The sequence below is a fragment of the Antechinus flavipes genome, chromosome 2, assembly GCF_016432865.1.
Source record: "Antechinus flavipes isolate AdamAnt ecotype Samford, QLD, Australia chromosome 2, AdamAnt_v2, whole genome shotgun sequence".
Classification (NCBI taxonomy): Eukaryota; Metazoa; Chordata; class Mammalia; order Dasyuromorphia; family Dasyuridae; genus Antechinus; species Antechinus flavipes.
In genome coordinates, this window is record NC_067399.1 from 535168993 (window position 1) to 535240874 (window position 71882).

The following is a 71882-nucleotide window of genomic DNA, read 5'->3' on the forward strand; positions in this document are numbered from 1 at the left end:
GGGCGCAGGGTGGGTGGTGGGGGCAGAGAGAACCCTCTCCTACTATCCATAGACGCCACTGTAAGCACTACTTTGTAGTGAGAATCCCAGCATATTCAAATGACGTTTGGTGAGTGTGTAACTTTAATGATAGTTACCCAAGTACTTCACCAGGACTGCTCAGACTGGAAAGGAGACCAGAGTTCAGGGATATGTGAGTGAAACAGGTAGTCCGGGTGGAACCGGGTTGTTTCCATTTTTTGTTAGCAGCCAACCTAAAGTTTTCAGACCTTCTCACTACCCACCTCACATCAAAGAGGTTGTTTATTTTGCTTTGCGAAAGGACTGGAGCATGAAAGAGAAAAGGGGGCGGGGGTGGGGGTAGAAATGGGGAAGGGGGTGAGGGGTGGTAGTTTGAGGAAAAGAAAAGACCGCCTGGCCATTCTGAACACATCTTTAAATGGGGGTGGGGGCAGAAGCAACTTTGGGAACAAACATTTTATCCTCACTAAATCTTGTGAACTGAAAACATAAAAGTGACAAAGCGATTCTGTTTGTTTTATAGTATCTAATTGGACTGCTTTGCAGACCTAATGAGATTAGAGGGAGGAATCGTTCGCCGCCGCTGCAGAATAAACTGATACATTATTACAAGCCACAGGTTTTTTTAGAATTGTAGAGAGGATGTCTTTTTTTTTTTTTCTTTTGTTATTTCTCTTCCTTCTCCCTCCCGCCAAATAATTATTTGCTAGTGGATCGTGGGAAAAAAATAGGAAGGAAAAAAAGCACCCTAGCAGCCCAGGACTATAATATATATCTATTTATTATATGTCTTTCGGTTAATTCTTGATCTGAGGAGCGCTGTTTTTCACTCCCATGCGAAAGTCACCAGCGGGTAGGGGCTGATTGCTACTTTTCATGCATAGTTTTAGACACAAGAGGGCATTGTGACGTCGCCCCTGCAAGCGCCCATTCGCAGGCCGAGTTCGGCCACCCCACGTGGGGGTTCCGCGCTCCCATTGGCCAAGGGCGGGCAAAGCTGCCACATTATTTTGTTACTTTTCAGTCCCTATTTGGAACTGCTCTCGCGGCAGTTCAGACCTCGTGCTTGTCCCCCTAGCCTCTGTCTGTGTGTGGTATCCGCAAGGTCCGGGGCACTTTTTTTTTTTTTTTTTTTGGTGTGAGTGTATGTACGTGTGTGTGAGTGTGTGTTTTGGGGGTTAGAGGAAAGAGGAAAGGAGAGGGGCCGAGTGAAAAGCCACAGCGCTCTCTTGTCTTGCTGGGTCTTTCCTCTTGAGCGTCTCCCCTTTGCCTGTCCTCCGAGGCAGCAGCGAGAGGGCTTCGGGAAAGGAATAGGGCTCCGGGATTTGCCATTTTCTGGCTTTGAGGAGAGCGAATTTCTCCCCGGAGTGGATCCTGGCTAGTTCCTTCCTGCGCCTGGTGGAGTTAGGATGCCAAGCAGTTGAATCGAATCTACTTAGAAGCGGCTTTTCTCCAGCTCCGGGAAGGGAATTGAAGCCACAGCCACCGCGGAGGAGCAGCTGGGTTCTCCGAGGGGGGTGGGGGGGTGGTCAAACGGCCTGAGCTGAGCTCCTGTCCTCACTCTTCAGCATTCTCATCGTCTCAACGCTCCACCTTGATCCTTCCTAATTCATCCTTTCTCCTCCGGGAGGGCTTTCTTCGGAGCCAGCCCGGAGCCCGGCTACGTTGAGGATCTTGTAAAGCGCTCGGGTTGGTGGAGCTGTCTGGTTGTGGCCCCCTCCCAGCCCGGCGGCGGTGATTCGGAGGAGGGAGTAGAGAAGGTCTGTAGTAGCAGCATCCACGGGTCTTGGGACTCCAACACCGGACACCGCACCCTCCCCCGGTGAATCCGCGGGGAGGACAAGGATGTCTACGAACCCCCCGAGTCTGACTCCCTCTTCGCACTCGAGGGAAACCGGCCGGCTGCTGGCGGCGGAGCCCTAGCCAGACAAAGACAAGGAGACCCCCCCCCCCCAATTCCCCACCCCCAGCAAGCTCGGCTCCGGCCTCCCCATTCGCTTTCTGGAAGGACTTTTTTTTTCTTAATTTTTCCTTGGCTCTTTGTTTCTACTTGTGTTTGGTTCCGAGCCTGAGATATTGTTCCGAGAGTGGAGTGGGGGGGCGCGGGGGAAACCACTCAATTTCCCTGCCGCCCCCTGGTCCGGCTCTCCCTGCCCCCCTTCTCCCTCACCTCCCCGGGTTCAGGTCTCTCTGCTTCAACCTACTCTCGCAGAATCACGACCCCTCCCTGCGATGTATCCGCAAGGCAGACATCCGGTGAGTAATTGTAACTCGATTTATTTAATCATCTATCATTGGAGGGTAAATGAAGCTGTTTATCTTGCACCTCCATTTTGCTTGTTACCTTTATGGTTTGTGTGCGTGCGTGCCCGTGTGTGTGTCTGTATGTGTGTATGTGTGTGTGCGCGCTCTAACACAAAGAGGGAGGAAGGGGGGGAAGGGGGGAGGACTGGCGGACTGGCGGACAGAGATGGTTAAAGCCTTCTGGTGCGCTTTGGAGCGGCTGGTGTAGAAGGATGAAGTGCTTTCACACATACACGCCTTCTGCCCCCCACTCACCCCCACCTCTGTGTCTAAACAAACAGTGCCTTCCGTTTTCCATTCCCTCTTTGGGATGTTGCCGGGATGGAAGCCCTCTAATGGAGGGTAGTGCTTGGGGTGCCTCTTCTCACGGTAGCTAAGAAACTTGGAGCTGAGGGGAGGGTCAGGTTTGGAGGGCTGTGTAGACCGGAGCCGCCAGGCGGAATGGGGGGAGCTCCAAGGCTAAGTGATCGAAGGAGGCAGGAGTAGGGAGCAGATGGTGACTGCTTTGCCTGTGTGGATCCCTTCGCTGATCTCTTTACTCCCCTCTCCCTACGTCTGTCTCCCCCATGACTCCAGGCTCCCCATCAGCCTGGGCAGCCGGGATTCAAATTTACTGTGGCCGAGTCCTGTGATCGAATCAAAGATGAATTCCAGTTCTTACAAGCCCAGTATCACAGGTAAGGTCCGAGGTGGAGGCTTGGAGCTACGCAGATCCCCTGGGTCCCTCAGCATATTCTTTTCCTAGGGGTTCAGAAATACTCGAGGAGATTTGGGGTGCAATCCTTTATTTCCCCTTTCTGAGAGGCCCAAGTTTACTGTTCGTCACCGTGTCACCCGGAGGTCCCACTCTCCACCATCTATACCAGCCCCTAGTTCCCAGAGGCTTTGGGCTAATTGTTAAAGGGGATTTAAGGGTGGAGATTGGTCCAGTGCCAGATGTTGATTTTAGGATCCTTAAGCAGGACTCTTTACTGACTTCTCTTACCCAAGTCTCCGAGAAAGTTGACCCTTCTGGGAATGTTCCAGTTTCTTTAGTAGGATAGAATGGAAGGGCAGGTTTCTCTGTCTTCCACCTTGCTCTTGGGGGTGGAGGTGGGAGGCCACATGTCGATTAGTTGCACCTCTAATGCCAACTGGAAATTGGACAGAAGGGTAGAAAAGTGACTTTAAAAGTCCTTTTTCTCGCCTTGCAAATTTATCAGGACCCTTTCTACTCCCCAATCCCAAGCCACTTAACAAATCTGGTTGTGGATAGGTTCTGAAAACTATATGTTTTTGGCTTTTATAGTCTCAAAGTGGAGTACGACAAGCTGGCCAACGAGAAGACAGAAATGCAGCGCCATTATGTTATGGTAAGAGCTGCTCTGCACAATGGCCTAGGATTTGGGAATTAGGGCTTTGGGGAGAAGGGTGGAGGGTGAAAAACAAGAGGGGAAGTCAGATTAGAGTTCCAGTGACCAAAAGGGAGTCCAAAAAATAGGGACAATGCAAAGGAAAACTTGGTGGGGAAGAACAAGGTGGGCATTTGGTAAAGAATTGAGAACAACCTGTTTCTGCCCCTTTGCCCCTCTTATCTTTTTCACCTCAGGATTCCTGGGTTCTGTCTAGGATGCCCAGCGGCAAAATTCCTCTGGCTACATTAAAGGGGAATGCAACTTTTAATAAAGGAAAAACTTTACCTCTCAATAGTTAGGGCTGGAATCAAAGGGAGAACTGGTCCTATACACTGACCTCTCTCCAGTGTCTTTTACTTGTTTTTGTTTTTTTTTACTTTGACAATTCTCAAATGTTCTCAAATCGTTGGTTGACCCAATCCTGTATTATATCCAGGGTCAGTCTGCCTTTGTGTTGGGTAAGCTCCTAACTTTGGAATCTGTTTGGTAACTTCTGCTTTCTTAGCCTTTTAGTAAAACCTGTGGGTCTGACCTTCAGGGTCCGCTTTGCCTTAAAAATTGTTATAAACTATTTGGCTCTTAGACTTCTCTCAGCCTCCTTTTAAAGAGAAAAGAGAAGGATTGTAGAGAGAGAGAAGCTTTTGTAGATAGGCATGGTATTATATTCCTTCACTGTCAGCCTTTCTTCCCGCATATTCTCTTTCCCCAAGCCAAAACATAACTTGAGATAATTTTTTTCCACCAAATCTTCATTGGGGGCAGTAGATGAAATGCCCTTTTCTTTTTGTATCCCTGAGATTATCACAGCAAGTCTAGTATTCAGTTTGTAAGTGAGCATAGAATGTACTTAAAACTCTTCTCCCCCACATGCCTTTCCACAGTAGAGGCCTTTGACACTGTGCTAAATAAATAATTCTTAGAGGAAAAGAGGTAGCAGTATCCCAGTGTACATAATATTCTCTGTTGAACTCGAACCTTGTATCAACAGGATATGTGGCACATGTACTGCTAGAAGGGAGAGTGATCACTATTCTCACTATATATATATATATATTCCATTTGGTGGTAGGAGAAACACTTGTTCATTGTTGGCTTCTGGGGCCTCTGTAGGCTGGGCTATTAGTTTTGATTTAAAACTTCCTTGGCAAACCTATCATAAGTACAGTTTGGCCAGAAACCTTCCTCATCATAAGCAGCATTTGAAGAATGAATAGATTTCTGTGTGGTTTGTTCATCATTAATGGGAACACTTTTCACTTTTTTTTTAAACAGTACTATGAAATGTCCTATGGTCTGAACATTGAAATGCACAAACAGGTAAGTAATTGTTCCCAATCTGTGAAAAGAATACATTAAAAGAGAGATACTTGGTTGAATTGCAGTGTCTGTGGAATTTCCTGAGTTAATCTCCAGTTTGGGAAGTGAGGTTAGCTTACCTCCCCTTCGACTTCCCTCCACCGCTTCCCTCCCTCCCCTTGTTGGCTAGGAGGACATGAAACTCAAACTACTGCTTGAAGTGGTAACTGTAGGGCACCTGGTTTTCTTAAGCTGCTGAGTTGGGTTTCTTTAATTCATTACCAAAAATGCTACCTAATTGTCAGAGGCATCTGATTTAAAGTGTAGGCCATAGCTAGTTGAGAAGTTCTACACAAGATGGAGGCACTCCATAGATCTATCTGCTTTACATCTCAAAAGTGAAGGGGGTGGCTTGCAACTTTTTAATCTGCTTTTATGTAAAATTCTCTAAAGGAAGTGCTGGAGGGTTTGCTGGGGGGGAAAAAAATGATGTTCTACCTTGATAAGATAACTAGAAGGGGCCTAAAGCCCTAGGCACAGGAGTGTAAAATTTACGGGAATGAAGCAACTGTGATTAAGCCTGGTTATTTACTCTTAACTACTTACTACTTCTAAAAGCACTCCTCATTAAGAATTAAAGGAGAGAGCAGATTGGTGTATGAGCTCCTCTTTGGAATTCTGAAGTTAAACCAGTTTCCCTAGTAGGGGCGGAGTTTAATGGATATGTAAACTATCTTATTGTCCATGTTCTAACTACAATGGGCCTCAAACTGAACAAATACTAATATCCTTTATCTCAATGCATATCTGTAATCTGGCACTATCCCTGGGAGGGGTAAAGGGTGAGGCCCTTGGTATATTTATATTTGTAGGAGAGAGGCTGACTGTAATTTGGCCTCTGGAATGATTTGCATTGACTGAGCTCCTACTGATAATGAAGGCTGGCTGGTCTCTTTCACAATTGGTGTTTCAAAGTTGTTGGCTAATACTGACTTTTGGTAACTCGGCCCAAGTGGACTTTCTACTAGAAATTTAACTTGGCTATGAGGTTTAAATTCTGTTCTAGTTATGCAAAGTGTCACAGGGAGGAGGATCACAGAGAGTCTTAGAACTTCCCAGTTGGAGCTGGGAAGGACCTTGGAGCTCAGATGGTCTAACCCCTTGTATTTGGGGAGACATTGGGATTCCTGCAATGTTAAGGGTTTCATTGTTCTTTTCTACCATATTTGGATAACTCTTTAATAATCTCCAAGTGGATGGCCTGGTATTTTGTTGTTAAGCCATTTCAGTCCTGCCCAACTCTTCGTGACCCCATTTGTTATTTTCTTGGCAAAGATAGTGGATCAGTTTGCCGTTCCCTTCTCTAACTCATTTTATAGGTGAGGAAACCGAGGCAAACAGGGTGAAGTGACTTGCCCAGGGTCACACAGCTAGAGCTGAACTCCCAGAAAGAGTCAGTCTTCCTGACTCCAGGCATAGAGTCTTATCTTCTTTACCAGACTGCCCCTATTCGGTGGCATATAAAATCTTAAAAGGTTCCTCACTTGAGCAGTTTGTTAGAGATTCCTTTGGAGACTGGAGCAGTGAAGTTAAGACTATAGTGTGATGTTGGTAATGAACCCTTTTAGCATGCTTCCTCTAGATGGGAAGGTTCAAACCAACCATACATCGTTGTAATAAGATTATTTGAAAAAGTTTAACATTTGTGGGAATGATGTGGGAAACATTTGTGGGAGTGTGGTATAAAGAGGAGGGCCGGACTTGATTCAGTTCCAGCTCTGCTACTTATGTGCCTGGACAAATTCACCTCATCTGCAAAATGGCAAGGTTGGCCTAGATGCTGGTACAATAAAAATGCCTGAGTGTGTTGTGGGGGGTGGTGGGGGTGGGGGTAGTGAGGGCCCAGGCCTAAGGAAACTGAAGTTCTGTCGTCCTGACTCCTTGTCTCCCTTCACACCCTTTTCCCCAAGAGCTGAGTTTCTTGGGTGTGTTTAAAGAGGGTAATTGCACTCAAGTTTAAAATTTATAGCAGCAGTTATCCTAAGAGCCTTATAATTAAGGCATTATATGTTGTTGCATGTTGAGTTCTGTTTTGTGTTGTGCTCCCATGGCCCCTGTAAGAGTGGATAAGATAGCCCTTTGACCTAAGGAATCCTGCTTTGCTTGATGCAATGTATACATAGCGATGACTTTTATCAATCCCAGTTTTTTAAGTCTGGAGCTTTGGCATTCTGAGTGTCCAGAAAAAAATGCTAGTTCTAAATCTTAACTTGTTTGGCATGTGATAGTTTGAGAAATGAGGTTCTCGGTTAAAAGAGCCGTCTCTAAATTCTTCTGGTTGATTTGGGAATTAATCTATTGTACGAATGAGTCATTGGCCCCGGGAAGTTCTCTCCCCTCCCCCACTGGAATCTGACTCCTGAGCTTGCCGATTTGGGGATGAGTGTTTTCTTTTTCTTAGACTTCTTGTAGCTTTAACTTGCAAATCTCTAAGTTGGGTGAAATAGCCCTGTGGCAATGCAGGAACAAAGGCATAAGGAGGTGAGGAAACACTGATGATAAATGCAACCATAAGCTAATAGGGCTTGTCACTCCCCTGGCTTGAGAGAGCTCTGCAAAATAAATCCTGCCACTAATTGTAGTGTGGGTACTGGGTGCATTCAGTGGATGGTGGTTAGGCCTGAGCAAACAAGTTTATCAGCTGACCTGTTTAGCGGTTGACTGGTGTTTTATCTGCACACACAATCAAGTGACTGGAGTGCTTGAATTATTCATGCAGTGTCCTGCCCTCTAGACTTGACTGTTCGTGTGATTACATCTGCCTGGAACAAACTGGATGGGTACTTCTTTAAGTAGAGGGGTAGGAGGGGGATTGTCTTGTACATTTATATAATACATTATCTACCTAGCACCTTCTGGAAGTGTTGAGGCCTTCAATCCACACAGTAGATGCCCACTCTCCTCCCTGCTACCACAACTACATTTTCTTTCAAATTCGACATAAAAATGGATGCTCATTCATGTTTCAATGAGAAGTGCCAATTAGGTAGGAACCACAGGTTTGGCTGGATAGACCCTACAGTATTGACAGAGGGCAGCCAGTGATGGGAGCTTAGTCCAGTTTAGTTTTATAAAGGAGCTTAAATGTGGATTTTGTTGTCTCTTCAGTGTCTTTCTATCTCTGACTCCTTCTTTCATAGCCTTCAGATCACTGAGAGGTTAATAAGTGGTTTTTCCTTCCTACTCTTCTGCCTCCCTCCCTAATTATGTCAAAGTGTAAATTACAAAATCTCTTGGGCTGGCCTGGCTCTGCTGTCCTTGCAAGGATTTCAAGAGGTCAGCTGGTCCAACCCCCAGCCTTCAGGCAGAATGTCAGGGATGATTCAGGAGAGCTAGAAGCTTACCTGTTTCCTCCCATCTTTCTTGTTCTGTGTTGTTTTCTAGTGGCATCAGAAATAACAAAGTTAATTGAGGGACAAATCTCAGAAAGCTGATGTCCTTTTTTTTTTTTTCTTTAAATGAAGTATGCTGCTGATAACGATAATATTTTGGGTCCCTGATACTTCAGAATATTGAATTTGATCAGTTGTGTAATTCATCTTTTATTTACTTAGGGATTTTGAAGGGTAGAGGTGGGGGAAGTTTTCTGTGGAACAGCTCAGGGATTACTGTTTTAATCTATTAGTATCCTCAAATCAGGAAAATTGGAGAAAAGTTTTAAGCAGTTCCAATGGACACTGTTCTGCCCCCATCCCCCTGGGCAAAACTTCTTGTAAGGTATTGATAAGAGTATTAGAGGATGGATAGGCTTGGGAAAAACTCTGATCTCCTTTTGTTGGAGTGCATGCTGTCATTGAAGACATCAAACTCCACTTCATTATTAGAGTCAGTTTTAAAGAGTGAGATTTAAAGCATTTTGGTTTCAAAGCAACATTATGTGCTAAGAGGAAAATGTGCTTGTTCCATAAACCACCAGACTTCAGTAAAGGGGCTTTTTAGTGAGACAGAAGAAAAAGATCGAAGACTCACTTCTTGGCTGTTAGGAAGCCAATGGGTATTTAGATTGCCATAGGCTTTTAAATTAATATCTAAAGTAGCTGAGGCTATAAACTTCGTATACAGAAGTGCTGAGTACCTAATTTAAAGTTTTATAACTGTGTTAGCTTGCCCTCTTTGCACTTATCATGTTTTGAATTGCTAGTTAGATTCAAATATTTGTACAACTAATGATTAAAAGTGCATAGTAATCCCCATGTGTCTAACTAGTTATTCTAGGTAGGAGATTTCTTACAGAGTGAAGACAGCCTGTAAACGCCCCCTGGGATGGGGATGAATGAAAGTTGGCACATCATATTGTGTGGGGCCTGGGAGTCAGGAGACCTGGGTTCTAGAGCTGCACTTTGCCATCGGCTAGCTATGTAACAAGTCACTTACCTGGATCTCGGTCTCATTTGTTTATTCTTTCAAATGGAGTATACTATAGATTGAGGCCTTTTCTACCTCAAATTCTGTGGTTGCCATTTAGGTGCTAGAAGAGGGGCCATAGGGATTCACTGGTAGATATTTGACAAGATCTCCATGACCTGAATATAGGGCATATATGTTGGGAAGCAACTAGGCAGTGTAGTGGATAGAGTGCTGGGCCTGCAATCAGAAAAACTCATCTTTCTCAGTTCAAATCTGGCCTCAAACACTTCCTGGGCAAGTTATTCAACCCTATTTGTCTTGTTTCCCCATGAAGGAAATGACTGGGAGAAGGGAATGGCAAAACCACTCTTTATATTTTTGCCAAGAAAATCTTCAGATGAGCTCAGGACAGTACAGGTCTGAACCACGAAAAACAGCATTGTATTCTTTGGATGCCTGTGAGAGTCCAATGGAGTGCTTTGCACATAATGGGTGATCTATAAATACTTGTTATGTACCCAGTGAATTACTTCCAGTTTTCAAATTCTGAGAATACTTTGTTGACTGATTTATTTCTTTTTTGGGGGGATGAGGAGATTTGAATCCATGATGGTTTGAAACTTAAGATTGTTTGCAAAGAATTTGTACAGGTATTTGAGGCCAAACTCTGAACTCTTGCCTTCCTTAGTAACAGGGTTTGGTTTTGTTTGTTTGGTCTCATTTTGTTTTTTAATACACAGTTGGAGTTCAAGTATATTCTTTCATAATCCTTCTGATTTATTTTAGTCTTGTCTTCCCAACTTGATTATGAGCTTTAGGACCATGACAGTTTTCTTTTTGGATCCATCATAATTGAGGGCTAGGTGTATAGTAGGTATTTTGATAATTATCTAATGTATTGTCCAGTGACATTGCTAAAGAGAGGGCTGATTCTAACTCTGATCTGAGCCAATTCTGCAAATGAGCCATTGGGCCTAGGTGATTTTCAGGTACTTTTCAGCCCCAAGATTCTGTGACTTTCTTCACTTTAGGGCCATCTAGGTCTCACCTTACTCCCACTTACTGAAGGGTTTTTGGAGTTGAAGCTCTTTTCTTTTCCTGAGTTGGCAGCAGATGAAAGTCCCAGTTATCCTGGACTTAATATTCTAGTTTGGACTTTATTCCCCAAAGTGGTATTGTGTCTCCTTTCTGATATTGGTAATTCTGTAATGACTGGTTGTGACCCACCCCCCTCCCTCATATTTAATTCTCATCAGTATAGCTCTCCACTTTGCTATTAATGATAGCAGCCAGCAGAATAGCTTTCAACATGCCATTGACAGTCTGGTTTAAGAGAGCACTTGAAAGAGTGCTAGACAGCTGAAAGTACCCATAATTGTGTACCGCAGTGAGAACTGCCAGCTCAAGGACCTTGTTTTCATATGCTTAAAGGGACAATATCTTGTTTTCAACAAATGCTTCCAGTGACTTACATCCAAGATTCTTTTCTGTGTCCTCCCCTTTCCTTTTCCTCTTCTATTTTCATTTTTGGTCTTTTTTGATGGGATATATTCAGCCCGCTTAGGTTTTTTCAGAGTAGGTATCTCTCTCTCTCTCTCTCTCTCTCTCTCTATATATATATATATGTATGCATGTATGTTATATATACATGTATAACACACATTATATATATATAATATATTACATGCTTAGGGTACATGCACTTGCTATGAACAACTTCTAAGGGTAAACTGTGTCATTTATATGGAAATTTAGACGAAGTGCCTGAAGAAATTAAACTGGGTGCAAATTCAAACTAGGCTGCACCATCCATGCTTGGGTAGGAGTATGTCCTGAAAGGCTCTATAATATAATATCTGTAATACTAATGCTTGGGAATCTCGACTGAATTTTCAGAATTTGCTGCTTTATCATTGCTGACTATACCAACTTTAGATTTGAACAGCAGATATCCCCAAGTCATTGAGCATGTGTCTGCAAAATTGCTTGATGAAGATGTAGTAAGTGCTTTTTGAAGAGTCCTAATGATTTAGACCTGTTGATCTCTCCAGGTCCTTCCAGCTCAGAAATCCTATAATTCTAGAACTTCTCTATTCTGGCAGTATTGGCATTCAGAAGTGTCAGGGTTAAGACTAGAGCAAAGTTTCTGAGATTGTTTCCTGGTCTATAAAATGGGGATAAATGATGCTTGCAACTTGAAGGATTGTGGGGGGGGGAAATCTGCCATACCTTAAAGCATCATATAATTATGAGCTCTTGTTGTTATTCCTAATTTAATTTCATCCATTTTCCTAAATAATTGCCTTTGGAAGACCTTTCCATATGGTTCTCACTCTGCATTTCAATTCATATTTAATAAATGTGATGCAATTCTGTCTTAGAGATCCTAAATTTTTTAGAACAAGAAGGAAGCTTAGTGAACTAATTCAGTGCCATCCTCCTTCTTTTTTCCTTCTTTTACAGATGAAATTCAGAGATGTAACATGACTTATACATAGCAGTCACTAACACAGCCAGGACCTCTACTCAAGTTTTTCTTACTTGATTCTTCATCCAGTATTCATTCTTCTAACTAAAGCATAACTAGAACCCAATTTCTAGATTTTAAATCTTAATCCTTGTGAGGTAACCTTGATCCTAAGAATTTTTAACTAGATTGGTTATTCTCTCATGTGAGTAAGAGTTCATGAAGGAGGGGTTCATTGTACATTCAGTAGAAGTCCATTGAAAGTTGGATTCTTGATCTTTTTTTTTTTCTTAATATCTTTTATGTACCTAGTCATGTGCAGTACCGAGTGGGATCCAAGGGAAATCAGTGGTCCCCTTGATCTCGTTCTTACAGTGGAAACAAGACTTAACTATATCAAATAATCAAGACTATAGGATCACACATAATAAACTACATGACAAGTGATGTGGTATAGACTAGAACTTCAAGTCACTGAATAGGGCAGTCATTTGTGAAGGGATCTCCCTCTTAAGGGGGTGGACTTTGGTCACACCTTGAAAGACAGTTTGAATCCAGTATTTGATAAATTCTTAACTGCCTTCTTTCTGATAGTGGAAAGTGTGATTTTTTTTGGGGGGGTGGGGTGGGAGTGGGTGGAATTCTCCAGAGCTTGGGAAATGAAATGATGTGTTCTGGTTCAATTAAATAAACATTAATTCCATATTATGTGCTAGAACTGGGATACAAAGAGAAAAATGCAAACAATTCCTGTACTCAAGATTCTGAATTTTACTGGGGGAAATCTAGGACCAAGTCATGTGATTGTCTTCCTGCCTTTTACCAAAAAACCCACTAGAGCACATCTCTTCTCCCCCTTCTCCTCCCCCAAAAGTAACTGTTAGAGTACTAAGTATGTTCCCTTGGAGTCTATATATGTACTGTTGTTGTTTTTTTACCCCATCCAAGAATTTTTTTTTCTTAAGTCATTAGAAAAAACTGAGCCCTTCCTTTCAAAGAGTAAAATAGAGATAGTTTGGAGGGTATGAGGGAAAGATCTGACTTTTGCTTTGGTTTGAAAGAGAAGACTTGCATTTAAGACTCTTAAAAGCAGCTTTGCTGCTGTGCTGTTCTTTCTACAACTCTTGGCTTTGAACTCCGTCAGCTCTTAGTGATACCTGGTACTTGTGTATAGTGCTTTATAGCATGTGTATTTTCTTTGGGAGCTGTGATCCAGCAAGGAATCTATCCAGATAATCCTACTCAATGATTTATAAACTTTTGCAGGTTTGGAGCTCTTCAGGGAGACCTGCTTCTTAAGCCCAAGCCTTAGGAGGACCCTGTGTGCTCTCCCTCCTCTCTAGTTAATTCCCTGAGAAAATAAAGGTCTCTCCCAAGTAGATCTTAAGACAGATGGGAGGAAAACAGTTTTGCTACCAGTAAAATCACATCAGGAAAAATGGTATCTCTTCCAAGAGTCATTGTTTTCAAAACATGCCTGGATATTGAGAGCAATCCACTGGATGGACAGCCTCTTTCCCTATGGGAAAACTTAGTTACAAAGACTGGTTAAGGGAGTTCCCCTGGACTCAGCACCAATAATAAAATGAATTGGTACTAAAAGTCCAGAATTCTAGGACTCAACTATAAAGTAACAATAATAATAATAATTTAGATAGTACTTTATGTAATTCTATAGTGGCTTACAAAGTAATTTATATACATTGTTTCAATTGTTTTTCAGAATGATTCTGTGAAAGTAGGTGCTATTCATAATCACTCTTACAGGCTGAGACAGAAGTTCACCCAGCAAGGAAATGTCTAGACAGGATTCAAACTCTGGTCTTTCTGATACCAAATCCAGTATTCCCTAGTTTAATAGAAGTAAAAAAGTGTCTATGGAATATGGAAGAAACCTGGGCACTGTCTCCTTTGTAACTTTGCAAGAGGTAGACTAGGTGACTTGTGCAGCTGTTTCAGACAGGTCCAGCACTTCTGAACCCCATTTGGGATTTTCCTGGTGAAGATACTGAAGTTGTTTGCCATTACCTTCGCCAGCTCATTTTACAGATGAGGCAAATGAGACAAACTCAGTGAAGTGACTTGCTCAACGTCATACAGCTAGTGTCTGAGGCTGGATTTGAACTTTTGAAGAGGGGACTAGTGCTCCCTAGCTTCTCAGATGACTTCTAAAGAGCCTTGTTATTTAGCTCTGTGATATTAGGGCTTCTTATTCAGATAGATGTCCAATCATTGAGAATGGGCATGGGACAAGCATTTGAGAAGAAAAGAGGCATATTTTTATAAGTGAATACAAAAGCTAAACTGAAGCACATGATGAGGGAGAGTTGGGGGAGTCTTTTGCCCTTTTCATTTCACGATGATAATAGTTAATAATAGCTCACACTTATATAGCACTTGACAGGTTCCAAAGCCCTTTCCTCATAATAGCCCTTTGAGGTAGGTTGTAATTTAAAAAAAAAAATCTGAAGGGCAGCTGGCCAAAGGGTATGCCAAATAAGGGTGGCTTGGTTTGCTTCTCATTTTCCTACGCTAATACACTCTCTTCTCCCTTTTTCCTGTTCTTCCCAGCATAATTGGGACTCCCTCCCCCAAATTCCTTCTCTCTGGGGACCTACTATAATTTAAAAAACCTTCAGCATTAGTTCTGATGAGACCCCCAAATTCAATTTAATGACTTACCTCTGTGTAGTTTACTTTAAAAAAAAAAAAAGCCGCCTGTTGCTGGGTGAAGGAGATTTGCATAATGTTCTAAGGGGATTAGGTGGCTGGGGGTTGCCATGGCAACCCCATAGTGATGAATTGAGATTTTTTTTGTGTGGCAGGAGTTGGCTGATGGTGCTAAGCTAAGGGGAGTGTAAAGGGGGAGGGAGTTGTGATGTGAAGGGGTGGGTAGCAGCAGGAGGCTCTGTCAGAGAGGGCCCTATTGGTTTTTAGGATTCAGGATGAATGGGTAGTGTTTTGGGGTATGTATGTGTGTGTGTGTGGGAGTATATCCTATGAAAGCTTCCCCTGTTTTTGGTTATACAAGCGATTTCTTTGAGAGCTTGATAGACCTCAAGCAGGAGTGGGGGTATGGGAGGGGAAGATCATAGTGGGTGAGAGGCAAGCAGATTTAAATGTGTTTGGGAACTGAGAAATTAAAGTGAACAAATATTTAAAGATTATTGTATCTTGTTAACAGGAAGCTTGATGCCTCTAAACTTTGGAGAAATAGTATCAAAGAATCTTAGAGCTGGATGGGACAAATTTGATGCCTACTAGGTACAAATCCCCATGTTTGAGCACTTATCTCAACCAGTTTAGGGAGTTAAAAGGGACAGAATATTTAGTAAATTAATTACAATAAAAAATACTTCATACCCATTAGCTAAAGGCAGAACAAAGTTTTAGGGACTTTTGGCGAGGGGAAAGCTTATTTCCAAGTGAGGATATCAAGGAAGATTTCATAAAAATGTAATATTAAAGCTAGGTGTTGAAATGACAAGGGCATCCTAGGGAAAGAGGCCAGCAATGGCCAGAGGAGTGAGGGGCCCAGCTTGGCTAGACTATACAGATCACTTGGGCCAATCCCCTCCTCTGACAGATGGTGCTGAGGTTCAGATAGGAAATATGACTTGTCCACAATCATAATGCACAAATCTTAGTCTAATTTTTATGGTTTTTCTTTTGACTCAATCTAAATATAAAAATTGGTGGGACTGAATAGAAAATGTTAAACTTGCCTCAACCTTCCCTCACTAACCATAATCCTTAACCCTGGATGTATTTGCTAGGGGCCAAATTTTGAATTCTGCCTTAAGGGCATAATTGCTGGGATTACTCCAGTCACCAATTAGTAGGCTGCCTCTAGGGCTGGTTAGAGGTTGAGAGTGGGGTGGTGGTGGTCACCTATACTCTGTAAACAGTAACCTAGGAAGGCTGTGGGGCCTAATACATTTAGTCCTTTTTGCATAAAGAATTCAATAGGTTCCCTTGGAAGACATAAATATTTAATGGAGTTGTAGTTATATATAATTTGATCAATATGTCAATGCTAAAAGGGGTTTTAAGGAGGATCACCTATCATTTAGCAATCTGTGATGGAAGCCTTCACCAGCCCCTGGAGTAGCAGGGGTCATTATCTCCTGCTGCTGCTAAGTGGATCATTTATTTACCTTGAGCCTTCAACTTTCCTTGCTATTTTTTTCTACCAGAGCTCAGGCACACAGCCCAAGTGATAGCATTCTTGGAAGGCTGAACCCAAACCGAACAAATCAGTGCTGCTCCTCGAGGGTTAGGTCCTCTTGGCTTTGCCCCTACCTCTCAATCTAGGTTCTGCCAAAGCAAAGGGGCAGTTTTATTTTCATCCTTCCTCCCCAATCTTCATGTTAAGTTGAGGAACAATTAAGTAGAAAGGAAGGTTAAGTCATTTTTTCAGTTGTGACCTCATTTGGGGTTTTCTTGGCAGAGATGCTGGAGTGATTTGCCATTTCCTCCTTTAGTTCATTTGACAGATGTGGAAATTGAGGCAAATAGAATTAAATGGCTTGCCTAGGATCTCATACACATAACTAATAAATGAATGGGGCTCATATTTGAACTCAGAAAGTTGATCTTCCCAATTCCAGGCGCAGCACTTTATACACTGGAGCATCTGCCTCAGAGAAGGTGCCAGAACTTATTCAAATCTTCCTTATCCACTGGACCATCAAGCTGCCCAAAAATGAAAAGAGAAATGTTTTCATAGAGTTAAATAATCAGGTTCTATCAAAGACCCATCATTTTAGAAATACATAACACCTAAGTGAATACTTTATGGTAAAGCTGCCTAGGACATGCTGTACTGAAATATTCAAATATTTGATTGCTGCTGCCTAATCTCTGTCACCTGGCTATTGGATTGTAAACTCTGGAGACTATGATTCTTTGTGACCATGTTTTCAATTCAAGATGATGATGGCTCACTTGGAGCTTCCAAGAATCAAATGGAAACTAATTACTGATCTTGCAAAGGGGAAATGATTTTCACAAACATAGCTAGGATGCTAGTAGGGCTAATCATACTAATAGCTAACCTATTTAGAGCCCTTTTAAGGTTTACAAGGCACAGTACATACATTATCTCATTTGATAAGACTATCTCACCTGGTATAGTGGAAGGAGCACTCAATCTGAACCCTTGGTTCTGTAACTTAATACTGGTGTAACTTTAAGAAAGTCATTTCATTTTTAGGAGCATAGATGAAGCATTTATTAAGTGCTTGCTATGTGCCAGGCATTGTGATCAACACTGGGAATACAAATAAAAAGCGTAAAGGAAAATAGTTCCTATCCTCAAGGATTCTATTCTTTGGGAAGAAGTTATTTCATTTTCATATTTACGTTCTCTCCCTCTCATCCCCACACCTAATTTGAGAAAGAAAGGAAAACAAAACCATTGCAAAGATGCATGGCCAAAGTCAGTTCCTCCATTATTCTTGATCCTGCCATGTTTCTCTGAAGTCATCATTTCTTACAGCACAATGATGTTCTATCACACAATGTATATGTGTATGTATACACACATGTCATATACATGTTTAGTCATTCTCTAATTGATGAGCATTCCCTCAGTTTTCTAATTCAATACCACTACAAAGAGCTGCTGTAAATAATCTTACACATGTGGGCCCTTTTTGATCTTTTTGAATTATAGGCCTAATAGTGTTATCACTGGGTTAAAGCACATATATATACATTCTAACAGCTTTGGGGGGTTAATAAAGAGTTTATGAATTCTAATGGAGAAGACTGAACCAGTTTTCCTCATCTATAAAATGGAACCCAAACTATTTGTATTACCTTTTCCTGCTGCTTTAGAAAAGTGCTTTTTAATTGTTGAAACAATATAAATGATGGTTGCCATTATTATTAAATGGCTGACATTCCTATATAACAGATCTATTTGATGACAAACTAATTGGTTTTTTAAAAAGGAAGTCTTTTTAAAGTGCAAATAAAATAACAAACTTGACTTTCTTTTTTTTTTTTGGGGGGGGGGGGAATGGGAGTGAAAGGGTTTCCAGAAAGAATCAACTTTCGGTTATTCATGCTAGCATAATGTACCTGTGGTATAGATAGATGATCCCAAGAAGTCTAAATCCAAATACATAACTGCTGTTTGACAAGATAGGGAGCAAATTGTTTTCTTCCTAATTTGTTTCCTTTAAGATTCTTTTTAAAACATTTTGCTTTACAAAACATGAGATTCCTGTGCATTTATTATATATAGAGATTTGTGGGAACAAGGAGCAGTAATGTAGTATCAGGAAACTAATTGAACAAAGAGGGGACAAGATTTTAAAGAGTCCTTTGGGATCATTTTATTCTCAGGGAATCTAAACTTGCCCCCTGTCTTTTTGTTTGTTTGTTTATTTTTGTGTATGTATGTTTGTTTTTTTGCTGAGGCAATTGGGGTTAAGTGACTTGCCCAAGGTCACAGAGCCAGAAGTGTTAAGTGTCCAAGGCCAGATTTGAACTCAAGTCCTCCTGACTTCAGGGCTGGTGCTCTAGCCATTGCTCCACCTAGCAGCCCCACTTGCCCCCTATCTTGTTTGTGTCCTTCATTTGCTAGGCAAAGTGTATATCTCTATGGAAAGTAGAGGGATCCCTTCCTAGATTCCCTATCTATATAGACAAACTGTTAGTGTGAAGTGGGAAGTGCTTTGGACTTCACTCAAGAGATTCCCAGTGAAGTTCAGGCCTTGCTATTTGTTAGCTATTCTATTTTAGGCAAATCTCTTCCTTTCTGGGTGGGCCTTGGTTATTGCCTTTGTAAAGTGAAGGAGTGATCTATATAACCTCCAAAAGTCTGTTTCCTCAGTCTCATAGGGGTTGCAGATTAAGGTTTACCTCCTCTGACAGTTGTTTCTAAGGGAGGCACTGTGGTTTATCCACTAAGAAAGCTGGGTCTTGAAGCTATACATGAAAAAAATCTTTTGGGGATTAGGAAAGGTGGTGAGGAAGTCAGGTAGGAGAATCCCAAAATGTTCTCTTTTAAAAATGTTTTCCCAAAAAAGTTGATCTTCAGATACCTTAACTCTTATCTCTCGGGTGAATTTTTCATTGGTTTTGCTGCAAGTCCAAAACTTTTAAGGCAAAGATGATGGAGAGAATGTAGACTGACCTAATGAAGCCTGTGTACTCTATTGATAACAGATTGCTCTGAATTACCAAAAGAAAATTTTAAACTGTTTGATATCCTTCCAGTTTGTTCTTTTGCCCATGTCTCATTGTCAAAGTAGCAATTCTTAATTTTTTCCTCAAGCCGATGTTCAGAGTTTGTTGGAGTTGAATCAAGAGCTATTTTAACAGCTGTTTCAATCTGAGAGGCCACAGTTATTAACCCTCGTGGTAAATTTTCTTTCCAAAGCCATTCTTCCAAGGGATTCCAAGTTATTAAATGTTCATAGAGATTGGACAGCCAGGTGGCACAGTGATAAGAGTGTTGGGCTTGGAGTCAGAAAGGCTCATCTTCCTGAATTCAGATCTGACCTCAGATTTAATAGTTGTGTGATCCTGGACAAATCACTTCACCCTGTTTGCCTCAGTTTCCTCATCTGTCAAATGAATTGGAGAAAGAAATGGCAAATAACCCAACAAAAGGGGTCATAGGACTCAGATGCGCCTGAACAACAACAACAACATCATGGAAGTTGCGAGATTCTTTTTTGTTTTTTTAATTTAAGCTTTTTATTTTTCGAAACACATGCATGGACAATTCTTCAACATTAGCCCTTGCAAAACTTTGTGTTCTAATTTCCCCCTCATTCCCTGTGCTCTCTTCTACATGGCAAGTAGTCCAATACATGTTAAACATGGTAGAAATATATATTAAATCCAATATATGCATACATATTTATACACTTATCATACCACACAAAAATCAAATCAAACCAGTTTAAAAAGAGAGAGAGAAAGAGAGAGAAGCAAGATAAAATGCAAGTAAGCAACAGCAAAAAGAGTGAAAATTCTATGTTGTGAACCATACTCAGTTCCCACAGTCCTTTCTCTGGGTGTAGATGGCTCTTTTTATGACTGAACAATTGGAACTGGTTCGAATCATCTCATTGTTGATGAGAGCCATCAGAATCGATCATTGCATAATCTTGTTGCCATGTATGATGATGATCTCCTGGTTCTGCTCATTTCACTTAGCATTAGTTCATGTAAAGGAGAGTCTTTAAAAATAATAAAGAACTGCTTTCTAACTCCAGGGAACATTCTTTTCCCCCAACTCCTCAATTCCCTTCACTCCCCTTCCCACTCCCACCCCCCAGAAAAAAAAAACACAAACTACCCCAACCCCAACAACAAAGAAACAAAAATCCCTTAGAGATGAAACATGATACTGTGGGAAAGCCCACTGGCTATGGAGTCTTAGATGCTGAGGTCAAATTCAGACTCTGGTCCCTGGACATCTGTTGTTTTGGGGACAGTCATTTCAACTCTCCAGATTTTTTTATGGTTGTAAAACAGGGCTTATAATAGTTGCACCACTAACTCAATGACAAGGTAATTATAAGTCTCCTGAAGTGAACACCCAAGTATAACTGTAGTGACCCATTCTGGCAGCAGAGAAGAGATGAGAAAACTGTTCCTTCCACTGAAGATTTGGGAAACTACTGATGGGGGATTGTTGGTACTTTTTGGTTGGGTATATCAGGAAATTAAATTTTTTTTTTAATCACTCAAAATCTTTTTTTAAAAAGGAATTTGCCTCAAAAAGCCAGTATAACTCTAGAGCTACAAGGAACCTTAAGTAGCATCCGGTTCTATTCTTTTATTTTATAAAGGATAAAATTAAGGTTCCTCAAGTAGCATTATACAGTGAGTAAATAGCACAACCTGGGCCCCCACCTAGATTTCCTATTTCAAGTTACCTGTTAGAAAGAGAGGGTGAGAAGAGAAGACTATAGCTAACCAGGAAAATTGGGAATTGTTTTACATTTGGTATTGGCATGTAGTTACACACTTTTACTTTGTTACACATTGGAGAGGAAACAAGAATATAGGAGAAAGTTAACTATTCTTTCAGAAATAATTCCATTGGGTAGTTTTTTTTGGGGGGGGGAGTTTTAATCCAAATCCTTTCTTGATGTCAGGAAAAGGTTTGTTTCTTTTGGTGGTCTTCCTAGTAAATGTGGGTCTTTTTTTTGCACATTATGAACTTCAAGCCTTGAAGAGATGTCATGATATTTAGGACTCAAAGTATACTAGTATACTTTGTATACTAAGTATACAAATTATACTAAATTATGCGGTCTTTCTTTTCCTGGAAAAAGTTGTTTTGGGATGATTGGGACATAGGGGAAGATCATGAAAGAAAGGAAGGAAAGAAGGTCAGGAGCTGTTGCTGTTTTCTTTATGGATGAGAAGCAGGAAACTCAATTGCTTTTGTGTAGAAAGGTTTCCCAAACCCCAGCTGATTTCTTAGCCAGAGTAAGTAGAATTTAGCTGGGTTGATAAAGATCATAAAATCTTGATGAAGTCACTTTTACCCTTTGGGTAATCAAATGATATTGGGCATTGTACCAGGCTCTGTAGGAATTGAGACACAGAATTATATAGAGAAGATTGGATACCTGCTTTCAGGGATTCTACAACCTTAATCCTGTGGCCTTCCTTTGTTCTCTTCTCTGAAGGATGTGGGGAAGGGGAACACTTTTCATTTTTTATTAAACCATTAAGCCCCTGACACTGACCAGTTGTGTTCAAAGTCTACTTTGGCTTGCCAAAGGAAGTTGGCAATGGGGAAGAACCTTTCATCCACAAGTGAGTGCTTTAATTGCAGGCTAGGTCATGGCCAGCTGGAAAACTTTGAAGTGCTCTTTCTGTCTTCCCAAAGAGAAGGTGGTGTAGGCAGCAGCAGCAGCTGCCAGAGGCCCCATTGAGGTTGGTCAGGTATGGCTGGGCCATGTCTCTGTTTAATGAAGAGCTTACTTAGTCTTATGTCAGTATGTCAACACTTAGTACCTCCTATTTCTACTATCACCTCTTCTCACCCTGAGTTTGCCCACAAATAGACATTTCTCAAACCACGGGCCACTGGCATGTGTTATTGGCAGGAACTCTTAGAGTTTGGATAACAGCACCTGCAGTCCTCTATGTCTTTTTTCTCTCCACCTACCAAAGGATGAAAACCTAAATTAAGAATAAAGTAGTTGAAATCATTGCTAAGAAGTGTTCTAGTCTGAACAGGGATATTGGTACAGGTCAAATCTCAAGTAAGAGAAAACTATATTTTCCCTCCTTTCTTCCTCTCTCCATCCCTTTTTTCTTTCTTTCCTTCCTTCTTCCAAGATCTTTTTCATATAGAGATTGGCTTGTATAAGGAAGGGGATGTGTCCGATTTGAATAAGGTTCCAGGAATGTTGTATTTCTTTGTTTTCCCCTGGTGGAAAATTAAGTGAGAATGTGGGGAATTAGGATTCTCTTACCCTAATCCCATGAAGTCAGAAAGGGTTCCTGGTTGACTGAGGTTGAACCAGTGTGTCTTTGTGGATAAATTTAAATCCATTTTTGGGACTATTCCCATGTAGATGTCAGCCTTTCAAGTGTTATTTCTAGGGTATTAATTACCAAGGGAAATAGATTTCACAGATTTGGAAATAGCCAGGTTAAAATGATAAAAGGGCAACTAGATGGTACAGTCGATAGAGTGCCAGATCTGGAGTCATAAAGACCTGAATTAAATTCCAGTCTCGGACACTTATTAGGTGTGTGATCCTCTGCAAGTCTCTTCATCCTGTTTGCCTTTAGTTTCCTCATCTGTAAAATAAACTAGAGAAGAAAATGAAAAACCACTCTATCATTTTTACCAAGAAAACCCCAATTGGGATTACAAATAGGTGGACATGACTGAAATGACTAAAACAGTAACAAAATGATAAAAAGTTTATTTAAAAGAAAATCTTGAAGATTAGGCTGTACTAAGTACCTAAAGTGGACCTCAGTAACTAAAATCCCTTTAGATCTAATTACCCATCATTCTCCTTAGGACTGGAGGGTCTGTTTATGGTTCAAAGACATGAACTAGCATGTAAGAGAAGAGAAAGATCAGAAGCAACATCTGGTTAGAGCAGGAAGGGCAGTAATAGGGAATAGGTCACCTCAAAGGCAAGTTCCTGTATAGGATTTGAAAACTTTTAAGGTAGACTCATTTAATTTTATCCTGTAGTTTTATCTTGACACTCTGATCAGCAGAGATGGTCAGATCTAAGGGAAAGAGAGGGAATTGAGGAGAAAGCTTTATATTTGTTGAATTGAATCTATATTGTTGAATTACCTCTGATAAGTACTTTTAAAGTTAATTCTTGGTCCTGTTCCCTGAAGTAGGCATCAAATTAAAAGTGAAGTCAGAAAGGCGTAGGAGTTGTCCATCAATAGAAGCAAAAACTTTCCCACTAATTTGATTAAATTAGTACAGTTGGCTGGCCCAGTGGAGATAGTGTGAAAAACCACAATCAGTAGGTCAGAGTTCAAATTTTGGATTTTGGATGCTTACTAGCAAATTATTTCATCTCTGCCTCACTTTTCCTACTATTCCAGAGTTACTTGGATGGTTTTTAAAATTTAAACTTTTTAATCTAATTAAATTAAAATTTAATCTAAATTTGGAAAAAAAATCTCTCAGTAGAATTTAAGGTTGGGCTTTTTGAGGAGAGGGGTGGGAAAAGAAGAGGAAAGAGAATGTGTAAGGGTGTGTTGGAGAGTTGTTCTTGCTTTCATGCCATATTGATGATCATGTGTTTTGCCTATATGGAAAGGTCACCCTTGGCAATCGTCATGATTGCCAGGCTCCTCGGCAACAGTACCAAGAAATGTTTCTGTATTATCTTCTAATTTGAGACCTTGAGTAGATATACCTAAGTACAACCCCTGCATGTTCTTGTAAAACAATAGAATGTCTTTGATAAGAAATCAGAACCTAAAAAAATGTAGGAATGTAGGTTGGGAAATCCTAGGGATTGGACCCAGTCTATTGACTTCCTTGGTTTTCTGAATATAAACATCTCAATAAATCATCTCTCAAGTTCCTTCCAGACTGAACCCCTATTACTGATATCCTCCCTCTAACTAATCTTGGGTGAGCTCACAAGGAGAAAAGGGTTGCAATTGCTTTCAGAAGAGAAAGCAGTTTTACATTGTGATTGGGAACCTGGAATTACTCCTGACTGTGACATTTTCGTGACTGATTTGTGCTCCCAAGTTGATGTGTGAAACTTAATGTGATCTCCTTTTGTTTTCAGACAGAGATTGCTAAGAGACTGAACACAATTTTAGCTCAGATCATGCCTTTTCTGTCGCAAGAGGTAAGATATGTGTTCTTCCCTTTTCTCTTCTGTTTTTAAAAACATCTAATGAATTTCCAAGTCACTGTTCTTGACTGGCTGCAGAAGCCATTCTCTTGAGTTTGATAATGTTAATCTGAATAGTTCCCAGCAGTTTCAAAGGACAGCAAATCCAAAAGTGCCTATTTTTTATATCACTGGGTTAAATGGGCCCCTTCCTGCCATTGAATAGAGGTAGTTCTACAATCTATGCTCTCCTTAGTTAATTGACTAAACTTAGTATATAGCAAACTGGGGCATTTGACTGCCTTTCTTTACACCCTGCCAGTTCCAGGCAGAGAGAGAGAGAGAGAGAGAGAGAGAGAGAGAGAGAGAGAGAGAGAGAGAAAGAGAAAGAGAGTGTCTGTCTGTGTCTGTCTCAGTTTTCTTATCCCTAACAATGAGGGAGTTTCATTAGATAGTTTTTATAGTCTCTCCCAGTTGTAAATTCCTGTCATCTCTGTGAGAAACAAATTAATTGAACAAGAGCCCTGAACAAAGGCCTTCCACTTGGATTGGACCACAAGATCCTGGGTTTTTGGTAGGAAGGAATCTTAGAGGTCATTTTATCCAACCCAATCCTTTTACACATGAGGAAACCAAGGCATAGAGGTCAAGTACCTTACTAAAGGTCATATAAAATGTAAGTGGAAGAGCAGGACTTGAACTCGGGTGCTCTTGACTTTAAACTATCAAACTACCTCCCATTTGAAGTTACTGATTAGTTTGGTGGGGAGAGCAGTTAATCCTCATGTTCTGTTTTCATTCTGTCCTGCTTGTTTTGGGGAGGGCTTATGTATACTTTATTTTAAGTTATTAGGAATATTTCCATGTGGTTGGTGCTTGAAACTTTGACTAGTTGGTATTTCAGCCCCAAGCTTTGCTGGATTGCTGAGCTTTGGAGAACACCCTTCCTTAGATATGCTGTATTACTTAGGATTGGGGCTTAAAAGCAAATACCCTTCCTCCTTCTTCCAACTCACATTTACCCTCTGGCCTCAAAAGTTAGCATACCTGAAAGGATAGTTGGGAACATTCCTTTTTAAGGCTCAGCCAAGCACTTCCCAAGTCCCCCAGGCAACTAATGACTGCCTGTTGAGGCTGAATATCCCAACCCCCTCCTGGCACAGTAGATACAGCACTAGTCAGAAAGATATGAATTTAAGCCTTATTTCAAATCACCTGGCAGATCATTTTAGCTCTTCACCTATAGAATTATTCCTATAATGATAGCCCCTATCTTACAAGGTTGTTGTGAACAGTGGTATCAGACTCAAATAGAAACAGATCCTGTGGTTCACATACTGGCTTAAAAATCACAAATTAATATATCTATGTTGAATTGATTTTCATTTTGTTATTAAACATTTCCCAATTCTGGACCTGGCTAGGAGTCTGATATCCCTTATCCTAAGGATCAAATGAGATAACATTCTCAAAATACTTAAAAGTACTGCTTGTTGTGGTGGTTGTCTTATCTGTAAAGTGAAGAAAGTGAACAATGTATCCAGTCCCCTTCTAGTTTTCAGTTCTATTGGACTGCTTCACTACATGGATTTCTTCTGTCTTGTTCATTGTATGGTATACTGCCTTATATGGTGAACTGCTTTTCATTTTCATACATATGGGTGGTAGATAGAGAAGAAGAGTATTTTGAGTGTTTGGGAGATGAGTGAATTCTATGTTGTATTATCTCAGATTCTCTGACCTTAATTTTTTTTTTTTGAGAATTTCAATATTATTGGATTTTTTGGGTAATCTTACACTTTTAATTTGTATATTTAAAAATATTTTTATGAAAAGTCCATCAGCTTCACTAGACTGACAAAGGAGTCCATGACACATATAAGAAAAGTTAGAAAACCTTACTCTGTAAGTTTGAAAAAAGAGATAAATATGTGAGCAGAATGAGCATTCTAATAATGATGTTTTTAAGCTTTTTTTTTTTTTAAGTAAGGCATTATTGGGGGAACAATGGTGGTCTTTGAAACTTTGGTGTTCACATCATGATTTAGAATTCTTCCTGTCATTTGTGGGGAGCATCTAATATTCTAAGGCTTGTTTAACTGAATGTGTGCACACCCTTGTTTCCTTTAGCATCAACAGCAAGTTGCCCAGGCTGTGGAACGAGCCAAGCAGGTGACCATGACGGAGTTGAATGCCATCATCGGGGTACGTGGACTCCCCAATCTGCCTCTCACCGTGTGTATATCCCTTTTATTCCTCTCATTTACCATAATCAGAGATGAACCCTGAACTCAGTTGGTCTCAAAGAATGGTGGCTTTATTTGATCCTTCTTCTGAACATCACTGGGGATTTCCTAATAGGTTTTCCAAATTATTCCTGGGAGGTAGTCGAAATCCGCTCTTGCCTCTAAATTTCTCATTTGGTGTTACTGTCAGCCTGCAAAGGAACAAAATTGGTTCTTCAGGTCCTTCCTTCCTCTGTCTCAAGATTCCATGACTTAGAATGGAAGGAAAGGAGACTGTTGTTATCTTTTTGACCAACCAAGACACATGTATGGCAAAAACTGTTGTATAGTGGGGCTTAAAGGAGTAGTTCTCAAACTTACATCCTGGCTACAAGATGGCACATCCTCCAGTCTTTGGGAGTCAGGGAGCGTATAATGCTCTTTCTCTAGATAAAGTTCACCCTTCTTTTAGCCACCTGGGATCAGAACTATCTCTGTTGTAACTGTGCTGTGAAACATTGGTTTTTGCTTTGATATCCCATGCATTGAGTGGCCTCTGTCAATGTTGGTTATATTGTGGCCATGAGCTGACTCATTTGGCACAGAAGATCCTTTGAGTCTTAAAATTGAAACCTAGTTTATACATGTATACCTTTCTGTGCTACATGAGCTGCTCAGTATAGGGGGTAGGGTGAATTGTTAATCTTCACCTATTGGATTTCTGTATCATCTTTTCTGCTTCCTATCTAACTACAAAGGTTATTTAGGCTGCTCACTCCAAAAAAACAAAAAACATTTCCCCTTTTTTTTTCCCCCTGAGGCAATTGGGGTTGAGTGACTTGTCCAGGATCACCCAGCTAGGAAGTGTTAAATATTTGATAACAGATTTGAAAAGGTCCTCTTGACTTCAGGGCTGGTGCTCTATCCACTAGCTGCCCCACTTTCCTCTCTTTTCTGCAGTTTATAAGGGTAGGGAATGAATCTGTTATGGTATAAGGAACTTCTGGATAAAGGAGTTTTTTCTACCAAGAACTTGGCACCTTCTTTGCAAATTAGAGTGCCTAGAGCACCATGAAATTAAGTGATTTGCCCAAAGCCTCATCGTTAGGATATTTTAGTGGTGGGATTTGACCTGGTTTTAAGGCTGGGTTTCTACCAATTTACCTACTGATTTATATTCAGTCTTTATTTCGAGGAGAAAAAAGGACTAACTGTAGAAAGCATTGGACCTGATATAGTACATTTGAGTTTCTGTCTGCCTCTGCCACTAAATTAATATGTGACCTTTTTTTTTTTTTTTGTTGTTGGAACAAGTCACTGGACTGACTTTTCTGGGTATCATTGTCCTGATCTATAAAATGAGAACTTTGGGCCCAGTGACTTCCTAAGACCTTTCCTACCTCTCAGAGGCTACATTTCAATTTATAATGTACTGTAATAATGAACACAATACTTTGGAGATTTGCAAAATGCTTTAAAACCATCTCATAACAGAGGCCCAGTATAGGTTTTATTATTCTCATCTGATGGATGAGAAAACAGATGTTCTAAGTGATTAAGTATCTTGTCCATGATCATAGAAATAGCAAATATCTGAGGTGGGATTCAAACCGATGTCTCCAAGTAATATTCTTTCTATTCCATATTCTCTCCTACTAGCTTTTAAATCTTAACTGGCTGAATATCTGCTTAGGATAGGAAAATTGAGTCATCACTCATACTGGGAGTGGTTGTCTGCAAGACCAACCCAACAAGCTTGTACTTCTAGGGTCCATTCACCAAAAGGAAGTTTCTAAATGCTATCAATGAGTGGTGGTTAGCCTAGTCTGGAGTCTCCTAATACTGTGGCTAGGGTAAATAATTCACCCTTTTAATTATCATGTAGGAGGATGGAAAGATATTTGAGTCAACAAAGTGAAGGCATAAGAACTCAGGAAAGCCAAGAATGTGAGAAAATACTTAAGACTTCCTAGACTTTAGACTTGGCATAAAGGAGGACATCAAAGGGAAGAAACATACACTGTTAAACATAGAAGAGACCTAGGAAATCGCCTGACCCCCCACCCTTATTTACAGATGACAAAGCTGGGCCCAGAGAAGGGAAATGGTTTGCCTGGTTCCACCCAGTGTGTTAATGGCAGGGCTAGGATTAGAACACTAAGTCTTGGGACATCCAGCTGACCCCAGAATGATGTGTTTGCATAATGCGCTCTCTCTCTCTATTTAGCATCAAGCACTGAAATGTCAGGGGAGAAGGATGTTTTGGGAACTGATTGGACAGAGGTTCTGGGGTGGTGTGTTTCTACTATTAGAGCTCCTAAACACTCACTCTGTTTCTGTAATAGCAGACCTGCTCCTTGTTTCTGCCCTCTTTTAGTGTAGTCACACCACCTCACTGGGTCTCTCTCTCTCTCCGTTCATCCCTTACTTCCCAAAACTGCCTTAACTTTTGACTCTTCTTTCTACCCTTATTTCATCTTTGGAATAAGGACAGCCTGATGAATATTACTTATTTAAAAAAAAAAAAGAACAGAGTAAAATTGAAGGAATATTGTATGCTTTGATTAGCTGAGCTTCCTTTAAGTAGTATTTAGGAAGCTACAAGTTAGGTCAAGGCAGCTAGAGGCAGATATTGGAATTCAATTAAGCCAACGAGTGGGGCCTGTGACCCCCATTTTCAAGGTAATTGCTTCTCCGGCTCTGTCTGAATGCAGCCATAGTCCTGTCATTAAGCAGGCAGCCATTTAATCGCTCCTTCTGACAGAGTCTCACAAGGCAGGAATTACGGGCAGAGGAGGCCTGCCTGAGCTGAGGAGGCTGTGCTTGACTGCACTCCAGCAAAGGAGAGCTAATCCAGTCAAGCCGTTCTTTATCTCTTCTAGAAGAAGCCCGAGACCCAGCAGCTACTACACTGAAGATATTTGAAGCTCATCTGCTATGGGGGAGCGAGATAGAGAGCAGGGAGTGGGGAAGGTAGATAGGAAAAGTATTGGCTTAATAGTGCGAGGGCAGATGATTCCAGGAGGCAAAAACCCTCCCTAAGCAGAGCAGTGAGAAATTCATGGGGGCTGGCCAGTCTAGAGGGCGAGTTCCTTTTATTGCTGCTCTGGCTTTCGAGGGAGGGGCCTCTATTGGGAAGCAGGAGTGGGAGGAAGGGCAAAGGGCTCTCAGCCCTACCCACTTTGCCCAGTTCACATGTGACTAGTGTCCTAAGAACAAATCTGGGGCCAGGAGATTGCATCTGTTCTAGTTAACTGGGGGTGGTGGGGCAGGCTCGGCTGGTGGCAGCAAGCAGTAGCTCCACCTTTCTTGAGCCCTAGCTCCCCACCCTTTCCTAGGGAAGTCGGAGTCTGGGGGTGGTAGAGGGAGTTTGAGGAGACAATCCATCCTTGGTTAGTGACTTAAAGGCCATGCTTGTATTTCCAGAAGTGGGTTAGCGACCCTGCCAATTTATTTGTAATTCAGCCTCTGAGTTTACTTTTAACTTTCTGGTCACAGTTCCTGGGATACTCACAAATGGAACTTCTTTTCCCTCCATCCTGATTCCTAGTCTCAGGGACACTCTGCTCTTTAATACATCCCCTGGATGATGACTCTGTAGTACCACTTACTATAGATTTAAGAGTTCTTAACTTGGGTTCTGTGAATTCTTTTTCAAATATTTTGATAACTGCTTCAATATAACTGGTTTCCTTTGTTATCTTGCATTTTATTTTATATATTTAAAATTGTTATTCTGAGAAGGGCTCCATAAGCCTCACTAGACTTTGTGATAGGTGTCACCTATGCAAAATAGGTTAAGAATTCCCACTGTAGAGTATCAGTTTTTAAAGGAGAAGAGACTGACTCTTAATTCAGCTGATTGGTGGTCCTCTGTGTCTAGAGGCTGGATGATAGAGATCATTATTAAAGATTGCAATGAGGTGGATCCAGTTGATTAAATTTTATTTATTTTTTTTAAAAGCACAAATAAACAAGTTGGAAGCGAGAGTTGTTTGTTCAAAACTGTTGGATAGGAAAGAAAGGCCCCTGTCACCCAGACTGGGAGTCAGTAATCTTTCTTCTTTTCCTTTGAGGTCAAGAACTGTTAATTTTATGCATCTAGGACATTGTCTTTGGCTCTCCTGTGAAATGGAGCCCTTGATTTGGTCAGAGCTCTGGAAATGATTAGACTACTTTACTAAATTTAACCCAAGTGGTGAACTTAAAGTGGTGAAGCATTAAATCTGTTAACAAAGGCATGAAGCATGATGTACATAATCCCATTAAACACTCTACATGCAAGATCTTCCCGCCAGAACTTTCTTGTCAATTGCAGTGTCTTCTTCTCTTGAACCCTATTTCTTTGGCTTCTTCACAGAAGATCAAGAAGGGAAAATGTGTCTGCTTTGTGAGGGTAGTGCTTCCTGGGATCTCTTTTGTTTGGAATGAAACAGGGAATCTGACAGCAATGCTTGATCTCTAACCCACATTTCCTCCCATTTGGGGCCAAAATGCCTGGATGGTTTCCATTTTCTTTTGCAGTATCTTTATTGTCTTGTAGGAAAATCCTGGTGTTCTGAGGATTGGGGAACTGGAGCCCAGAAACTGCACAATGGCTAAGGGCAGTTATTGCTTTTGCAGTTATTGAAGGGATTTATTCTAGTGTGCTGCAAAAGCTTCCAGCTCTTGAAAACACGACCATGTCATGCTCCTTACTTAACCAGCTCTGCAGCATGATGTTCTGGCGTGTCTAACAAGTCAGGGACATCTTTCAGACCCGAGTTTATGAGAGACCTGGCTTCACTTGCAATGAAGATGCCCTGATGAAGATGGGCATTGACTGTCTTGGAAGCAAATTTCTTTGTAGCCCTTACTATGTGGCAAGTAAGATGATTCAGCCTGTCATTTGCCTACCTCCTAGTCTAGAGCTTTTGGAGGCTATCGGGGGACCAACAATGGAAGGTTACATTCTCAAAGAAGGCAAGTTCTTGGGAGAGGTCCCAGCCAAGAGAGAACTTTGATCCAGTTTCTTACCCTTTAAGTGCTACCAACTCATTGTTTAAGGGAAAGAAGGGACCACAGGAAATCAAAGGAGCACCTGGGTGGTTGGAAGGATAGAGTATGAAGAGTAGGGACGTAAGTGGACTTAATAAAAAGATCTGAAATCAAAGAGTTAACAACAATGCCTTCCATCCTCCAAAGGACAAGGCGGAATTGACTCTCCCACCAGCCATCTGCCCAAATCCTACCTTTTATGTGGTCCTGCTTCAATAAGAAGTTTTCAGTTTTTGAATTTTTGTATGTATTGACTGAATTCTTTGCTTGATCCTGCCATCTTTTTGTCATATTTAAATTATGTGTAGACAAATTCTGACTCAGTTGTCTGGACACAATAACTTCTAAGTCTCTTTTAGTGCTAAATCTTATCTGCCTCTCATGGGTCTCTGCTATATGTGGGCAATTGAAAGAATCCACTTTGTGTCTGCTACCTTTAATTACACTGGGCCTCCTTAGACATAAGAAGACAATATGGATATTAAATATTTGGTAATGTGAAGGGGTCACATACTCTTTGTTTCTGAAATGTGCTTTCTTGTCCCAAAACAGTTCTTCCCCCCCCCCCCAAATATACTTATGTTTATGATCATCCCTAATTGGAGAATCATAGCTGTAATTAGAAGTGGAGAAAGTTTCCTGCGCATTCAAGAACTACAGTATTCATCATAGTCATTCCTTAGATGTGCTGCTAATTCCATTTTATGTGTCAGAATGGCTTAGAGTTCAAATCCTCAGTTCTATCTTTCTATGGTAGGAAGAGAGAGAGTGAATGGTCAGGGGTACAAGGGAAAAATGGAAGGATGAAGGTGCAATTCAGCAAAGCATCTGGTTCCCATTAAACAAGCTGAATTCCTGATTTGAAGTATGGCATGTGTGTGTGTGGCTTTGGGGGAGGGGGGAGAGGTGAAAGGGTTACTAGAGTGCTTTAGTATGGGGAAGATCATATAGTTTGGCACAACTGTCCCGTTTTTGTTGTCATTATTGTTTGTAATGGAGCCACACTTTCAACCAACTTAGACTAAGCAACGGAGATAAGAGTCTTAAGCCTCTAATGCTTTCTCTAAATTGAAACCAGGCCAGAAAAGAAAAAAAAAAGAAAAGATGGCTACTGATCTTTTACCTTCTGCCCTTCTTGAATAAATGAAGTTTGATCATCTTTCTAGAGGCAGCAAAATGTAGTGGAAAAGTTTATTAAGTTCAAAGTTGAAAGCAAAAGGTTCATATCCTTCCTCTAATACTTAATGGTTATAGGATATAATCATAGACAAATAATTTAACTTTGGGTCTCAGTTTCATCATTTCTCAAGTGGGGAAAATAATCTGTAAGATTTACTTTCTTAGATTGTTGTGAAGAAAACTAAATATGAGAGGCTATAAAATACATTGGTAAATTCGAAAGCATTTCTTGGAAAGCAGTTATTATTAACTTTAAGGTTAGGGAATCCTTTAAGGATTAAGGAAAGAATTATGTAGATATAAAATGGCATCATTCTATTCTACCCTCATCTGCATAAAAAATGTCCCACATGAAAAATGAATTGAAAAGTCAAAAGTCCCATCCCTTTTGGGGAGTATATGGACTTTAATTCAGCTTCTTCCTTTGACAGACTGAAGGAAAAGAGGTGAGCCTAAAAGCTGTGATGAAATTGAACTAATTCTGGTATTAAATCTAAACCAATAAAAACAAAAACATTGTAATTATACATAAATAAAGAAGAAAGTTCTTGGGCTAGCATGGCTGAAGTTGCATTTAAACAGTAGCTATGAATCAAGGGTGTCACTTAACTCTTTTCTAATTAGTTGAGGAAAGCTTCCTGGAAGAGGTGGGCTTACATACTAATGATCTCAGATTGCACAATTTTAGACCTCTTCATTTTATTTCATCAGAATATCTGTGAATCTGAACGTGATTTCTGCACTGAAAGCAGCCAGGAAAGCTTAGATGTCAATAGAGTTTACTCACAACAACCTTAAGGTGTAGTTATCATCACCCCCATTTTAATAGATGAAGAGATGGAGGTTCAGAATCATAGGCTTATAATCAAGTGGCCAAATTGAGGTTTGTACAAAGATTTTCCCACTCTCAAGTCTGGTGCTATTCTTTGCTATCTTAATGATGGTAGCAGCCCTACCATCTTATGCTCTATGCTCTTCCTCCCTCATTCCAGGTGTCAGTTCAGCATGATTTGTGAAAGTCTTTCCCATTAGCAGCTTGTGCAAGTTACTTGTAATCAGGGATTGCTTCATTCATTGTATTTGTTATCTGCAACACTTAGCACAGTATTCTGGGCCATGGTATGCAATTGGTAAAGATTTAATTGATTAAATGGTAATTAATGTCTTGAGTTCAAATCTGCCCTCAGACCCTGACTAGCTGTGTGATCCTTGCCAAGTCACTTAACCCTTTCTGCTTCAGTTTCTCATCTGTAAAATTAGCTGGAAAAGGAAATGAAAAACCACTCTAGGATATCTGCCAAAAAAAACAAAACAAAACAAAAAAAAAACAAAACACACAACCCAACAAAAACAAATAGGGTCACAAAGAACACAACTTGAAATGACTCAACAACAACAAAAAGATACGGAAATGTTTGGGAACATGTGGCATGTGGATATGTCCAACTACTCGTTTTTTAAGGGCCTACTTTGATTAAAATCTTACGGTTCAGTGCTGGGGACAGACAAAAACAAGAAGCCATGGTCTTCAAGGGAGTTGGCATTATAAGGGGAGGGCAGAACATGTTTAAAAAGAGAGCTTGCTTTCAGGTCTGGAAATACCAAGAAAGGCTTTTGATAGGAAGGAGTACCTGAGCTATGCTCTGGAAACTAAATATTCTAAAAGGTGGAGGAGAAGGGGAATCAATCGAGATGGAGGCAGGTTTTATGGCATGAAGTTAGGAGTCAGAATATAGAGTTCAGGAAATACCTAATTGACTAGGTTGGGCAGAATGTAGAATGTATGAAGGGGACTAATAAGAAATAAATCTGGAAAGACAGGTTGGAATCAACTTGAAGAGGGCATTAATTAAATCCCAAATTGAGACATTTATAATTCTGGTGATAGTTTATAATTCTGAGGAGCCACTGAAGATTTTTGAATAGGAAAAAAAGTGACATGGTCCGATCTGTGCCTAAGGAAGTTAACACAAGCTTGAGGCTTATGATAAGTTGGAATTGGAGCTGCAAGGTGGAGAACTCATTGGGGAGAAAATAAAATCTCCCATTCTTGATCCTAGAAATCACTGTTGTCAGATACCTGAACCACTGGAGTTTTAAGCCATCATCTCTTAGGTGTGCTATGGGAATTTTTTATTGAGTTGGGGGAAGAGGGCAGTATATCAGTGGCCCATCAGGATACCATCTCACAGTTAAAAATCCCAGCTGGACAAGAATTCGATGCTATTGATTGCATGACCACCTGAACACTATTCTCTTCATCCTCTCTCACTCCTTTCTTTCCCTCCAACATTAAAAATCTCTTGAAAGAGAAGAGCTCTGGGCAGATTATTGTTAATACCACCTCTTCCTCAGGCCCAGGCTGATTTTTTTGGTCTTTATTCAAAAGGAAGTGCTGTGTTGCCTGGTCCGCAAGGCTGATGAACTGTGGTATGGTCTTGATGAATAGCAAAGTATGCTGTGATGGTAACTGCCAAGAGGTTTAGTCACCATGGGCATGGGGTCAGGGGATGCATTTCCAATGAATGTCTTTACCAGAAAGTTTTGTTTTCTGGTTTTTTTGTTTTGGTTTTTTTTGGAGGAGAGAAGGGAGGTAGGAGAGGTTAACTAGTTAGAATGTAGCCCAGAGTGGGGTAGATTAAAATGCTTCCTTCAGGCTATTAGGTAGTCATTGTGAATCTAGGCCTAGGAGAGAGACTACCTTAGTCTCCTAATAACTGTAAGTCCTCACTCTGGCCTTTTAGACATCACTCTTTCCAGGCCACAAAAACTCCAGGGTCACAGGGACTGGGACTTTCCTAAGAATGTTTAATAAGAATTGAACTACCAGCATCATTTTTAAGACCTAAAAACTAGGAACTGGGGTACATTAAAGAGTTAAAATTGAATTCCCTTGAAGTAAGAGGGAGTCCTTGATGAACTCGGTTGTTCTTTTAAAAAGCATGCATTATTTATTGCTGTCTTGGAAACAGGCATTGAAAATACTGTCCTGAATCTATGTGGTGGAGTGTTTATAGAAATCTCTTATCTAAATTGAAGTCCATTAATTCAGGCTGTTCTTTCAGAGAGAGGAATTTGTTATCTCAGCCTTGGTCAAAGGTTTTGGGTTGTTCTACCCTAACACCCTTACTCCCACCCCCCATTATGAATGCATGAAACAGGATTTGCCCCTTCTCCACTCACTTGTATTATCATGTTGCCATTCTGATATCTTCCTGTTGCATTATTTTCTCATCAATTTGCTTAACCAAGCTGGCTTTATTACAGCAGCAGCAGCTCCAGGCCCAGCACCTCTCCCACGCCACTCATGGCCCCCCTGTCCAGTTGCCGCCTCACCCCTCAGGCCTGCAGCCACCAGGCATCCCTCCAGTCACAGGAAGCAGCTCAGGGCTGCTAGCACTTGGTGCCCTTGGCAGTCAGGCTCACTTGACTGTGAAAGATGAGAAAAACCATCATGAGCTGGATCATAGAGGTAAGTCCTTGGATGGGAAGGGGAGAGAAAGAGGAGAAAGGAAGGTTTCATTAGGAGCTAAGTCCTGTTGTGGGTTTGGAGCGAGCCCCAGGAGCCCCAGTTTGGATTATTTAGCTGTTAAGTTATTAAGTCTGTTGCACACATACTCCCCCACCCCCCTTATTTATTTATTTTTTTAAAGACTGGCAGGACAGTAAAGTAATTAAAATCATGTGTGAGCTTGACTTTTCTTATTCCAAAAAAAACATACCTTCTCTTCTTCTGTGCTCAGAAGCAGCTCCTCAGCATACAAGGAACACTCTTTGTTCATTCGCACATACCTTGACGTTCTCTTGTGGAATTATATCCTCCCTCTTACCTTTGCCCATATAAAACTCATTCATCCATCCATCAAGTTCCGGTGAATGAAGCTTAGGATAAGGACATTGGAGTTGGGGGCCCAGGAAGACTTGAGTTCAAATTCTGATTCAGACATTTACTAACTAGACAAGTTCTTTACCTCACAATACCTCAATTTGCTTATTAGTAAAATGAGGGGGTTGAATTTAGCCTTCTAATTTATGATTCTGTAAAACCATCTTTTGGGAACTCTTTGTTTTTTTTTCTGAACCATGAGTCTGCTTAGTCATAGAATATGATATAGCTGCAAAATCCAATCCTTCATCACACAACTTAATACAGTTAAATTTGTATTCATTACTCTGTAACATCGTTGTCTTGTCTCCCCAAATACACAATCATTTCTTCAAAGGACAAGGACTTCCTATTATTTTCAAATTCTTCAAAGAATCTTGCATAATGCTGGGTATGCAGAGTAGGCGCTCAATAGAGCCTTGAATGGACAAATGATTGATTAATTAACTTTAAAATGGGGAGAGTAGGGTAGGTCCAAGATGGAATAAGAGAGGGGGCATCGTTCTTCCTGGAGAGTGATTCTATAAGTTTTCTCTTTGGAGATGTATTGGATTGTTAGGTCTGTTCATAGCTGCCCAGCCATCTCTATTTGTTTCTTCCAGTTATTCCTGTAACCACATCCTCACCTCTGTACCTTTCACCCCAAAGATGCACACACCCAACCTCTTCAGCTTGCACAGAACTATTCCTCTTTCCATTCTGGCTAAGACCCAGCAAGAAATTTGGAGGCATGATTAATTGAGCCTTTTTTTTTTCTTTCCCCTTTTTCCCTCCTGGGTTTTGGAATCATGTGGATTAAAGGGTTAGCAATGGAATCACGGGGTTTCACAAATATCTTTGTGGAGTGGAGACCAAGCCCTTGGTTTCTCAGTGAACCAGACAGGCTCACAGACTTCAATTAGGTGCTGGTCTCCTTCCCCTTCAGGTAGATCAAGGAGGAAGAGATTCTTTTTTATAATCCTTTTCTTTGCACACATCCTCAATCCTAACATCACTAATTCTCTAACAGTGACTGGGACTTGGTTCCTATTCTTTCTTCCCCTCAGAGTCCAGTGGTCTCTACTTTAGCAACCCCATTGGCAAGAGCTAATTGAAGCAATTGACTTCAGAAAGGTTAATTTTTTAAACAGAGAAACCTCCTAGTGAAGCTATCATTGAGTTATTCTCAAAGGACATAGTGAACTAGTACCTGCTGCCCTATTAAAACCAGCTCTTCTTTTGCCCTCACCCTTTCTCAGTGGGCTCAGAATTGGGATAATCTCAACCCAGTTAGGCGTCCTAGTTGCCATGTGGTTCATAGTCTTAGGAATGGCCCTGAACTATTCTTTTGCTTTTTATTTTATTTAAATAACATTTTGAGGAGCACTTCTATCTCCTAGTCCCCATCTCAGTGACAGTGACCCTTGGTTCCTGGTTTGTTCTGAATATACTTGCTGTACTAGGTGAAACATTATCTGCTCCGCCTTCTCTTCTTCTCTTTAAGAAATTGGTCATTTATATATGGATTTACTCATTAGAATCATTTATCCTATCAAATGCCACCTCCTCTGAAGCTTTTCTCCATTCTAATGGAGATTTGAGCTTTCTAACCTCTGAACCCCTATGGTATTTTGTTTGCATACTCCCATCCTTGAAATCATCATATCTCCTTGTAGTATTGTTTGTGTATGTGTTTTCTGTATTTACTAGTTGATTATAAATTTCTCCAGGGTAAGAGGGACTACATTTAAATTTATTTTTGTATTTCTCATGGTTTCTTCCAAGCAGAGGCTTTTATGTTGTAGATATTCAATATATATTTGAGTCAATGCATGATGCTGCTACCCTTGGCAACAGACATTCATATCTACCTTGTTGAGTGGATAACTTGTGTACTCTTTAGAAATGAGCTTGCAGATAGCACTATCTTTCTTGAGCCAGGAAATGTCTGTACCCTACCCCAGTAAACTGTCCTCCTCCCCTCCCTCCCCCCCCAAACCTCAAAGATTAAGGTGGCCTCTTAGAACATTTCTTTGAAAAGGCTGTTGATTCCTGTTCTATATTATCTGGGGACTATGATGAAGAGAATGCAAATTCTGCCCCAGAATTTGCTTTGAAAATGGCAATCTTTGTTTCAGCCCTCATTTTAACCCTTTGGCCACTGGCTCAGTCCAAAGACTCAAATAGCAGGAGGACTACAGTTTATATTATGTGGCTGGATTAGCTCTGGCTATAGGTTTTCCCTACTTTTTGGTGCTTTGCCCAGCTCCTTGGGAGCTATTTAGCTCCCAGGCTTTTCTCTGACCATGTGGGAAGCATATGAAAAAACCTGTTCCATCCCTGCACCCCCTTCTGTCTGCTTACGGTTCCTTTGTTAGCCTGTTACTGTTACAGGTAGGTGTCTTCAGTAACTTGGTCTCAGGTCAGAGAATCTGGCCCTTTAGAGCTGGAAGGGACCCCGAGATGCCATTGAGTACAGCCTCCACCCGATTCTGTAAATGGAGAGAATAAGACTAAGGGAGTCAAACAAGGTGCTCAGGGTTAAAACTTGATTCTTAAAAGTATAAAACAATTGTTCTGTGCTCTGTCTCTTCTTGGTGTGTCTGAGAGTCAGTTGGTCTGGGCTAGTACAAGCACTTGAGCCCAGAAAGATTAATTTTTAAACAGACAATCAGAAAGGCCATTACTATGTCAACCCCCAAGGAACTCAGTGAACTGGGACTGCCACCTATTAATAAGGAGACAAAACAGAGCAGAGTAAAAGGCCAATGCACATTATGTTGGGCTCAGTCTGAACTTGTTTTCTTTTCTCCCCCATCCCTTCCTTTTATCTTGGATGCACACCCCTGCCTCTGCTTTGGGCTTCGTTTTGGAAAGAGAGAGAATCCAGTGCGGTGAGTGACCTGTATCTGACTGCCTTCCAGGGTTTGGTTGGGGATGGGCTGGGGGTGGGTGGGTGGGGTATCCCTGCTGTTTACTTGCTCTGAAAGCTTCAAAGGCCATCTTCTGGATTCTCATCCTATTGTTTCTCAAAGAGAGAAAGCAGCCTATGATTGTCAAGAAAGGGCACATTCCATCCACCTCCCCAACCCCTCTCCTATTCTACTTCAGTTTGGTCGAAGGGAACCTTAGCAAACCCTCATTGTCTTTCCAGGATGCCTTTTAGTGGGTGCCAGCCCTACTAGCTCGAAGGTTCCTTTTAAATCTTTTTGATTACACTGAGGCCCTGAGATTCCATTTCAAATGAATAAGCCTCCAGAGTGAGTGCACTACAGTCTGTGGATAAGGAAAAAAATCCTCCAGTGATTAGCAAAGCTATTTAATTTCTGATCACTGTTCTTTTATCTTGGGCCATCTAATCTGTTGGGATGGCTTTGGTTATTACTTTGTGTTAAGTAGGACTTGGAAGGTCAAGCAGTTAACTAACCATCTAAATAGCATTGGTTGCTGGCAATCGTTTCCTCGGGGAGATTCCTCACCAGCCCCATCCTTTACAAAAACAAAAAAAGAACCCTTCGTTCTTGTTTTAGCCATTCTCTGTTCATGTTGGTTCATTTGGTTGTATTTTTTTGAAAATTCATTTTAGCAACCTGGCTAGAGAACTGTGTTTGGATTTATCAGCCTTCTCTAAACCTTTCTTCTCCCTCCTTACTTCCTCCCCCCGTTCCACGTCCCTAAGGAGGAAGCAGTGTGGTACACTGGAAAAATCACTGGGAGCAGCTAGGTGGCCCAGGAGTCGGGAGAATCTCAGTTCGAAATGTGGTCTCAGACATGTGATATTTAATATCTGTGACTCTGGGCAAGTCGCTGGCAATCAGGGAATCAGTTTCCTGTCTTGGTCACTATTTCGTGTAACACTGATGGGAGTGATTTTATCTCTCTAGTCCTCCAGTTCTTTCATCTATAAAAGGGGGAGGCAATAATGCATGACTGACCACTGCCTCCAAAGACAGTGAAGAGCATAGAGTCTTAGATTGAGCCCCTGGAGGGACCTGAGAAGCCATCTTGTCCATACTGAGGGCGAGAGGAGTGAGCTGCTCTGGGCAGTCACAGAGGCAGGGCTGGGTTTGGAGCTCAGGCTCATGCACACCAGGTCCACCATCCCTTAATTTGTACCAGTGCTTCCTCTTACATGAAATGTATATATAGTCAGTGCTGCTTAAGTACTAACTCTTAGGAAATCCAACTTCATGGCTTTCTTCAAACCTGCCCTCCCCTCTTCCTCCTTTTTTATTAATGTTGCTGTTATCATTTTTATTTTACTTATTTAGTTTTGCTTTGAGCCTCATGCTCAGTTAAGATGAAAGCTTTCTGTTAAAAAGAAAATCCTTGCCTCACTGAAAACCTTCCCTTTGCATGGAGCTCCTGTCATCCATGCAGTCCAGACACTCAGAGCAGAGAGGCCACAAACGAGCCTTTGGAGGATCAGATGAAGATGAATCAAAATGCCATCTTGGCTGGGGGAGGAGCAGAGGAGAGAGGGAAGAGCGTGGGTTGGTGTGTGCTGGGGTGGGGTTAGGGAGGGCATTAATCTGTCCCTTGGCAGTCGGGTCATCGAGAAAGGGCGAGTCCTCCAGGGAAGAGGCGAAAAGGGAATAGAAATATTTCAGAGGAGGGGGGAGGAGGTGGTGGTAGTGAAAGGGTGTGTGGAGGGGCTGGCCCCTGGAAGTTTTCCCGATGGGGGTTAATATGGAGTATAATCGCAGATAGATTCATTCATATTTCCTTGCCTAGCCTAAGCAATAAAAAATACTTAGTTTTTTGGCCGCCTGCCGACAAAAGGCGGACTGGATCGATGCCTCTAAATGCCTGACATGACTCTCTGGTAGTTGCAAGGTTTTTCAGCCTGACTGCATGAGAAGAAAGGACTCCGTGTTATCCAAAGCTACTTATTGGGTACTGAGGAGAAACATGAGCTGCTTTGGTTCTCCCTTTCTTCCCCATCTGAAAAGGGAAGCAGAAGAGCTTAAAAACATTTCTACTTAGCATGGGGTGGCAGCCACTGTTCGAAGAGCTGAAATGATGGTAATTTCTGCCGGCGCTTGTAGGAACTAATTGAATTGCATCTGTGTTAGAGCATTGCCCGTTTGCGCTGCTGTAGTTAAGGTTGAGTTGCACTTTCCATTATAACCTCCACTCTCTCTGTTCAAGGCTTTATAACTCTGCCATTTTAATTTGCTCCAGGCAGAAACTTGGCAAGGACGGGCTTTGCACAGAAACGGGCTTAGGAAATGAATTCATTGTACTGCTGCTCTTCTTACCACAGCATCGCTTGTGCTGTCCCAACACACACACACACACACACACACACACACACACACAGCCTCCCTCCTTTTGTCACTGTCCCCTCTTTCTATATATATATGAGCCAGGGTACGGATCTTTAGTAGGAAGACTTAAGTATTGCCTTTGACCATGGACGGAGTTGCTTATTTTCTCAGACAACTCTCAAAATTACAACTTATAGACGAGTTGCTCTTCTACATCTATGCAGGGAGTTTTCCCCAAACCAACGAAAACACAGGTCTGGGACACTGCCCCAAAATTTTAGGGTGAATGGGAATCCCCCCACAAGTGACCATTTCTGTCCTTTCTGTTTTGTCTGTTTTAAAACACTGTAGAAATGTGATCTCTAGTCCTTATTATTCCTATACTCGGCCTAGTGCAAGATTTGGCTTATCTTCAGAAATGTCATGGGGCTCAGATCTAGTTGGGGCATGAAATATAAACACCAAAATTACCCCCAGAATGGTATTGGGTGTAATGTTATTGTGCAGGCAATATAATTCATTGGCTAATGTCACCTCCCATTGATTTCCCTCTGCTCAGCTTCCAGAGTTCTAATCACCGTGGAGATGTCTTCCTGTCCACTGACGATGTACTAGTTTAGTGAGATCTCTGAAAATGTGTCCCTGTGTATTTTCTCTTAAAGACTTTCCCACACTGCATCTCTTTGTTTTTTAGCAAAAGAACAGCTTTTTCAGGAATAGTGCATTCATTTTTAGCCATTACATCTTGTAGCCCTGCTCTTTCTCCATTCTCTGACCCCACAGTTAAGAAGGGCTGGTCTTGGGAACCTGGATTCCTTCAATGGCGAGAGCATGAGGTGTTTGGAGGCCTAGTCCTCTGTTTCCTTTCTCTTTCTATTGCTCTGTGTTTTTGGACAGATCACTTGACCTTTGGGTACCCTCGTTTTCCATCTTTAAAACATGAGTGATTGTCTGCCAACTTGAATTTCTTTAGGAATAAGGGTATGGGTGTGTGTTTTCTCACTAGTATTTCTGTAAGGGTAGCTGACAAAGTTAGCTTTATTCCCACCAGATATTTAGGCTGAAACGCTAGCAAGCTGGTCTGCAGAGAGTATTTGTAAGCCGAGGCTTCTAGTTCTGAGTTTTTTACAGGAAGACTTGAGCAGACAAAGAGCGCAGTGTGTGAATTCATGGGCATATGTACCAATGCATTGTGTAAATGGACTTACAAACTCAGGCTAATAATAATTCTTCTTAACTTGCCTCTGAGGCACAAAAAATTGTCTCTAATGACAGGACCGATCTTTTTGTTTCAGAATAACTCTGTGTCTCCTTCTGAAAGCTTGAGGGCTAGTGAGAAGCACCGAAGTTCCACCGACTATGGCATCGACTCCAAGAAGAGGAAAGCAGAAGAAAAAGACAGCATGAGTCGATATGTAGGTCTGATTGGGTTGGGACGGATGTCTTTTTTATATGTGAGGGGACTAATAGAGAGAAAGGCCAAGAGTCTGAAGTCCATTACTCAAGATCAGGCAACTATCTCCCAAGAGGCCTGGAAAAGAGCAGGCTGGAGCTATAACTGGCTTTTCTTCACTAGTGATAGAGAAAAAGCTCATATGCTGAAGTTTTCCCATATCTTATTTTACCCAAACTCCCTTCTCCCATTGCCTTTGTTTCCTCATACCAGTTCTCAAACTGCATGTTTTTGCCCTAATTTGTCATCTTGTCTTCAAGAGTTTCTTTTTTTCCCAAAACAATTCACAGAAAAATATAAGAAGGTTCAGAAGACAGCCAAGATGAAGAGAGCAATTTTGAAAGTAACATATAGAATTTTATATGCTGTTTAAAAACAACAGAAAATAAAATAGAATGAAAAGGAAATTCATGTAGAATGGTCTTTTGATGTTCTTCTGCATGTATAGAAAGAAGTGTCTCCTTGCCCTTTTGTGGGATTTAATTTTTTTTTTTTTTATATCTCCTCCAAAGACTAACCTTGTAGTTTTAACCTACATCCAAAAGTGTTGAGGAGCCATCTGCATAATCTAGGACTAGTGCCTATAAGCAGCATTTAAAAAAAAATCTCACTAATATTTAAGAAAAGAGATCACAGACTGTGGGTAGTAACATGATAGGACTCTATTCTATTCTACCAGAGGAAGTGAGTGGGCAAGGAAAACTATCTCCAAACTTTCCTCTGGAGTTCTTCAGTTTATTTTGGTGATCTGGAGGCCTCTGTTCAGAAAGAGCAACTGTCCTTTGTCCTTACTACAAGAATAGATTCGTTTTCCTTCCTGGAGAGAGACAACTTCAAGATTGGGTCCAGCCTTCATTTTTAATATTGCTCATTTGGTTAGGTGTTGTGTTCCATCTTTTTAGGATCTAACTCAAGTCCCACTCTAGTCTGTGGAGCCTTCTCTCACCACCCAGCTTACAGACTGCTTTCCTGAGCTTCAGTAGCATTGATTATCTGGCCTTGATTTATATGCAGCATATGGTGTTTTATACTTTGGCTCATCTTTATTAGGTGTCTACCTAATGCTTTGCAATCCCTCCCCCACCCCTTATTGTAGGAGATAAGGAAAAGTCCCTGACCCCAAAGGTCTTATAGTCTAGAGCAGGGGCAGCTGCAGGATGTGTTAACTGTTACTAAAGTAGGAAAAGACAACACTAATATAAATTAGTGTGTAGCAAATGAATTTTAAAAAGGGATTGTAGAGTAAGAATGATCATATTGATGGATGGTTAATTGGGGACAGTGTTTTATGGAAGAAGACTGTGTTTTAAAGGAAAAGATTGATGGATAGACTATCAGAGGTAAGCATAGAGGAGATTCCCATTTCTTACCTGACCTCCTTTTATATTGCAGGATAGTGATGGAGACAAGAGCGATGATCTTGTGGTAGATGTGTCCAATGAGGTAAGTGAAAGGACTGTGTTATAAATGGGAAGTTTAAAAGTAAAGTTTTTGGTTTTTATAAAGGACTAAGATTAGAAATCTAGTCTGAGAATCCTTAGCTGATACAAGTCCCTTAACAGAGACAAGTGACTACATGTGAATAGGATTAGAAAAGGGCCTTAAATCCCATGACTACTGAGCTAAGGGAAAGGTGAGAATTGTAGATTGGTATCCCTATTAAATCTCTGGGTCAGCAGAATTGTACCTCTATCAAATTGTTTTCTGCTTTTATTCTAAGGAAAAATGTATTCTTAAGACATTAAACATGGGAGTATTTGAGGATTCTGGGAGATGTAGCTTTGCCTTCTCTTATGAAATAGATCACTCAAAGCATACTGAAATATGTACTAAAGGGAAAAAAGTCCTTGATCAATTCCTTTTGTTATGTACAATCAAACCAGGCCCCTGTCCATAATTACAAAGAGGAGTGGTCATTCCTCTATAAAATGAAACCCAGTTGGTTAGAGATAGCATATCATGGTAAGAACACCGTCAGCGGAGATCTGGATTCTAATCTTTGATCTGCCACTAGTTAATTTTATGACCCTGGACAGAGAATTTCATTTCTCCATTTTCCTTTTTTGGACTCTTCTTAACTTCCTTCCTTCTAAGATCTCATTACACTTCCAAAATTTCTATAGGGATGTAGAGATCCCTGAGCCTCATCTTTTCTCAGGGTCTGTACTGAACTGAGTCCAAATCAGTTATTTCTTCTTTCTCCCATCTAGCAACTATAAATTTGAACACTTGACCTTAGCGGTTGCTATAAATACATTTTTTGTGTTTTTAGGATCCAGCCACACCCCGGGTCAGTCCAGCCCACTCCCCTCCTGAAAATGGGATAGATAAAACCCGAGGACTGAAAAAGGATGCTCCTAATAGCCCTGCCTCGGTCGCCTCCTCCAGTAGCACTCCTTCTTCTAAGACAAAAGACCTTGGTCACGTAGGTGGTGTTTGCTGCTCCTTATGTGCTGATGATTGGCAGCGGGAGGAGGGGTGTAGATGCAGATTTCTCAAGTAACCCAGAAGGAGCTTCAGTGACTCTCGGGTTTATTTTTTGTTGCGGGGAAAGGGAGGGTGAGCCTGAAAAAGCCATTGTTCAAAGAGCGGACTCTTCATATTTCCTTTTTCTCTCCCCTTTGATTCCAGAATGATAAATCCTCTACCCCTGGTCTTAAGTCAAACACGCCAACTCCCAGAAACGACGCCCCAACTCCTGGAACGAGCACGACTCCGGGGCTCCGGTCGATGCCAGGCAAACCCTCTGGCATGGATCCCTTAGGTAGAGATGAGGGCCCGTTGCGGGTCGGGGGGGTCATTGGCAGTGAAGCCTTTTTTCTTGGACGTTTTCCTCTGGGCTTGTGTCCCTAACAGGGACGTGAGTGAGGATTTTTCAAGGCACGGGTCAGCTAACATCTGATTTGGTTTACAGTGACTCATATATAAAATGCCTTTGGAAGAAATCCAAAGAAGGTAGTCATAGCTTTTGTTCCTGCGGCAGCCTGAACCCTAGTCGGAGGTCTAGGACAGACACGTTGAAATGATTCAGAATGCTTGGTTTAGGAACATGCCAACAAGTGCAAAGAGTTGTCATTCAAGGGGTTTGTGGGTAAAAAAAGGATAAGACTGGGAACCGAAAAAGCTGGATTCTGTCTCCAGTAGGCAGGTTAACTCCCTTCGTAAGTCTCACCTTTCTGCACCTTAACTTGTATAGCTACAAAATGAACCAGCTGATCTCGAGTCTAAGAGGTCTGACTTTCAAGGGAGATCATAGACTCAAAGGCGTCGCAGCCATTAAGTCTCACCAGAGAAAGGGACTGGATCTGTGAATTCATTGGTTTAGGGAAACCACCAACGCAGGACTTTTCTGCAACTGAGCCCCAATCCCAGCTCTGCCTCTATTTAACGCCGCTTAGACAAATAATTTAACTTCTCTGGGTCTCCATTTCCTCATATGTAAAACGAGAGGATGGACTCGAGCTTTCTTCCAGCCCTTACTAGTATTCTTAGACTTCTAAAGCACAGGCAGCATTTGCCTGGAGTCAGCGTGTTACTGCGTGACATTCCACAAGTTGTGCCAGGTTGGGGGAAGTAAGAGGATGAGGGGAGAGTCTGTAATCTGAGGAGGGAGCAGTTTTACTGCACAGTCTGGGGGCTCTGCACCTTTTTATTGCATGGTCCCACGGCTAGTGTGTGTGAGAGGATGAACTAGAATCCGAGGGTTCTTTGTGTATTCTCTGGGGAGAAGGGCTGTCCCAGTGGTTAGAAGGAGGGGGAGAAGGGAAGTAGCCCTCTAATATATACTCTCTTCTTTGCTTTTAGCGTCCACTCTCCGAACTCCCATCTCTCTCGGTTCCTATGCAGCTCCGTTTGCTATGATGGGCCATCATGACATGAATGGCTCACTTACCAGCCCCGGGGCCTATGCAAGCCTACACAACATCCCGCCTCAAATGAGTGCCGCCGCCGCCGCCGCCGCTGCCTATGGTCGATCACCAATGGTGAGCTTTGGAGCTGTACGTAGAACTTTTGGCTCCTTTCAATGGGGATGGGATGTTGTTGGGATGTTGTTGGGCTGCCGTTGATTGGGTTAGACGACCATTCGGCTTCAGGCTGTTCCAGTCCTTCAGGGGTTTGTAAGGAGCATGTCTGAGATAACTTCTGGAGGATAGTACACAGACAGGTGACTTCCTAAGCTTTCCTCCAGTTCCAAGGCTTATATGACTACATAAACGGGCTCCCTAGGTTGTAGAAGAAGTATTTTCTAACAGGAGAGTTAGGAGACACTGGGGTATTGATCTAGATGCTTATGACGGGTTGTGCCTTCTAGGGGATAATAAGTATGATGTCTCCAGCCCTTGAAAATATGCCTTCCTCAGTCTGATAATACTATCTTGGACAAGTTACAACCTTTCAATTTCTTTATCTGTAAATTGTGCAAAGCAGTTCATCAATGTTATTGAAATATGTTTACGAATTTGAAAGCACTTTGTAAGTTATTAGCATAGAGCAACTATCATCGTCATGTGTATTTATCATATTAATGTTGTTTGCCATTAGACAAATGGACTTTTGGGGGGGATCTTAACATTTCTCATTTAAATAGGAACAAGTCATCAAATAGTTAAGTATTGTGTGTTTAGCCCTTATGCTAGTGAAACAAGGAATTAAAAAAAATCTCTTTGGGAAGGACCAGGCATGGTATTTATTCACATGAAAAACAATCAACTATAAGTACTGTAGGGATTTAGAGAAAGGACAGTTTTATGTGGATTGTAGGGATAGTCAAGGCAGATTTCCTGCAAGAATCAGACTTGAGCAAGATCTTGAGGGATGAGTTAGATTTGGGTAGGCAGAAGGGAAGAGGATGATATGTGGCCTCCTAGAAAATAGGGATTGGTTTAGGAAGGTCAGACATAATAGGTGCCTAATAAATGCTTATTGATTGAGTGAAAGGAAGGGGAATTTCTCTAGAAAACGAGTCTTTTTTGTCTCCCTCTTGCATTTTACGTGTGGTGAATGTGTACTCAGTGACATTTACCAGGCTATGCCATGTTGAAGAAAGGATATGTGAAGGAATAAAGAGGGAATGGGGAAAGGCTTTGGGAGCTTGGTTATCCAGTAGATTATCTATTAAACATCCCTTGTACATGACACCATTTTTCCTTCTCTGGTGTATTTTAGTTCAATTAGAAAGGCAAGTTGTTATAACTAGAAAAGGTGCTGGGCTCCTAGTCTTGGGTTGTGGTCTTAGTTTTACTGCTAATTGTCCATATGACTTTAGACAAGTCTCTGACTTTCTGGGGCTCAATTTCCTCATGTATTAAACAGGGACATTAATACCTGTCCCATCTAGCCCAGGGGTGATTTTAAGGCTCGATCAGGTAACAAATATGAAAAGAATTTGAAATGTTTAAATGTCCTACAATGTGAGGTAGTGTGATTTTCACTGAAGTTTAATGCTTTGTGTTGGTTTTACAGGTTGGTTTTGATCCCCACCCTCCGATGAGGGCCACTGGACTGCCCTCAAGCCTTGCTTCCATTCCTGGAGGAAAACCGTAAGCTTCTGCCTCTTAATAAATTCCACTGGGCACAGGTTGGGATTTGAACTCTGATTAGGGTACCAAGAGTCAGTGTCAGGAAAAACTAGGCCACCCCCTTACAAACTGGAGAGAATTTTTTTTTTTTAATGATCTGGGGAGGGACCTTAGAGATCATCTTGATAATTTTTAAATAGAGGAAACACTAAGCAGTGAAAGGGGAAGTGAGTGATTTGTTCGCACCCCCACTCCACCACCACCACCAACACACACACACACACACACACACACACACAGTAGTTGGGTCCTCTTGCTATTGTTCCATGTTTCAGTTTTAAAAGATATGGCCCCTAATACAGCTGATGTCGCCTGTCCCCTATTCCCAATCCTAGGTGCAGAAAGGGAAAGGAGAAAAGATTAATCTAGGTGCTGGCCATTCTTTTTTATTCCTAGAAAACCACATGGCAGAGGCCGGGTTTTTAGGAGCATATTGGTCCAAAGTTTCACATTCTCTGAACATCAAAGGGCCACAGGGTTGACTTGTGTCTTTAGCTCCAGAAAAATTCAGGGAATAAAATCAAACTCCGAAAGTGCTGAGAGGTCAGCTTATGCTGGGTGCCCAGGAGCTTGGGAACCTACTGAGAAGCATCTCAAAACTTTAGTGTGTTGTTTTGTTTGTAAAAGCTGGAATGGAAATAAGATAAAGCCACCAGTAACTATAATATTAGATATGACATGACATGATAAGTAGATTTAGAACAGTACAAAGCAATGCTTTATAAACTCTTAAGTGGATGGGGAAGAAAGATCATTACCAATCCCCATATGAGTGGGGGGATGAAGAATGAAAACTATTGTGAAAATATATATGATATATATGAAAATCTATTTGAGTTGTCCTTTAAAGAATGGGTAAACAGGATAATAAGTGTATGGGGGGAGGGGAACAACAAATTCTGCAATAGATGATTCCTAAAGTGAATAAATAACTTCTCCTGAGCTAATTGAAAATGGGTAGTTAAAAGTCACTTTATTACCCTACTGGTTGATAAGTTTCCTGGATTTTAGCTGAAAAACAATCAGCACATTATAGTTTATGTATCTATGTATAAATACCCAGAAGAGAAATAATTTCCCTCTCCCCCCAGTCTTCCACCCTTTTCTCTCCCAAAATAACCCAAAAAGTTAGAACCCTAAGATGCAGATAAGGGAATAAGGTGATGGCAATTTTTGATCTTGATCTGATTCCTGCATCCTTGGTGGCCCCTTCTTTCAGGGCTTATTCTTTTCATGTGAGCGCTGATGGCCAGATGCAGCCAGTCCCCTTTCCCCATGATGCACTGGCAGGGCCTGGGATTCCTCGGCACGCACGACAGATCAACACGCTAAGCCATGGGGAAGTGGTATGTGCTGTGACCATCAGCAACCCTACCCGGCATGTCTACACTGGAGGCAAAGGATGTGTGAAAATCTGGGACATCAGTCAACCAGGAAGCAAAAGCCCCATTTCTCAGCTTGACTGCCTGGTAAGGAACTCTTTAAAGTATAAGCCTGGTGTGGCCAGGAGGCATTTTTTTCTTCTTCTGTTTGCTAAGAACACCCCCTCTTTCTATACACAATCTCTCCCTAATTAACTCAGCCTGCTTATCATGCTTATTCCTTTCTCTGAACTCATACAATTTAGCATGTCTTCTCAATAAACTCCTTGAAATCAGAGACTGTATCCTTCCCCTCCCCCTTTTTTTAAAAATCTCTAGCATATAGGTAGGTTTTTAATTAACAAGGAAGGAGGAAAAGAAATATTGCTGTAAGAACTCCTATTTTGATTTTGGAAAAAGGCTCCCTTTCTTTGGCCTTCCCAATGTGCTGGGGATGGGACAAACATGTGCCTTTTACAAATATTTATTGAATGGTAGACAGCAAAGGTAGAAGGTTGGGTGGGAAAGCAAATAAAGCGGCAGTGAGTTTTCATAAAGGTGATGGGAATTCCATTTTTCAATATCGTGATCCTGGAAGAGAGTCCAAGTTGCTAATATTTTACCCTCTTTTCTTCAGAACCGAGATAACTACATCCGCTCCTGCAAGCTCCTTCCCGACGGTCGTACGCTCATTGTGGGTGGGGAAGCCAGCACGCTGACCATCTGGGACCTGGCGTCCCCAACACCCAGAATCAAAGCTGAGCTGACGTCCTCCGCCCCAGCCTGCTATGCTCTGGCCATTAGCCCTGATGCCAAAGTTTGTTTCTCCTGCTGCAGTGATGGGAATATTGCTGTTTGGGACCTTCACAACCAAACCCTGGTCAGGTAAGGACAGGAATTAGATTGTGCCAGAGAAACGAGCTCTCCCACCCCCAATGCCTTAATATTAACTACATGGTTCTTGGTTTCAGGTACCATATTTATTATATTTTATATATATAATATAACATGTTATATTATTATATAATGTCCAGTTTTTTTTTTGTTGTTGTTGTTGTTGTTTTTTGGGGAAGAACAACTAAATTTATAAGTAATTATGGTAGGGACTCAAAGTTTGAAGGAACTTAACTGTCTTATGGAAACCAAGTATATATGCAAGAAAATGGAATACAGAGTTTTGCTGTAAAATGCTACAGAGTAGATTAAAAGTATTCTGGCAGTTTGGGGTGGTCAGGAAAAGTTTCACTAAAGGTGAAAATTTCTTAAGCTAGGACTTGAAGATTCTGTTCAGCAAAGTGGAGATCAGGTGGGGGATTGGGAAAAAGGATATTCTAGATGGGAGGAATAATATGTGCCATCATGTAGGAATGCCGAGGTACAGAGGCCAGAATGCCTATGGTGTGTGTTCTGGGTGCATTGGGTAGATGGACTGGGCTGAAGCAGAGGATTCTTTACTGTGTTCTGGATGCCTTTTGGTAGGCTGGTGAAGCCTATGGACCTTTTCTCATGATAATATTTAAATATTTAAAATGCATAAACTCCCATTTCATAGTAGGGTTTGCAGTTTGTGCCTTTCAGATCCCTTCAAATTCTAAATCTGTGATTCTAGCTTGCAGATATTATTCAAATGGAAGGAAAATCATTCTAAAAATGAAAGCTGTTCAGAAGTGAAAGAGGCATCCTCTGGGGCTGCTTTCTGTGTGCAACTGATAAACTGTAAATGTATTGCTTTGGGTGGGTATCATGTCTTAGAAGCTCCAAAGCTAAGTTGGCCAGGTGGTGAAGTAGACTGAAATGCTAGACTCGGTCAGGAAACCTGAGTTTGGTGAATTCCAGCTCTCTGATCTGAAGAGCTTAGTCTTGAACCAATCCCTTAGAGGCTGAACTCTAATGATCGTCCCTAGATTTCCTTCGAGGTCTCATGTTCTGTGATCCCTAAGGTTGGTTTCTTTCCTCTCTTTATGTACTTCAGGCAATTTCAGGGCCACACAGATGGTGCCAGCTGTATAGATATTTCCCACGATGGCACCAAGTTGTGGACAGGTGGTTTAGACAACACAGTCCGATCCTGGGACCTGAGGGAAGGTAGACAACTACAGCAACATGATTTCACTTCCCAGGTGAGTGTCCAGATCCCTCACAATGTTCTCATTCTTTGGAACCTTTTTTCTCTTCCTTCCTTCAAGAAACAATATAAAGTTGTCTCTTATGTTTTTATTTATATATATATATATTACATCTTATGTATGTGTACTTATCACATATATGTCCGTTTTCCTCATGCTGATGATATTACATACACAATGAACGTAGATGGCAATCTGTGATCCCAGAAGAGGCGGGTATTTTCTCTATTGGAAAAGGTGATAGTCTGCCACTTGATGATAGTCAGCAGGTAGAAAGTCAGTTGGTTCACTGGTACCTGGGAAAGATAGATAAAACTGGTGATCACAGGTTTATTGAAACACACACACACACACACACACACACACACACACACACACACACACATCCTTTTGTGTATGAGACATCACTATTACTGGGAAATTGTAAATATATATATGGAAAACATGTATAAACATGTGTATTGTTGAGTACCAGTGAAACACTTGACCCTTAACTTATATTTGTGTTAATATTTCCCTCTCATCTTATGACCATTCTACCTTCCAATCACACATTTCCTTAATGATATCTGTTCCCTTTGATCATTTCTTAAATATAGGTCATCATTGAACTACATTGCAGCTTCCTTATGCCCAATATTCACCTCTTCTTTGCCCTTTGAGATGATTGTAATTTGGCTCACAAATGCTATATAAAACATTCCTTAAAGAACAAGTGGCTTAAAATCTATGCTCATTATAGTGGGAAATTTTTTGAAAATTAGGTTTGAAATTTTGTTTCTGATTATAACATACTAAAGTCTTAGAGTTTTTGCTTCAGTGAGTCACTTTGATGGGGAAGGCTCTTTACCCCTTTCCCCTTGCCTCCATTTTCCCCACAAATAACCTCTCTGTCCCTTAGAGTAGATTCTCATTATGCTCCAAATTTAGGAAAACCAGACTTAAGCAAGAGCTTTCATTCCCTTTTGAATATGATGTGGCTCTAAACCTGTCAGCATAATGTTACCAATTCTTATGATGGGGATTGTCTAGAAAGGAAGATTTTAAGCACAATATCTCATCTCATCAACCATAAAACTCAGGGGAGGGGGGATCCTTTCAGCCATATACAAAATGTAAGAAAGATGTCTATTTGGCAAATGGTGGCTGTTTGGAAGTGAGGAGAGGGGAATAACAGGGATTACAGATATGTGTTATTTAAAAATAAGATTGGAGATATTTGTTGGACCTCTGGTGAAAGGGGGCTCTTTGTGACCTTGTTGGTGGCCCACAGACTTCACTCATATTCAATATTAAGACCTTTCTTTTTCTTTTTTTCTCTTTAAGATCTTCTCCTTGGGCTACTGCCCCACTGGGGAATGGCTGGCTGTGGGCATGGAGAGCAGCAATGTAGAAGTGTTGCATCACACCAAACCAGATAAATACCAGCTGCACTTGCATGAGAGCTGTGTGCTCTCCTTGAAATTTGCCTACTGTGGTAAGAAATGGGGGGAGGGGTGTCACTTAGTCATCTCCTCTCTACCCCTGAATGCCCTGGAGATTCCTTGACTGGCAGTTCTTTCTTATAACCCATCAGACCCACCCTAGCCAGGAGAAGGCTTTCTTTGCCCAATGTTGGCTCTTGAGCTTAGCTAAGAGACCTTGAAGGAAGGAAGGACACTGACCAAACTGGTGGCTTGATTTGATCTGTGTGTGAATAACTCATATTGGTTTAGTTGAGGGAGAGATAGAAGACCGGAGGTCAGATCCCAGCTCGAGACTTACTATCTGTGTGACTTGCACAGCTTAGTTTTTTTTATCTGAGAACTAAAGAGGCTGGCCTCTGGCCTCTGAGGTTCCTTTTTGCTCCTGTACTCTAATCTATAAAGTCAAGTTCATAAAGACCTAGGCTGCCTCCTGTTTTTAAAGTGTATGTTTGCATGTGTTTGTTTATATAAGCTCACGGGTATGTATAATCCTAGCACATCCTTGCAAACTCAGGGAAATGCAAACTTAAAAGGAAAAGGCACAAATAAAAACAAACATACAGAAAGAAAAGGAAACAAAACATTCAAGAGGAGACACATAATTTGTTACTACTTTGTATTTAATTTATACTTTTTGAAAACTGCAAAAGTTCAGGATTTCTTGCATAAATTTTTGGGGGTCCTTTATATATTGGAATATTTGTGTTTAAGTTCATAATAAAAATTTTAAAAAAATCAACTTGGGTAACCCTTCATAGAAGAATCCTTATTGTTGTTGAGAACTGATGGCAACACATGATGACAACAAACAATAATAGAGAAATCCTGGGCGTTTTACAATCAGAAAGGTTCTTAGAGATTGGCAGATAAGGAAAGGAGGGCCTAGAAAGGGGGATGTTCATAAGTAAGAGGTCACAGCTTAGCAGCAGAGCTAAGACTAGAAATAGCAGCACCAAGTTCTTCTCACTCTCAAGGTCAGTGATCTTTTTACTACACTACAAAGTTCGGTGGATGCTGTAGGCCAGGGTACTGATGGACATTCCTTGCTTGTAATAGTCACCAGCTGCCTTTATAGGAAGAAAAGGGTTGTAATCTGGTCTAGTTGATTGTGTTATTTAAAAACAAAAAAATGAACTCATGAATACTTTTACCAAAAAGTCTTGACACTTTGTTTTCTCTAGCCATCGTTAGTCAGCCTTCTCTTTTTGAAGAGAGAAGAACCTACCTTTATATCTCATGTTTTCATCTACATACCCTTGTGAAATTCTTTGATGAGAAGGTTTTTTTACATGCTGGATATTTTCTTCCTCTGGAGCAGGCAGTGGGGAGAGGCAAGATGTCTGGATTTGCCTCTAAGGACAACAGGCCCCAAACTGACCCTTCTCTCACTTTTTATCACTTAGGCAAATGGTTCGTGAGCACTGGGAAAGACAATCTTCTCAATGCCTGGAGAACGCCATATGGTGCTAGCATATTCCAGGTATGGGGGCCTTTCTTCCTCATCCTACCTGACGGGGGGCAAAAAGGGATTCAACCTCAAGAAGCATAGTGCTGTTGTAGGTGACTCATGTGCCGCTCATAAGTCATGCAGATATTTTGGAAGAGAAGAGCCCTGAACGTACCTTCCTTTTCCTTTCTGCCTCAACTTTTTGCCTTTGGCATACCCTGAAGCAGTGTCCCTTTTGGATTTGTACTGACTTGGGGGACCTTAGATTGGATTTCCCTATAAATAGCCAAAACTCTTGCTACTGGCCAAAGGCCACTGAAAGATTTTGAAAGCAAAGGAGGTTAGAATTTTTTTTTAAATATTCATAATTGAAGGAAAATAATGTATTTCAGGTAGAGGTTAGTAAAATATAGGTATTTTCCCCCCAACCAATATCATGGAGCCTTCAACTCTTTCTGCAGCTGGCTATATCCCCTTTCCTTTTCCCCCCTTCCCCTCCCACTTTAGAACAATACTAGGAAAAGTTCAAGTAGTTGATCATCTGTCATGGGAGGGAATAATAGATTTTTAAGACACTGTTTGCCTTGGTCTCTTCAAAATCAAAGAAAAATTGTTCTAGACACGTCCCCCCCGCCCCCCCAATAGTATTTTGTTTTTCCAAATACATGGAAGGATAGTTTTCAACATTCATTTTTGTAAGATTTTGATTTCCAAATTCTTTCTTCCTCTCTTATTCTCTCCAAGACAATAAGCAATATGATATAACATGTATAGATTATACATGTATAATTCTTTTAAACATATTTCCACATTTGTACAGATAAGTTTGATGAAGGAACTCTTTTTTTGTTTAAATGAGTAAGTTTGTGAAAAGAGATGTATTTGTGGAAAGCATTAACTGATCCTGGCTCTTCAGAGCATCCTATCTATTTCTGGATGAGGTTTTTTTTGTTTTTTGTTTTTTTCATTGACTGATATTACTGAGTTTCCTTAAAATGGGAGAGATTGGGGCTCCAGAGAGGCTTTTGTTTTCATTCATATTGCATTGAAACTGAGCAACTGAGAAAATAAACTGTAATCTGATTTCCATTCCTTCTCCTCTCCCCCCTCTCCCCAACCACCTCGTTCTCCATCTCCTCCCCACTAATCCTTGTTCTCCTTCTCTTTCCAGTCTAAAGAATCCTCATCTGTCTTGAGTTGTGACATTTCAGCGGATGACAAATACATTGTAACAGGCTCTGGTGACAAGAAGGCCACAGTTTATGAGGTCATCTACTAAACAAGGATTCTAACAGGGCTGTCAAACTCTGGGAAAAACAGACCCCAGCTCTGACAATACAATGGGCAGGAGCCCACTGAAGGATGTCGGGAGAGCGAAGCGTAGGCAGTCATGCATTCAGAGCCCTTTTTTCTGGCAAGCCGAGAGGGGATGTGCCACGTCACGGTCTGGGACTAATGTGCATGGATTGATACGTTTCAGCAACTTGGATAGATTTTTCCCCCCTCCTCCCCTCTTAAAAACCCTGGCAGATGATGCAAATGGATTTATTTGGATGTTTTCAGCTCTGGCACCCAAGGAAACCCTCACAAATCATGCCTTCTTTCACTTTCTTTTTATTCAGTTCTCATTTGTCTACGCTTCAGCGGCACTGTAGTGGATGGCCTTTTTTTTTTAAGGGGATGCTTCCCCCCTCCCCCAATTGTGCAGTGCACAAGACTTGTGAAAAATGTAAATAATGGACAAATAAATAAGACTGGACAAGAGGGAAAAAGGAAGACTCCTTCCTACTTGGTACACTAGCTGTGTATTTTGTCTGCTGTAATTGTAATCCACTGATGGTGGTGGCTTATTTTATTTTATTTTTTTTTCTTAAGAAGTTCCTATTTGGGAGGGAGGAGGGGAGGGGTCATGGGAGCAAGGGGGTTGGGGGTGGGGAACCGGACCAGCTAGGGAGGAAAAAAAAAAGCCCTTTTGGATCCACAGCTGGTAACCAGATTGAACAAAAGGCATCCTCTGGTCAGCATTGTTCTTCCTGTTGTACATGTGAATTGTTCAGTGTGTGAGTCAAATGTTTGAACACTGTATGGGCTGACAGGATGTGGGTCGGGATGCCAGCTACCAATAGAGCATCAGCAGAAACAATCCAATTTTCTATGGATTTGGTCTTTTTCTTTTTTCCCCCCTTTTTTTGGATGTTTTGGAGATACTAGAAAGTCCCAGCAAACTCCTGCTCCAGCCCCTTTTAATCTTTGGACACAGCCTGTAAAAGGAATAATCTCAAAGGAAGCATAGCAAACTCAGCTCAGGGAGCTACCAGAGAAAATAGCAACTAATGTGTGTTTTTTTTTCTTTCTTTCTTTTTTTTTTTTTTTTTTGGTATTTGAATAAAAATTAAAAATTAGAATGGATGGTCTTTTTAACTGCATCTTCTTAACCCTCTCCCATCCACTGTTTTCTCCATTTCTCAAGGGGGGAGGGAATTTATTGGCTTCCGAGGGTACATGTGGAAGGTCAATAGGCTCCTAACAGTCACTTTGGTGACTAGCTCCAATAGATTAAAATTGGAAACAGCCTGTCTTGGGTCTACTATTGCCACTTTTTGTACCTAAATGAGTTTTGGTTGTTTTTCATTTTTGTTTTGATTTTTTTTTTTTTTTTTTAAAGAAGATGAAGCTAATGGCCATGTGAGTCCTTGTGTAGAAGATGGGCTCACCCAGTGATGTAGCATATGGAAGAGACTTTTTATATGACATTTTTATGGATTATTTTTTAATTTTTGATTCAGTCTGGTCAAAAGGAACTAGGGGGTGGGGTATGATGAAAACTACCTGTCTTAAAAATTAAAAGTTCTTTGTAGGGCAAAACATTCTATATGTAATTAAAAGGATGAAGAGGTGGGTGTTATGGACCTTTCTCTGTTGTGATAAGGGGGAGCTGTACTTTTCTGCGCCTCTTTGTATTCCAAATGTTTAGCCATTGCCTCTCCATGGTGTTTGCCATGAGGGAGGAAGAGGATGGAAGGGACTTGACTCTTACAAAAAAAAAAATAAGAAAAGAAAAATAAGAAGTAATTGTAATGAGCTGTTTTTATATTTTTAAAAGTCTAATATTTAAAGGTTTGTTTGATGTGTTTTAATTGACTTGTGTACCAATTAGTGCTTTAAACCAGAATTTGGGGGGCGGGGAAGGATGTCTCAAATTGCCTTCACACTACATATTTTATACACATTGTTCCATTCTAAGAATTGACCTTTGTCAGGAAGAAATCTCTAAATTTGGCATGATACTTTGAAGGGGAGGAATGGAGGATGAGAAGGACAATTATGTTATTAAAGTTAGGATTTAATTATTTTCTTAGGGCAAAGAATATGGTATCAGGTTCATATTGTTCAACTACCCAAGCCTACTTAAATTCATACCTTGAAGTTACCAACAGGAAAATCTCATTTCCTTTGGGAAAACTGGTGATAGCTGGATGCGGGAAGAGATAATGCAAATACAATAATGCATCCTCCATACATAGCAGATTGTGTGGAGCTGTTTATAACTCAACTGTATTGGAATAGTTGGAAATGGGTAGATTAGAGGGAAAAAATGTAAATATAAAAATGAAACCCAGGTTTCATCTCTTAAAAACCTACAAATTGTTTAAAATGAACCTTTAGGTTTAGAGGAGTGGACCACCAATTTCGGCTTTCCCTCTGCCAAACAACTTAATAAACTTTCAAAAATTAAAAAAAAAAAAAAAAAGAACTCAAGTCCTTAAAAGGGCAACTTCCTTCATTGATCAGCTTAAGGAGCAATCTGGGAGTTTTGCTCATGAGAGACCAAAACTAGTATGTAGAAGTGTTAATAGCCATGGTAACACAGAACTCTATGAAGCTTAAGCTGTGTGTACCCTGAGGGGCCTTGGAAGAGGATTTGGGATCCAAAAAAAAAGACATCCCAGATGAGAGGAATGAGAATAGGTTGCTTATCAAACTCGAGAAGCATCCAAGCAATATGCAGTAATCTCTACTTGCTTTGTAATTTTGAACTAGTCATTTCCCTGGATTTTATTTTCCTTATCCATAATATCCATAATAACTTTGAAGATTTTGTCCAATCCCCTCATTTTACAAGTGGAGAAATTGAGGAATAGCAGTTGTGTCCCAGAGTTCCATAGCTAGGAAATGCCTAAGGTGATATTTTGAATCTTATGCCAGTTCTCTGAGTAATGCCTCAATTTCAGGCTGCTTAGCTCAAAAATATTCAGAAGCTTGAATAAACTACTACATGCATTTAAAGAGGTTGCCTGTCACTATGCTATCAGTCTGTTGAACCTAGAGTTAGATACCCAAGTTGGATGGAAGAGCCCTTTTACCTCTCAGAAGATTACATCACTTCTAATCCTATTTGGTATCTTAGTGGATCAGGCAAAGATCATCCAAACCACCAGTTGAAATAATTGGTGATATGATAAAGAGCTCAGCTAGCTCTCTCCCTCTCCCAATCTCTTTCACTCTTGCTCTCCATCTCTACAATCTCCACCTGTTTCTAATATGTAATAACACCTATGTGTCAATATGTCTTTCTAATATTTAATATTAATGTCTATATAAAATTTTTCTATTTATTGTCTTACCCAGATGTCATTTCTCTTCTTTCTCCAGAATACACCCTTAGACATATTCAAGCAAAATTAAAAGGGAATAAGACTGAATTATGACCAAGAAATCCCAAGAGGTAATGATTGTAAATATCTCCAGCCAGCCAGCCAAAAAGTCTGCAGGTTTGGGGAAAATGATACTGCCAGAGAAGCCAGAATGAGCATAGTTGGGATAGGTCAGCGAGATGTAGCCTTCACCTCATATCTTTCTGACATGACCAGGAACTAAAAAAACACCTCAAGGTGTTCTCGAGGATTACTGCCAACACTGATCTTAGGCACACCAAGGGAAATAGGAGTCAAAAGTTAAGTCCAAGAAATAAAAGAAGCAATCATACAGGACCTGTACCATCCAAGTGTGGGAGAGGGCAGAACCTGTACTTGGCACAGAGTCTGGGAAATAGGAAAGTGCATAGGGAGTAAACAGAAGAAAACACTAAACTAAGTCGGGGAGCACAATATAAATCCAGAAAGGAGTTAATTCCATCAGAGATAGCAGAGGCTTAGGGAAAAAATTATCTAACCACAAAGATTCCAAGAATGGCTAGGAAAAAAAAAAAATAAAATGAAACAGTGAATAAGAAATGAGAAAAGAATTGGAAAGAGAATAAATAACTTGCAATAGATGATAGAAAATTTTACCCAAGTAGTGGACTCCCTGAAAATTAGAATGGAGCAAGCAGTTCAATGGCTCAAGGAGATGAGAAATATTAGAATAAACATAAAAGACTTTTTAAAAAATAGAAGAAAGTGAAGGAATTGATTCAAAAACAACCTACCTAGAAGATAGTTTAAGAAGGGAAAATTTAAGATTTAATAGTCTTCCTGAAAACCAAAGTGGGGGGGAAGGGGAAGAAAACATATTTGAAGAAATCAAATGAAAACTTTCCAAGGTCCATTAGACCCAGAGGGCAAACTGAAAATAGATTCTGTCAGTCACCTAAAAGATCATTCCCATTTAACAGAAGGCACAGATGAAAAGCCCTTTGGTGAGGGTGATACTGTCAGCAAAAGCAGTGATGGAAAGAAAGATTTCAGGATAGAAACTTAACTAGGATGAAGTTGGGCAACTATCTAACCTGATATAGTTGCCTGGAAGTGCTTAAAAGTTGTGATTTTCCCATGACTTTTAAGTAATTTGGTGTTTCAGAAGTTGTACTTAAACCAGATCTTTCTAATTTGATGGCCTGACCCCTTATCCATCATGTTAGGCTGCTTCTGCCTCATAATAATACCTAACATTTGTATAGTTCCTGCTTTAGGACAGACACATATAAGTGCTTTATAATTATCTCATTTGATCCTCACAACAACCCTGGGAGGTAGGTGCTATTATTCCTATTTTACATATTAGGAAACCGAGGCAAACAAATGAATTAACTAGTCCAGGGTTGCTCAGAGATGTATAAATCAGATTTGAACTTGGGTCTTCTTAACTCTAAGGCCAGCTATTTATCCATTATGTGCCCTAAAGCAGAGTTAAATTGGAGACTAGAGATAAATACTAGAATAGGGTCCCCTCCCCCCCAGATCCTTCAGTAAACTTAGGACTATTGTAGGAGGTGGTACCCCATAACCCTATTACAATATTTTTCTACATAGGTGTCAAGATCAGCCTTCAAGGGCTAAAAATCTTTCATCTTTCTCCACTCTCCTCATTAAGTTAAAATAGCAGCTGAATAAATCTTGGATTGGGGCTGCCTTTGGGGGATTAAAAGAGAAAACAATACCTACCCACAAAACTGATATGCAACTCAGATGGCCGATAGGGAGAAAGGGAAGATGGGGAGGCATTCTCCATGTTCTCTAAGTATAAACAATCTTGAATTTTTTTTTTTAATCCCAGCAGTTAATTCTGTCTCCCACATGACACCTACATGATTTACCTGCTTCCTTACCCTTTCACCCTTCCAATCCCTCAATCATGAGGCCCAGGTTAATTGCCCAGTTTGTTACATCCTAAGGACTGGCTGTATAGCCCATGGACCCAGGAGCAGTCTACCAAAATGAGGTGAGGAACCTCTAGCCATAGATCTCTCTGGGATTTGGATTATGAGGCATTAACATTGGATTTTGCTGTCTTGTCCAAACTCCTCAATTTATTTTCAAAGAAACTGGTCTTAAAAGGTAAAATTGTAGAAGGAAGGCTATGATCCATCCAGGCCCCTTGCTTCAACAGACTTTTGGTCCAATGTTTCTGTGGCGTATGTATGTATTGCATGCACACACAGAAAAAGAAGATAAATGTGTTTAACTTCCAAGGGAATGGTGATAACATTTGAAATTCAAAAATTGCCTAAAAATTCACAAACATGGTCCTTTGCTCATGCATATGATTATAAACGCAGCTAAAGCCCTTCTATGTAATTATTAAATTAAAATTAGGTTTCCTTTTAAGTTAAATTGCATTTAATGTCACCCTCAGATACTGGAGAGAATTGTACTCAGGAGTTAACAAAACCATGCAGAAAGGGCCTAGATTTACCAGCCCACTGATGAGTAATTCTTGGTCTTATTTCACAACTTTTCTTCCTAGACTGTTTCTTCCAAAACAGAAAAAAAAAAAAAATGTTGCTATTCCCATTTATGTTGATCATTCATTAATCTCTTCTTATCAGTGGTCAGCTTTGGCTCAACCAAGTTGGGAGGCATTACTATTCCAAATGCCATGGGGATGCTATTGAGCGTGAGCCATTGTTGTTTTAACCTCTTTAAAAAAAAATGTAGGTTATACATTCACTTTTTACTTATTTCCACATGAGTCATGTTGAGAGAAAAAAATCAGAACAAAAGGGAAAAGCCACAAAAAAGAAAAAAAAAAAAAGAACATGAAAACAGTATGCTTTTATTTGCATTCAATCTCCACAGTTTTCTCTCTAAATATGGATAGCATTTTTCATCTAAAGTCTATTGGAATTGCCTTGGATCACTGTATTGCTGAGAAGAGCTAATCATGGTTGATCATCACATAATCTTGCTATTGCTGTATACAGTCTTTTCTGGTTCTGCTTGCTTTACTCAGCATCAGTTAAGGTAATTCTTTCCAACTGGACTCTTTTGCATGATTCTGGGGTCTTAGTGTTATGATAATATATGTACAAAACAGGGACTGCTGAAATAGGCAACTGCAGGAGCTGGTAATAAATAACTCAGGTTTCTCTTTATTTTCTCTCTTTTGACCTCTTTATTGTTCCCCTTTTTTCCTTCTCCCTTCTCCCACTCTCTCTGGCTTGGAATTAGATAGTGAAGAAAGATTGCCAACCTTTTTACAGTTCCTGTGACAGATGTTTGTAAACCATTTCTGATTCTAAACATAGCTTGTTGAGAACACACAGATGGAACCTGGGAGCTATCTAGGGCTGGTCTCCTCATACACACACTTCTCCCTCTTCACTTCTGCAACGTGATTCCAGAACACTGCTGCATGTCCTGTTTAGGTACTACTAGCTTGTAAAGAACATAGAAGATGGGGATACCTCCCCTTGCCCTGGCCCTCCCCCATCCAAGGTCCTTTTCATTCCTCCCTTTCCTCCGGAGAAAATCAAACAATCTACAAATATACGAAGTACCTGCTTTGTACTCAGTCCTATCTAGGAGACTCAAGCATAGTGGGTTCATATGTCAGATGGATGAAGTAAGCTTAGCTGTATTTTCAAACACAGCTTCTCGAAGTTGCTCACCCAGCAAGGAGTGGATGACTCAGCCCAGCTGATGAATACCCACTGAGTTGGTAGTTAGGATGAAGGGAAGAGGGAAACTTGAAAAGTTCTTGGTTGGAGAGCATCATCCCTTGGCGATAACATGAATCACAATGAAAGAAACCATAGAAATCATCCATTCTGGACCTTAGGTACCTTTTTACTCCAAAGCCACAGGCTCTAATCTAGTCCAGTTTTCTCATTTATCAGAAGTTCAGAGAAATAAAAAGTGACTTAGGCAAAGTCCCAAAGGAAATAGAGCAGGCACATATGGCCTTACCTTTCTGTGCTCTTTCTTTCCTCTCCTTCACCAAGTACACTCATATCAATCAATCAACAAACATTTATTAAGTGCTATGTGCCAGACATCGTACTAGGTAACAGCACAACTCTATTTGTAATACAACAAATTAACAGATGCCTACTGATTTTTCCCTCCTTTCTCTGCTTTCTGATCTTCCTTTCCTACTTAAAGTATAAAAGCATCAAGTGCTACTTTACATTTATCTCAAAGCCCTTCAATTATTTAAAGGAGTCTAGAGAGTGATTGGGCAACTCTCCAGGCCTTTTACCTTTTAGGAAGGAGATCAGCCTTTAGTTTGAACACAGTGGGAAGTGGCAGAAAGTCTAATACCTTCATCTCTCTGCAGGTCACTGCAAAACTCTCTGTTCTCTAGTGTTGGATTTGGCACCCTAGCCTATCCTTTCTTGCTGAATGCAAAATATACTTACAGAAAAATCTTTGTGTCTTGTTATTTTTCTTTTTTAAGTAATAAACAGTAGGTTCCTAATAATTGCTGGTTGACTGGAAAAGATCTGAAGATTTCAGGGGATTGCAAGCTTGAGACAGCAGGCAAAACAAATAAAACACTCTGAGCTTAGATGGCATTAAAAGCAATAGTGCATCCCAAAGGAGGGAAAACAATGGCAATCCTAGTGGCTTTTGTCCAGTTTAGGTATGTTGGGTATTTTGTTCTCAATCCTGGGGACAACATTGAAGAAAGCCTTTGGTAAGCTGGAAACTCCAGAGAAGCAGGTAACTAGGATGATGCATGGTTTGGAAATCAGGCCACCTGAAGATTGAGTGAAGGAACTAGAGACATTTAATCTGAAGCAGATAAGATAGATATAGGTGGGGAACATGATCACTTTCTTCAAGTATTTGAAGAATTGACATGTAGGAGAGGAAGCTGATATAGTCTGTTTACTCCCAGAAGCTAGTATCTGGAGTCAGTTGGTCTGGGTTCCAATCCTAACTTTGTCATATAAAACCAGTGTGACTTTGGGTGTTGTATCTCACCTCATAGGGTTTCAGCTTCTCCATCCACAATATGATGGAATGGGATGATGTTACAGGTTATCTAGTCCAACTTCTTCATTTTATAGATGGGGAAACTGAGGCCTGAAGAAATTCCTTTCATCTTTAAATCAATGAATCTAAGTTGCATATGTAAGGAAAACTAAAGATATAAAGCTGGGAAGGGAAGATTTAAAAAAATTCAATTATCTCTTCTGTGTTATGGGAGTTAGGGGTACAGTGCCCTGGAAATCTGAAAAATGCACTTAAAATTTTTTGATCCTCCCTCTATACTAGAGAAAAAGTCTGAATTGTTATATCATTAAAAAATAAAATTTGTTGATGTTGTACAATATTATGCACATATTTTACACTTTTCTGAATTTCTAAACTTTGTCATCTGCTAGCCTTTGCATATTATCTGCAGCTTCTGCAAATCCCTGCAAAATTCAAAATTTAATTTCTTATTCCAACCCACAATTTATTGAAACTGCAATGGGGAAAGGTGCAATATGGGAGGAATAGCTGTAAAGAGGCTGCTAGATAGCCCACTGGATAGAACAGATAGAACTCCAGTCCTGGTTAAGAAGACTCGCCTTCAAAACTCTCTTCAGACATTTACTAGTTTTGTGACCTTGGACAAATCATTTAATTTCTGTTTCCTCAAGTGTAATATGGGGCAATCATGGCATTGAAGGATTAAATGAGATAATATTAGTAAAAAAAACTTAGCACAATGCCTGGCATATAGGAGGTGCTTAATAATTGTTTGTTCCCTCCCCACCATTCCAAAATTGGAATGAGCTGCCTTGGAAAGTGGTGGATTTCCCCTCCCTTGAATTTTTCAAGCATAGCCTAATGACTACTTGTTTGGTATGTTAATAGAGGAGACTCTTATTTCAGCTATAACTGGAACTTTGGGACATCTTAGGTCCTTTCCTACTTTGGGATTCTGTTTTTCCAGTTGGCCAAACTCAAAGCCTAAGGCTTTAGAATTTCAGGCATTAGGCTGCAAAGTATTTGAACATAGGGGACTTGGAATTTCCCACTAAATCTATCCTCTCTCAGAAAAGGAAGAAACTCTCCCTGTTATTCTCTCAAGTTCCCTGAAGGCAGACACATTTTTCTTTGTACAGGTTGCAAAAGCAAAAGAATGAGGTGTGTAGATCTTTGATTAGTGTTTGCTGACTGAATGTATCTGGAAATGGAAAGGAAGCAAGGAAGTAGCTGTCTGGGCCCCGAGTCTGAACACAGGGCAGCTTAATGAAGCTGGGTTCCCACCTCTTCAATCCTCCATCTTCATCACACCTGGATGTTCTTCTTCTGGGAAGGTGAGCAAATTTCTTCTCTTCCCCCAAAAACCTACTCAAAGAAAGCTAAAGTTGGGTCCATCTTCCCACCTCCAATCTTGGTTATTCTCATAAGAAAGGAATATAAGCTCTGGACATTGATGGATGTGTTCCAAGGGTAGACAAACCAGGGTGATCTATCTATTCTTGCCTTCATCTTTCCTGCAATAATCTCATTCAGAGGAGCAGTTTATAAAGAAATTGGTGGGAGAGTACTTTGCTTTAAAAAAAAAATCAAACAGATCTAAAGCTTATACACACATACACACCATGAAATCAGCTGGTAACCCTACCTTTTGCTCAAGGAACTATATATCACCTCATTTTCTCTGTTTTCCTTTAACTGTTGCTCTTTAAGGCTTGTTCTTGATTTTTCATTTAATTCTGACTTCAGCAGGATCAAAGCAGAAGTCTTAAGGGCCTTGGACTTTGCATCCCAAAGCCACCCCCATGCAGCCAAACTTGAGTGTTTGAACGAAATGAAACACTTCTTCAGGAAGGAAAATAAACACTCCCCAACTGGATCTTGGTCTGTATATAAAAAGTCCTCGAGGTGGGTGGGAGTGGAGAGAGAAATAGCAAAGGAGAGAGTGGGTAGTAATGGCAGCTGCTTGTCTCCGGTGGAAGTCCAAGGGAGTATGAAGGAAGAGGCGATGGAGGCAGCGCCCCGCAAATTGTGACGTTCCTTTTCTTGGGTGGCCTTGGCTTCCCTGATCTGGGATTTTTCCCTGTCTTGATCTATTCTCACAACTCCACACTCCCTCCTGCCTTCCTTGTCCTCAGTCCCACCATAATGGAGTACTTGATCTTAAAAAGTTGGAAGAAAATGGAGAAGCCATCATTCCCCCTTCAGTATTCTGACAGATGGTCAATCAGTTGATCAATAAGCATTTGTTGTTGCTTGGTCATGCCCAACTCTCCGTGACCCCATTTGGGGTTTTCCTGGCAAAGATCCTACCGTGGTCTGCCAGGCAAACAGGGTTAAGTGACTTGCCTAGGGTCACACAGCTGGTAAGTCAGTGTCTGAAGCCAGATCTGAACTTCTAGAAGATGAACTTTCTGACTCTGAGTCCAGTGCTCTGCACCAGCCTAGCACATAGGTAGGTTCAAGAACTTAACTTCAATTCTGTGATTTTTCTAGTGTAGAAAAAACTTTTAAAAAATGTATATTCTATATCTAGATTAGTACTTATGACATTTTGAGCTTTATGGGACTAGTATGAGCTTGCATTCCTGTACTCTTGAAAAAATCACAGTTACTTGGAGCTATGATGAAGGATCTCAATAAGGATTCTCAAGAAAGATCCTATAATTGATCCCAGGATTTGTGTGCTTATATTAAAAAAAAAAAAAAAAGCAACATGACCCAGTAGAGAGGTACTGGAATCCAAAGACCTGGATCACATCCTAGCTGTGTGACTCTGAACAAGTCAATGAAGAAACTGAACTCCAAGGATGGGAAGTGATTCTGAACAAATCACTTCCCATCCTTGGAATTTAGTTTCTTCATTGATAAAATTTTCCTTCCTTCCTCCATTTGCTTTTTCCTTTCTTTCTTCCACCCTTTCTTCTTTATTTCCTTCCTTCCTCTCTCCCCTTTTTATTCCTTCCTCCCTTTGGTTTTTCCTCCCTCCTTTCCTTCCTTTCCCATGTCCTTTTTTTTCTCCCTCTCTGCATTAATGGAATTGAAGGAGAACATGCTGGCTCTAAAATCAGAGGACCTAGACTGAAGTCCCACCTTTGGTACTTGCTACCTATGTAACTCCTGGCAAATTAATCAATCAAGACTATTTATTAAACACCTGCTCTGTACTAGGCACCAGGCTAGGTGCTGAGGATACAAGTACAAAGAAAAAAAAAATCCTCTTTCAATGAGCTTAACTTTGTAATGAAAGAGACTACAGGGATGTGTGTATGTGTATGTATATATGTGATACATATATATGTATGTATGCATCCATTTATATGTATCCTCAGGAATCTATCTACTGTGCCATGTAGGTGCTAAACAGAACAAAATAGTTTGGGGGGGGGTGCACTAGTCATTGGAGGACCAGGAACAGTTTCATGCAGAAGGTAATACTTAAACAGTTTCCTTTTTTTTTTTTTAATTATTATAGCTTTTTATTTATAAAATATATGCACGGGCAGTTTTTCAACATTGACTCTTGCAAAAACTTCTTTTCCAACTTTTCCCTTCCTTCCTCCCTCCACCTCCTTAGATGGGAAGTAGTCCAACACATGTTAAATATGTTAATACAATCTATGTATACATATTTATACAGTTATCTTGCTGCTCAATAAAGATCGGATTTAGAAAGAAGATAAAAATAACCTGGGAAGAAAAACAAAATTGCAAGAAAACAATAACAGAGTGTAAATGCTATGTTATGATCCACAATCAGTTCCCACAGTCCTCTTTCTGAGTGTAACTGATTCTCTTCATCACTGAACAATTGGAACTGGTCTGGTTCATCTCAATGTTGAAGAGGGCCACGTCCATCAGAATTGACCATCATTTACTCTTGTTGTTGCTGAGTACAATGTTCTCCTGATTTTACTCACTTCACTTAGCATCAGTTCATGTAAGTCTCGCCAGTCCTCTCTGTATTCATCCTGCTGGTTGTTTCTTACAGAACAATAATTCCATAACATTCATATACCACAATTTATTCAGCCATTCTCCAATTAATGAGCAACCATTCAATTTCCAGTTTCTTGCTACTATAAATTGACTTGCCACAAACATTTTTGCACATGTGGGTCCCTTTCCCTTCTTTAGGATCTTTTTGGGATGTAAGCCCAGTCTGAACTGTTTCTTATATTTCTTAAAGGAAGACAGGGCCTATAAGGTGGGGTAGGGAGGAAGTCCACTCCAAGCATGAGGTCTAGCCAATTGGAAAGTATTGTCACATGTAAAGAACAGAGAGAAGACCAGTTTTACTGGCTTGTGGAATATAGAAAAGGGAACTCAGATCTTCTGTAAATTTTTGAAAATAGGCCTGGTTATAAAAGGCTTTAAAAAGTAAACAGAGGCAGGGGCAGCTAAATGGCACAGTGGATAGAGCACTGGCCCTGAAGTCAGGATAAGATTTGAACCAGGACCTGAGTTCAAATCTAACATCAGACACTTAATACTTCATAGTTGTGTGATTCCCAATTGCCTCAAAAATAAATAAATAAAAGCAAACAGAGGTCTTTATATGCTAGAGGTGAGAGGGAGCCATTGGACCTCAGTTTCCTTATTTATAAAATGAGGGAGTTGTATTTAGGTGACCTCTGGAATTTCTTCCATCTCTATATCTAAGATCCTATTCCCCCCACCATCCACTAGTTTTTTATTTGCAGATGAACATTCATTTGGATAATTTTTATTTTTCCTCTTTGAAAAGAAATGTACACCCTCTTTTATTCATTAATTGTACATCAAAGAGATGAGGGATTATCTCTGATTCTTGGGATGAGGATGAGAGTAAGAACAGGATAGAACCAGAAAGAATTTATTCTAGGTCTAAAGAGAAGTGAAATTCCTGAGTCCCAGAGAGAGTACGGGGTAGAGGCAGTTTTGGAACCCAGCTCTTCTGCCTCCAAAGTCAGCTCTTTCTCCCCACTGTCCTTGGAGGACGGGGCATTGTAAAAATCATTTAGTCTGCCTGTATTTAGCATCCTCTTAAGATAGTCCCTATAGAGGCAAAGTCCTTCCCTTGCACCAGGACATATGTAACATCCAACAGGGGTTTCCCCAGTGATGTATTGGACATGACAGAGCTAACTGCGAGGAAAAAATAAAAAGCAGTAACAGAACTCACTTGGCTTGGGTTTCAGCAGCAAACAGTTCTGAGTGTATTTAAATTGGCTTTTAATCTGAATTGAGTGAGACCCATACTGTAGAACAATAAAAGGTAAACACGACAAACAAGCCCAGGTGTTCCATGGGAAAGACAAGGAAGGGGTGCTTGTGAGAAGATAGAAGGACCGGTCCGGGGGAGCGGTGAAACACTGCCAGCTCCCAACCAGGCCCATGTCCAGCGGGAGGGGAGGCCCCAAACAATCTGCTCCTTTTTACAAAGCTGTAGCTATCCCAGCGAGCTGCTGTCTCTGTTATTCATCAGCTCTGCAAAGCCTCCAACACAGGGGATCAGATTGCTTGGGACTCCCAGCCTGGAGCCGCCCTCGCCTTTTCTTTGCGTAAGGAAAGGTCCCCTCTGAACCACCTGAGCTCATCGCTCTTTCCCGGGTCCCCTCTGAACCCCATGAGCTCATCGCTCTTTGCCGGGTCCTCTCTGAACCCCATGAGCTCATCGCTCTTTGCCAGGGCTCGACCATCGCCTCTTGTCAGAAGCTCCTTCTCCAAGCAGGTCCGGGCTTGTGACACCCAGAGGCTGATAACACCTGACTGCGCTCTCAGCCCGCTTGCTGATTTCTGGTGCCCCGGGTAGCCTTCCAGGCGGAGCGGTTGAGATCATGTTTATACTTCTACTTCACCCCACCCAGCCCATTTGTTTTCCTGCCTGGCTCCTGACCCCCTTGGGATATATCTCACGAGGTGTAGGGTTGAACAAGGATAGACCTTGGCAAAAGTGTGACGGGAGTGATTTGTGACTTTCCTCTCTGAGCACCCCTCTCCCCTCAGGGATCTCCTCTCCCTCCTTCCTCCCTCCCTCCCCCATCCCTTTTTTCACACCGTTTGAAAATCAACCAATCTAGCTTCAAATCCCGTCTCTGCTAGTTACTGCTTATGTCTCCTTGGGCAACTATCCCACAGCCTCATTGTCCTTATCTGGGGAATGAAGGGTTGAAGCTGGAGACCTCTCAGGTCCTTACCAGCTTAAATTGTTTCTTCCTAAGGTCTCTCTCTCCCTATCTAAAGCCCAAGGGAGTCACCCAGGCCTACTCCCATTAGGGAAGAAGTTAAATTTGCATTTAAAAAAATTTTTGTTGTTTTCTTTTAACATTTCCCTCACTTTTATTCAAAACAATTTTTTTTGCATTTGTCTTTAAAATTTTTGAGTTCTACGTTTCTACGTTTAATTTCCCCAATTAAGAAACCACCTGTGAAGTTATGCAAAACATTTCCATAAAAGTCAAGTTGTGAAAGAAACATAGATCTCCTTTCCTTAAGAAAAGTTAAACAGAGAGAATGTTTCGATCTGTATTCAGACACAATTCCTTCTCTAAGTATGGATAGGATTTTTTTTAATCTTAAATCCTTCAGAGTAGTTGTGGATGATTGCACTACTGAGAATAGCAAAATCTAAATTTGCATTTTATATTTTAAAAAAAAAAAAAGCTTGACTTTGCCTAGAATCACACAGCTAGGAAGTTTTAAGTATCTGAGCTCCGATTTAAACTCAGGATCCTCTGACTTCAAGGCTGGTACTCTATCCATTATGCCATCTAGCTTTTACAGATAAGACCAAGAATAGTTAAGTCACCTGCCAAATTTTGCCACTTCTATCTTCACAATATCTCCCCTGTATGGCCTTTTCCCTCCACTCACATGAATTCAAGCCTTCATCTGTCACCTCTTGCCTGGACTCCTAATTTTGTCTCCCTACCTAGAATCTCTCCAAACTTTAATCCATCCTCCATTTATTCAGTTTCTGAAAGTGCATTTTTAAAGGCAAAATGTCAAATTCAAATGGAAACCAAGGCCACTAATCTCTACATAG

General features: G+C 40.8%; 1 protein-coding gene across 7 annotated transcripts; it reads left to right on the forward strand.

Moving 5' to 3' along the window:
• The first annotated feature begins 1067 nt into the window (after positions 1-1067).
• TLE3 (TLE family member 3, transcriptional corepressor) lies at positions 1068-58354 on the forward strand. 7 transcript variants are annotated; one of them, XM_051980760.1, is made up of 20 exons: positions 1068-2277; positions 2902-3002; positions 3614-3677; positions 4992-5036; positions 24162-24224; positions 26340-26444; positions 35918-36122; positions 39393-39409; positions 43081-43200; positions 44631-44681; positions 45511-45663; positions 45870-46002; positions 47043-47236; positions 48702-48778; positions 50037-50286; positions 50816-51063; positions 52151-52298; positions 53631-53781; positions 55174-55250; positions 56389-58354. In XM_051980760.1, exons 1-20 carry the CDS (start codon positions 2254-2256, stop codon positions 56494-56496), a joined length of 2334 nt encoding a protein of 777 aa, XP_051836720.1. In that variant the 5' UTR covers positions 1068-2253; the 3' UTR covers positions 56497-58354. The 7 variants fall into 7 exon arrangements, with proteins under 7 accessions (XP_051836720.1, XP_051836723.1, XP_051836722.1 ...); XM_051980763.1 differs by having other exon boundaries at positions 47043-47221; XM_051980762.1 differs by having other exon boundaries at positions 35921-36122.
• Positions 58355-71882: the final 13528 nt, after the last annotated feature.

Excerpts from the sequence above, each read along its gene's own strand:
- TLE3 (XM_051980760.1), top strand. The coding sequence starts at position 2,254 with ATGTATCCGCAAGGCAGACATCCG. Across the intron at positions 2,278-2,901 it reads ATCCGCAAGGCAGACATCCG|GCTCCCCATCAGCCTGGGCA; the intron begins GTGAGTAATTGT and ends CCATGACTCCAG. Across the intron at positions 48,779-50,036 it reads TCCATTCCTGGAGGAAAACC|GGCTTATTCTTTTCATGTGA; the intron begins GTAAGCTTCTGC and ends CCCTTCTTTCAG.